The sequence below is a fragment of the Lithobates pipiens genome, unplaced genomic scaffold, assembly GCF_037356315.1.
Source record: "Lithobates pipiens isolate NorthernLeopardFrog02 unplaced genomic scaffold, aLitPip1_a1.2 Scaffold_8, whole genome shotgun sequence".
In the NCBI taxonomy this organism is placed as follows: domain Eukaryota; kingdom Metazoa; phylum Chordata; class Amphibia; order Anura; family Ranidae; genus Lithobates; species Lithobates pipiens.
The window spans coordinates 493,841,545-493,898,110 of NW_027507903.1; the positions used below are offsets into that span (position 1 = coordinate 493,841,545).

The following is a 56,566-nucleotide window of genomic DNA, read 5'->3' on the forward strand; positions in this document are numbered from 1 at the left end:
GCCTGTCCTCAGCCTACCACCCGCAGACCAACGGTCAGACCGAGAGGACGAATCAGACACTGGAGCAGTATCTTCGCTGTTTCTCGTCCTTCTCCCAAGACGACTGGGTCTCTTTTCTACCTATGGCTGAGTTCGCTTACAACAACACAGTCCACTCGGCCACCAAGCAGTCCCCTTTTTATGCGAACTTTGGCTTCCATCCATTGTTCTTGTCCGGCAGTCTCCCCGAGTGTTCGGTACCAGCGGTACAAGAGAGTCTTAACTTCTTTGAAGCGAATAACAAACTCCTACAAGAAACCCTGACCAAGTCACAGGAGCACAACAAAGAAGTCTTCGACAGAAGGAGAAGGGGGGAGCTGGATCTCAAGGTTGGGGACCAGGTCTGGTTGTCCACCTTGAACCTTAGACTATCTTGCCCCTCCAAAAAGTTGGGCCCGAAATTCGTGGGTCCCTTCCCGATCATGAGGAAACTGAACGACGTGGCCTTTGAACTCAAACTTCCTGAATCCTTCCGAATCCATCCAGTCTTCCATGTGTCACTTCTCAAACCCGCAGTCCCGGATCCCTTCGCTGACAGAATCACCAGTCCTCCGGAACCCGTGATGGTCAATGGGGAAATTGAATTTGAAATTGAAGCCATGCTGGACTGCAGGAAGAGACAGAACCAGACTCAATTTTTGGTCAAGTGGAAGGGGTACGGACCTGAGGAGAACTCCTGGGAGCCTGAATCTAACATCCACGCTAAGAGACTCATCCATGCCTTCAAGAATTCCCACCCGAGTAAGATGGCTCAGTTGGGCATCCAGAGGCTGCCCCTTGGGAGGGGGCAATGTCACGATCGTCCTGGCATTCCGGTCGTACACGGGAGACTTACCCGCAGAAGCCTGGCGTTGAGAACCCGTCGTTTCCCCTTGACGCGCGCTAAAGCGAACGAACGCACCCGCGTCGACATGAACGAGCGCACGCGTGCACGCGGGGTCACGAACGGACGCACGTCCACTCGCGGGGGAACGCTTACCCGTCGTGCGACCGTTTTGGCGCCCTAAGGACTTCTTAAGGCCCTTGCTCCATCCCATTCTTGCTGTCCAGTCTACAGCGTGTTCTGTGATCCTGCTATTCCATACCTGTACCCGTTACCTTGGTTCCTGATACCCGGCTAGTTCTTGACCTTGATCCGTTGCTGCCTGCCTACGACTTCTGCTTGTCTGACCACGTCTCTGCCTCATCCTCTTGTACCACGCTGACTGTTTCCTGCTGACCCGGCCTGCACCCAACTCTGCTGTTCCTGCCTACCCGTTGGATTTCCTGTGACTGACACCCTTGCTGACGTCCATCTGCCTGCCAGTCTACCCACTTGTGCCTGCCTACACCAGCCAAGTACCACCAGCCCTTCCTACTCGCTGTCGGTATCCTGCTGCTTATCTGGACCGGTCTCCATCTGCCAGGCACTTGTGCCCTCTGAACTTTTGAATTCCTGTCACCATCTCCAGGGGTTCATTAGCCAGGGTATACGAGGGGCCGCTCCCTGCATTCCGGGCCTGTCCATTAGGTACCTGACAGTGCTCCTGAAAAACGGCCGTTTTTAAAACTTTTTTTTTACATTGATACATGTCCCCTGGGGCAGGACCCAGGTCCCCAAACACTTTTTAGGACAGTAACTTGCATATTAGCCTTTAAAATTAGCACTTTAGATTTTGAACATTCGAGTCCCATATACTTTAATAGGGTTCTAAAGTTCACACGAAATTTAGGTCTGTTTGCAGGTTCTGGTGCGAAGCGAACAGGTGGGTGTTCGGCTCATCCTTACCCACAATGTGTGGCTTGTTATAACATGTATTGTATAAAACGAAATAAAAAAATTATAAAATATATATATATATATATATATATATATATATATATATATATATATATATATATATATATATATATACACAGGGGCTCGCACAAGTTAAAAATCAGAACATGTATACTGTTTGCCAAACCACACCTTTCAAATCATTATCTCATTGAAACAGCAATTAACCACTTCAGCTCCGGACCAATAAACACCTTAAGGACCAGAGGTCTTTTTGCAATTTCGCACTGCGCTGCTTTAACTGGTAATTGCGCGGTCATGCAATATTGCACCCAAACGAAATTTGCGTCCTTTTCTTCCCACAAATAGAGCTTTCTTTTGATGGTATTTGATTGCCTCTGCGATTTTTTTTTTTTGCGATATAAATGGAAAAAGAGCGAAAATTTTGAAAAAAAAAGATATTTTCTTCTTTTTGTTATAAGAAAAATCGAATAAACTAAATTTTAGTCATACATTGAGGGCAAAATTTATTCAGCCACATGTCTTTAGTAAAATGTCAATAAGCGTATATTTTTTGGTTTGCGCAAAAGTTATAGCGTCTACAAACTAGAGTACCGTATATACTCGAGTATAAGCCGAGATTTTCAGCCTCTTTTTTGAGGCTGAAAGTGCCCCCCTCGGCTTATACTCGAGTCATCGCTGTCTGCCTGCCCGATCAGCGTGTCGAGCAGACAGACAGCGGCCATTCTATTCTAATTCAAAAGCCGCGCCTCCGGCTCCGCCTTCGCCTGTGATAGGCGGAACACTGAATTTCCCAGCAGCCTGTGTTCCGCCTATCACGGACATCCGCTCATCCTCGTACTACGGACGAGGATGAAAGGATGGCCGTGATAGGCGGAACACAGACTGCTGGGAAATTGTGTTCCGCCTATCACAGACAGGGAGGCGCGGCATTTGAACAGGAAAATGGGCGCCGACGAAGAGCGGTGATCCTGGGACGGGACCGGACGGAGGCTCGGCTCGGCTCGGCTCGGGACGGGACGGGACCAGACGGAGTCTCGGGACGGGACCGGACCGGACCGGACGGAGGCTCGGCTCGGGACGGGACGGGACCGGACGGAGGCTCGGGACCGGACGGAGGCTGGGGACACAGGTAGGCTGGACACACAAGGCCACACACACACACACACACACACACACACACACACACACACACACACACACACACACACATGGATGGACACACACACAGGGATGGATGGATGGATGGATGGATGGACGGACACACACACAGGGATGGATGGATGGATGGACACACACACACACACAGGGATGGATGGATGGATGGATGGACACACACACACACAGGGATGGATGGATGGATGGATGGACACACACACACACAGGGATGGATGGATGGATGGATGGACACACACACACACAGGGATGGATGGATGGATGGACACACACACAGGGATGGACAGGCATATCTCACCCTCGGCTTATACACGAGTCAATAGGTTTCCCAGTTTTTTGGGGGTAAATTGGGGGCCTCGGCTTATACTCGGGTCGGCCTATACTCGAGTATATACGGTACATTTTCTGGAATTTACACAGCTTTTAATTTATGACTGCCGATCTCATTTCTTGAGGTGCTAAAATGGCAGGGCAGTACAAATCCCCCCCAAATGACCCCATTTTGGAAAGTAGACACCCCAAGGAAATTGCTGATGGGTATGTTGAGCCCATTGAATATTTTTTTTTTTGTCCTAAGGGATTGAATAATGACAAAAAAAAATAAAAATTTTTTTACAAAAAGTTGTCACTAAATGATATATTGCTCACACATGCCATGGTTATATGTGGAATTGCACCCCAAAATATATTCCGCTACTTCTCCCGAGTATGGGGATACCACATGTGTGGGACTTTTTGGGAGTCTAGTCGCGCACGGCACCCCGAAAACCAATCACCACCTTCAGGATTTCTAAGGGTGCAAATTTTTGATTTAACTCCTCACTACCTATCACAGTTTCGAAGGCCATAAAATGCCAAAATAGCACAAAACCCCCCAAAATGACCCCATTTTGGAAAGTAGACACCCTAAGCTATTTACTGAGAGGCATGTTGAGTCCATGGAATATTTTATATTTTGCCACAAGTTGCGGGAATATTACAAACTTTTTTTTTTTTGCACCAAGTTGTCACTAAATGATATATTGCTCACACATGCTATGGGCATATGTGAAATGACACCCCAAAATACATTCTGCTGCTTCTCCTGAGTACGGGGATACCACATGTGTGGGACTTTTTGGGAGTCTAGTCGCGCACGGCACCCCGAAAACCAATCACCACCTTCAGGATTTCTAAGGGTGCAAATTTTTGATTTAACTCCTCACTACCTATCACAGTTTCGAAGGCCATAAAATGCCAAAATAGCACAAAACCCCCCCAAATGACCCCATTTTGGAAAGTAGACACCCCAAGCTATTTACTGAGAGGCATGTTGAGTCCATGGAATATTTTATATTTTGCCAAAAGTTGCGGGAATATTACAAACTTTTTTTTTTTTGCACAAAGTTGTCACTAAATGATATATTGCTCACACATGCTATGGGCAGAAGTCAAATTACACCCCAAAATAAATTCTGCTGCTTCTCCCGAGTACGGGGATACCACATGTGGGGGACTTTTTGGGAGCCTAGCCACGTACGGGACCCCGAAAACCAAGCACTGCCTTCCGGATTTGAATATAAAATGCTACCAAAAAACCTGTTAGCGATAGCAGGGATCAGGCCTGACTCTGCGATCGCTGCAGTTATGTGTTTAGTGTTTTGTAAGTGACAGTGATCGATCGATACTGCACTTGGGTGGGCTGGGCAGAGGGGCAAAACGCAGGTGCCAGCAGGTATCTGGGCTGATCCCACTAACAATGCGTTTTTTTGGAACCCTAAACTGCTGGGGACGCTAGTATAGATCTGATCAGATCAGATATTGATCTTTTCAGATTCTATACCACTACGGGAGGTGTATGCTTTGCGTGTGGGTGTTAGCGGTACTGGCACTAACCTAGCGCTGCCTGGGGCGACGCAGACCCTGACCCTAAAACCTAATTGATATCACCCGCCGGGTGATCAGGGGGTTAAACCTTTATTGGGTAATAAATGGTGGGTGCCCTGATGCTATAAAAAACAAACTAACCAGAGTCACCCGTAACACTTATACGGTGATCAGTGGTGAAAGGGTTAACTAGGGGCAATCAGGGGGTTCAAATTTTTATTAGGTAGTATATGGGGGTCCCTGGCGCTATATAAAAACCTGACGGGGAACCTAAATAACTAACTGGCTAACCAGCGTCACCAGTGACACTTATACTGTGATCGCTGGTGAAAGGGGGTGAAAGGGTTAACTAGCAGCAATCAGGGGGTTAAAACCATTATTGGGTAGTATATCGGGGTACCTAGCGCTATAAAACCCTGGCGGTGAACCTAAAAAAATAACTAGCTACCTAGCGACACTAGCGACACTGATGCAGCGTTCAGAAAAATTATCGCTTATGCCCCGTACACACGAGCGGACTTTTCAACATCCAAAGTCCGAAGGACCGAGTCCGTCAGACTATCCGATCGTGTGTGGGCTGCAACGGACTTTTGATTCGCCAAAGTCTGACGGACTTTAGAAATGAAGCATGCTTCAAATTTTCCCGACGGAACTCCGCCGGACCCGGTCCCCTTCGAAAACTCCGCTCGTGTGTATGCTACTCCGACGGACTAAAACCGACGCTAGGGCAGCTATTGGCTACTGGCTATGAACTTCCTTATTCGAGTCCAGTCGTACGTCATCACGTTCGAATCCGTCTGAGTTTAGTGTGATTGTGTGTGGCCAAGTCCGTTCGGCCGAAAAGTCTGTCAGAACTCCGTCGGAATTCCAGCAGAACTCCGACGGAACTCCTTTGGAAGTCTGTCGGACTTAAGTCCGCTCGTGTGTACGGGGCATTAGTGACACTGGCAAAAGGGGGTGAAAGGGTTAACTAGCGGCAATCAGGGGGTTAAAACCATTATTGGGTAGTATATCGGGGTACCTAGCGATATAAAAACCTGGCGGTGAACCTAAAAAAATAACTAGCTACCTAGCGACACATGCAGCGATCAGAAAAATGATCGCTTAGTGACACTGGCAAAAGGGGGTGAAAGGGTTAACTCTAGGGGCAATCAGGGGGTTAAATCTTTATTGGGGGGTGATAGGGGGCTACCCTGGACCTAACACTAACTGTCCTGACAGTTTTTACTGTCACAACTGACACTGAATGCATTGATCAGTAAAGAAATGATCAATGCAATCAGTGACACTGTGACTGGGGGGGGGGGGCGGGGGGGATCGGGGGGCGAGGATTGGGGGGGGGGGGGTTTGTGTGCCTGTGTGTACCTACATGTCAGTGTAGTGTTGGTGCACACTTACTATTAGTCTTCTCCTCGTAGTCCGGTCAAAAAGACCGCCCCGAGGAGAATGACATCACTTCCTCCTTCCTGTGTAAACAATACACAGGGGAGGAAGCTTCTCATTGGCCAGGAGCGATCCAGAGGGGGTGGCCGAAAACCAACGGCCATCCCCTCATCACGGAGCGCTCCTGGAGGGAACCGGACCGCCGTAACCAGCGGGAGGGGGTCCGATCGGACCCCCCACCCGCTGGAAGGCAATCACGTAAATCTACGTGATTGTGCCTGCCTGTGCCATTGTGTTGACGTACAATGGCAATACGGCGGTCCTGAAGTGGTTAACAGACATCCAAAACAGAAGGTGAAGTGTAGCACTTGCCAATGCAAACATGGAAAATACTTTCCAGCAATGGATGTTGTTTGTACAAATTATTTAAATCCGCCTGCAAAATGCAGCTGCAGTGTCGCTTTGCCGGTGGTATAGCAGTGCTGCCCCATTGTTTTCAATGGGCAGGGGCGCGTTAGGAGCAGTGAGTTCACCGCTCCTCATGCGTGCCAAATAAGCTGCTGGCAAAAAAATTTCTGACGCCCTGCCAGTACACCACTCCAGTGTGAAAGTGAGTAAATGGAGTAGCTCAGGCATGTCCAAAGTCCGGCCCGCGTGCCAATTGCGGCCCGCGGTCCGGTTTTGAATGGCCCGCCTGGTCTTTCTCAATTTAGTGTGCCGTGGGATCAGGGCTGTCAGATGAGCCTGATCCCAGGCACTGTGAGAAGCTCAGTGAGCTTCAAAAGTGAAAGTAAAGTGCAGAGGAGTGTGGTGTGCTCTCTGCTTCCCCCTACAGTGCAGTACCCGGCTGAATTAGGATGCTACAAAGGTACTGTACTATGCTAAAAGCTAAATTGGTGTTAAAAAGGCTTTATTCATGTGTGTGTATGAATGTATGTCTGTATGTGTGTGTGCACATGTGTCTGTATGTGTGTCTGTGTGTGTGCACTTGTGTCTGTATGTGTGTGTGTACACTTGTGTCTGTATGTGTGTGTGTGCACATGTGCCTGTATGTGTGTGTGTGCACATGTGCCTGTATGTGTGTGTGTGCACATGTGCCTGTATATGTGTGTGTGCACATGTGTCTGTATATGTGTGTGTGCACATGTGCCTGTATATGTGTGTGTGCACATGTGCCTGTATATGTGTGTGTGCACATGTGTGTGTGTGTGCACATGTGTGTGTGTGTGTGTGTGCACATGTGTCTGTATGTGTGTCTGTGTGTGTGCGTGTGCACATGTGTCTGTGTGTGTGCGTGTGCACATGTGTCTGTATGTGTCTGTGTGTGTGTGTGCACATGTGTCTGTATGTGTGTCTGTGTGTGTGTGTGTGTGCATGTATGTGTATGCATATGTCTGTGTGCATGTATGTGTATGCGTGTGTCTGTATGTATGACTGTATGTGTGTGTGCACATGTGCCTGTATATGTGTGTGTGCACATGTGCCTGTATGTGTGTGTGCACATGTGCCTGTATGTGTGTGTGCACATGTGCCTGTATGTGTGTGTGCACATGTGTCTGTATGTGTGTGTGTGCACATGTGTCTGTATGTGTGTGTGTGTGTGCACATGTGTCTGTATGTGTGTGTGTGTGTGTGCACATGTGCCTGTATGTGTGTGTGTGTGTGTGCACATGTGTGTGTGTGTGTGTGCACATGTGTCTGTATGTGTATCTGTGTGTGTGCGTGTGCACATGTGTCTGTATGTGTCTGTGTGTGTGTATGTGTGTCTGTGTGTGTGCGTGTGCACATGTGTATGTATGTCTGTGTGTGTGCATGTATGTGTATGCATATGTCTGTGTGCATGTATGTGTATGCGTGTGTCTGTATGTATGTCTGTATGTGTGTGTGCACATGTCTGTATGTGTGCGCATGTATGTCTATATCTCTGTGTGCACGTGTCTGTATGTGTGTGTGTGTGTGCGTGCGCGCGCATGTGTCTGTATGTATGTATGTATGTGTATGCATGTGTCTGTATGTTTGTGTGTGTGCACATGTGTCTGTATGTGTGTGCATGTATGTCTGTATGTATGTGTGTGCGGCGTGCATTTATCTGCAAGTGTGTCTGCATGTGTGTACATGTGTCTGTTACTTTTAATCCGGACCCCCCCCCCCATTCTTGTACCATCAAAAATGCTTTTGTAGGGCTTGTGTGTGATATTAGCCAGTACTGCTGCTCCTCTGAAAAGCAATCCATACACAGATCTCTTTTCAGAGGCATTTGAATGGTGGTAAAGAGGCATTATTTTGCCTCCTCACCACCTGTTTTAAGCCCGTAAATTCAGCATCACTATACCGCAACTGTGTGTACTTGAAGTGAAGGCCCATTCACCCTGGGTATACCTCCAGCTGCAGCCACAGCAGGTGTACACCCCCAGCTACTCCCTCTGCAGCTAAAGGGGGAGAAGTTGGGGGTGGTAAAAACAGCTTAACCATGTGGTTTTACTGCCCCTCCAACCTGACATGTGAACAAGCCCTTGGTTCACATCTGTGTGGCTGCGTACTGTGTGCAGGGCAGCCCATTAATTTCAAGGGACTTCCCTACTCACAAAAATGCAGGGAAAGAAGCCCCCAAGCTTTTTTTTTTTTTTTTTTTAAATTGCACTGCACCAAAAGCACCCTACATTTTCCAATGTGTGGGGTACCATTAAAAAAGAACGGTACCCCCTAAAGTGCAGAGAATTCGTCTGTGTGTTGGGAACGAGCGCGACAAAGGCAAGAGAATTCTTGTTGGGCCGTGTATTAGAGCTCGGATGGACAAACTTAGACCGAATTTTCAATGGTTCAAAGAATGTCAGGCAAAATGGTCGGCCCTCGTGCATGTTCACTTCATCAAATCTGGCGCTCTTTGAAAAAAGTTTGGACACCCCTGGAGTAGCTGTTTCAGGGTGCTTTCCAGGTGCTATTTTTAACGATGTAGCGCCTGCAAAGTGCCTCAGTGTGAAAGGGGTCTTAAGTTCTGGATAGAGTAGGGAATGTTTAGAACTCAATTCTTTTCTGTTGAAGTCCTGCTTGGGAGGTTCCCCTGCAACTCCTGTCCCACAGACACAACAGGCAATGAAAGGAAGCCTCTCAAATGTGAGGGGGGCAACAGGCCTCCCCATTGAAGATTCCCCCTCTATTCCTGATACACTGATAGCTTTAAACATTTCCTATAATATTTTGTTGCAATGGTAAGTAGGACAAAAAGGGTGAATCTCTGTGTAAATTACAGACAACAATAAAAACTTGACAAGGATTCTTTCCACGCTAATGTTTCAGCACAATACATTCTCTTACTCCAGTGCCAAGATTGCCCACAATCTTTGCCTGATGTTGACAGCAGTGTACAGACAATGCATTATAACCTTTGTTCTTCTACATAAGTCAATAGCTTACATAAGGCTCGGTTCACACAGGGGCAACACGACTTTTGGAGGCGACTTGGACACGACTTGGACACGACTTACAACACTACTTTAAGTCGCCCCAGGCCAGGGGACTTGCCGTGGCCAATCAGAGAATGAGCTCTCAGGAGGGAACTCCTTTTGAGAGCTGATAATTCTCTGAGAGTCGCCTCCGTATAGACGGAGATCCGACTTGGAGGCGACCTCCATTGAAAGCAATGGGTACCAGTCGCCTACAAGTCGGATTGAAGTAGTACAGGAACCTTTTCTGAAGTCGGAGCGACTTCAGTAGTGTGCATTAAGACAGCTCTCATTCACTTACATTGATTTCTACATGTTGTGAGACCTGAGGTGACTTGGGGCGACTTGAAGTCGGATCTGAGTCGCCCCTGTGTGAACCGGCACTAAGGATAACACAAAGAGAATATCATAAGACACTTCAGTGATAAAACTGTCACAGAACAAAGGGACTCAGACCTAAGAATCTCTGGCAAGCAAAAGCTTTATTTCAATGCTAAAACTCCAATACTTGAAAAGCCCAAATGTATGACAATTCAAGTCTCTCATGAATCATCTCATTATAACCATCAGTCTGCGCAGTGTGACATCACAGCACTTTGTGTCATCATTGTCTTGCACTGAAAAGACAGACGCATCCAACCACTGTCAGATAATGGCTCCGGACATTGTGGTGTCAGGCTGGAAAACTCAATGCTTTATTACTCATCATCATAGGGGTATTTTGGAGATTCCTTCCAGCTAAATGAAAATAGGAAGAGATACATTAATCAATGATGTCCTCGTCTGCAAAATATTATCAAATCTCCAGAAAGTAAAAATAAATCTGCTTTTCATTAATATTCAGGTATACAACAGGGCAGCAACACTTGAAACTGTTATTTTAATTTGGTGGAAGAATCGCCCATCGACTTCTTATAACTAAACATTTTAAATGAACTCCAGGAATTATCTCATTTTTAAACGTACAAGGGGGCAGTTGGTTTACATGTAATCAATACCAGAACAAAGTTACTCAGTGCCCAGGGCAAAATGGCCAAACTTGTGCCATTCCCACACTTCACCCAGTTTATTAAGCATGATTGCCATGCTTTGTATGCTGTGTTATATGGCACATGCCCGTTATTGCTCTAGTCTATGTTAAATAGTAATGACAGCTCTGAGCACTGTATAATCAGGCTTGCCTGATTGTCTTTAGCAGCTAGGCTCCCACTCCCAGCTGCCACCATGCTTGCCTAAGCATCACAAATCTGGATCTGCCAATTGGTTTTTAAGTGGAACAAGAACTTTACAGTGATGTTATGGGAAAGGGGAATTGGTACGATTGTGAAAGACTTCACACCCCTAGGCACTCCAAAGGGAACAATAATGTAGCGTGCATAGGACAACACTGCACTAACCTTCCATATGTGATTTATGCACAAAGTATAGACAAAGAGTTAAAGATTCTTCTGAACCTAAATTAAAGAAGTACTTCAATAACATTGTTTGGGACTACATAGCAATCAGCAATTGTTAACACTTTGTTTATAAGTATGCAATCACAATATAGCCTACAGAGTGCAATGGTCAGGCATATTTAACCCAGTGTACAGGGTGCAGGGCTCAGAAATATGTAATGTACACTCCATTATATGGTACTCAGAGCAGCCATTACTATTTAACATACAGCAGTAAGGGGGATGTGACATATAACACAGCATACAGAGCATGGCAATCAGGAGTATGTAATACATACAGTACGTGACAAAATCCTAACTGCTACATTACATACTCTTGCCCACTGATCTCTGCATGCTGTGCTGTCCCTTCCCACCAACTATAAATCTTCCCCAGTAAAAATTGTTTCCCCTTAAGAAAGCAACACCCATCATTCACCTCTGCACCACCTGTCCATAGCTCAGGGGTTGACAAATTTGCTTGGACTCTAGGAGCCAGCTTAAAAAGTTAGGAGCCAGGTCCGTGACGGCGATCCGGACCTGTCCCTGGCCTGACATGGAGACGAGTGAGGGGAAGATAGCAGCGCCGTCGCCCCCCCCCCCCTGTCTCCAAGTCATTGCCCATAGCTCTTAGAGGGACATTTTATTTATTTTTTTCAAATGACAATTTTTTTTTCAATTGCATTTTAGTGTAAATATGAGATCCGAGGTCTCTCTGACCCCAGATCTCATATATTTAAGAGGACCTGTCATGCTTTTTCTATTACAAGGGATTTTTACATTCCTTGTAATAAGAATAAAAGTGACACAACATTTTTTTTTAAAGAACAGTGGAAAAAAAAAAGAAAAGTTAAAATAAGAAGAAAAAATAATAATTTTTAAACGCGCCCTGTCCTGCCCGCATATAAAATCGGTGTTCGAACCACACATAGGAGGTAGCGCCGTGATCGGTAGAGCGAGAGCAATCATTCTAGCCCCAGACCTCCTCTGTAACTCAAAACGTGCAACCTGTAGAATTTTTTTAAATGTCGCCTATGGAGATTTTAAAGGGTAAAAGTTTGTCGCCATTCCATGAGCGGGTGCAATTTTGAAGCGTGACATGTTGGGTATCAATTTACTCGGCGTAACATTATCTTTCACAATATAAAAAATAATTGGGCTAACTTTACTGTTGTCTTATTTTTTTATTAACTAAATTATTTTTCCCAACAAAAGTGCGCTTGTAAGTCCGCTGCACAAATACGGTGTGATAGACAGTATTGCAACAACCACCATTTTGTTCTCTAGGGTGTTAGAATAAAAAATATATATAATGTTTAGGGGGTTCTAAATAAAGGGAAGAAAAGGCAGGTAATATAAAACAGGCAGAGGAAGCTTCATTAGCATTGCTGGTTTGTCATACCAACGGCGACCACAAGAGGGCGCCATATTCCATAAGGAATCATAGGACCGCAGAAGGCCTCAAAGCCGCGGCCTAAATTTTCGGCCGCCGGCGGAACGGCCCGACGCGATCACGCTGGGGGGGTCCACAGAGACAGAGCTGTGCTGCCCCAGGAGCGAGGTCGCTATTTCTAGTCGCCAATGCGACCTGGCGCCCGGGTTTTGTCGAGCCCTGCCATAGCTTACCTCTTCAAACCTTCTCCACCGCTCACCTCTGAACCTCCCATCTGCAGCCCACCTTTGCACCTCCCATGCCCACCTCATCTCCGCTCCTCTTATCCACAGATCACCTCTGCATGCAACTGTTCATAACTAACCTTTGCACCCGTCCAAACCCCACCTCTGCACCTCTTCCTAAAACGAAAATCTTAACCTGTTCAAAGCTTACTTCTAAACACCTGTCTAAAAGTTCATCTGTGCACCCCACCGTCCAAAGCTCACCTCTGCAACCAACCTCCCACAACTCACCTCTGCATAACCTTCCAAGCTCACTTTTGCACCCCTATCCAAAGTTCACCACTGCACTCCTTTCCAAAGCTCCCCTCTGTACCCCTGTCCAAACCTCACGTCTAAACCCATATCCAAAGCTCACCTCTGCACACCAGTGTCCACAGCTCAGCTTTTCATCCCCATTCACAACTCACCTCTACACCTCTTGTCCATAACTCATCAGTGCACCTCATCTCTGCATCCCTGGTCATAGCACCTATTCACAGATGGCATCTGCACCCCTAGGCCATATATGCCTATGAATATTAAAAATAACTCTTTTACATTGTTTTGTGTTTTAAGTTTAGAGATCATTTCAAGTTAAAGTGGTATAAAAAAAATTGGATTTTTTTTTAACTCACCTCTAAATGCCTGTTGCTAGGGGGTCCCTCGTAGTCTGCCTCCTTCAGTGCTTGGGCTCCTGACCTTGACGCTTGAAGGGCTCAGCTCTGCCCCGTCCCTCCAGTCAGTCATCTGGGACATGTAACAAGTCCCAGATGACTGAGCGGCCAATCGTGGCGCCGCTTGTGCATGCACAGTGGGTGCCTGGCTGTGAAGCCACAGCCGGGTGCCACAGTTAGAATGCCAGCCTGGCCCGAGCGGAGGGGGAACGAGCTGGGCTTCGTTCCCCCGCATCGCTGGACCCTGGGACAGGTAAGTGTCCGATTTATTAAAAGTCAGCAGCTGCAGTATTTGTAGCTGCTGACTTTTATTTATTTTTTAAATAAATGAAAGGTAAATCCTAGCCAAGAATTCTACAAATTCCACATAAAGCAGATAAGGCTCTTACATACCTATCAATGATCAAGTATCGCATGTTTTTGTTAATGCCATCCAATTTTTGAATGTCTTCGGCACTCAACTGAAAGTCAAACAGCTGCAAGAAAACAAAACACGTATAATTACAAAAAAGATGTGTTAAGATCAAACAGTCGACATAGGGTTGTAGCTGATTTTGAGATTTACCCAGAAAGGCTGGAGACGTGATTTTTAAAGTGGAAGTAAACCCTTCTAGAATTTTCAGTCAAGGAAGCTGCCATTTTGGCCTCTAATGATTCTTCAACTGCCATAATGCTGCACATGTGATCAGTTATGAAACCAGCCATTGGATGTGAAAGTTAGCATTTCCGGCATGCCGGGAATGTAAGTGTTTTTTGAAACTGGGTTTACTCCCGCTTTAACACTTATAGGTCTTATCCCTCCATCTGCCTGCAACTGGACAGTGGAAGGAGAAGACGAATGAGCTCATCTTTCTATCACTCCACTCTCTCCTTTATCAGCGTGTTCCTTGTTAGCACACAAGCACTGAAGCACAACCGATTGGCTATTTGTGCAGCTTTAAAAAGTGTTAGACACTAGCTGGAAGAATTGTAGACAGTGTATATGTGTCACCTAGGTTTCTTACCTACACATGGTGAGTGGCTCTAGCATAGGTGTGTGTAGCCTATTGCATTAGGCTACTTTCACACTGGGGCGTTACGTGCACTGGCGGTAAAGCGGCACTATATTTAGCAGCGCATTACAATAGTTTTTAGGGTTAGAAACGCTACAGCGGCGCTTTGCAGGCGGGTTTGCAGCGTTGCCCCATTGTTTTAAAAGGGAAGGGGCGCTTTAGGAGCAGTAAATACACCTCTCCTACAGCGCTCCAAAGATGCGGCTTGCTTTTTTGACCGCCCTGCAAGCGCACCACTCCAGTGTGAAAGCCCTCGGGGCTTTCACACTGGAGACACAGCAGCGGCTGTTTCAGGGTGCTTTGCAGGCGCTATTTTTAGCACTTTAGAGCCTGCAAGGCGCCTCAGTGTGAAAGCAGCCCTAGGGTGTGTGCCCCAAATATTAATATATATATATATATATATATATATATATATATATATATATATATATATATATATATACATTTATTTTTTTAATTTCAGGTTCTTATGTAGCACCATCAATTTATGCAGTGCTTTACATGCATTGTACATTCCCATCAGTCCCTGCCTTCAAGGAGCTTACAATCTAAGGTCCCTAACTCATGTTCATACAAACACATACTAGGGACAATTTAGATAGGAACCAATTAAGCCTACCAGCATGTCTTTGGATTGTGGGAGGAAACCGGAGTACCCAGAGGAAACACCACTGTGATATTATGTGATATATACAGTGCCTTGCAAAAGTATTTGGCCCCCTTGAACTTTTCAACCTTTTGCCACATTTCAGGCTTCAAACATAAAGATATAAAATTAAATTTTTTTGTGAAGAATCACCAACAAGTGGGACACAATTGTGAAGTGGAACAAAATCTATATTTTATATTTTAAACTTTTTTAGCAAATAAAAAACTGAAAAGTGGTGCGTGCAAAATTATTCGGCCCCAAGAGGGCCGAATAATTTTGCATGCCCCACTTTCATTTTTTTATTAGTTAAAAAAGTTTCAAAAATCCAATAGATTTCGTTCCACTTCACAATTGTGTGCCACTTGTTGGTGATTCTTCACAAAAAATAAAAATTTTATATCTTTATGTTTGAAGCCTGAAATGTGGCAAAAGGTTGAAAAGTTCAAGGGGGCCGAATACTTTCGCAAGGCACTGTATGTGTGTGTGTTTGTATGTGTATATATATATATATATATATATATATATATATATATATATATATATGTGTGTGTAAATATATATATATATATATATATATATATATATAATTTTTTTTTTTTTTTTTTACCGGAGCTGAGCTTTAACCAGGATTTCTTATACAGTCACATTTCTGGATGGTCAATATCTGTGCTTGAATCACCTGGAAATTTTGTTTGATTCTCTCTGCAGTGAAGCTCTTTGCGAGGACAACAATCCCTCTCTGCAGTAGATAACGCATTGCCACCTGCGCTGCAGATCGTCCAACCTTCTTTGCCACTTCATTGAGAATAGGATCTTCCAACACTTGGGGTGAGTTTTGGTCTATCCTTTTAGACAAAAGATAAGATGATTTTTTTCTGCCTAGTGACAAGACACTGATCGTCTGCTCCCTGTAATCGGGTGCAGCGACCAGTGTCGTGTCACTGCTATCCCATCCCCCAGACAGTTAGAAACACTCCTCCAGGACACACTTAACCGCTCCCCGCCCCCTAGTGGTTAACCCCTTCACTGCCAGTGACATTTTTACAGTAATCAGTGCAATTTTATAGCATTGATCGCTGTACTAATGCCATTGGTCCCAAAAATGTGTCAAAATTGTCCAATGTGTCCGCCATAATGTCGCAGTCGCAGAGATAAAAATCTCTGATCGCCACCATTACTAGTAAAAAAAATTATTAATAAAAATGCCATAAAACGATCCCCTATTTTGTAGACGCTATAACTTTTGCGCAAACCAATCAATAAACGCTTATTGCAAATTTTTTTTTATTTTTTTTACCAAAAATATGTAGAAGAATACGTATCAGCCTAAACTGAGGAAAAAAATGTTTTTATATATTTTTGGGGGATATTTATTATAGCAAAAAGTAAAAAATAATGCGTTTTGTTTCAAAATTGTCGCGCTTTTTTTGTTTATAGCGCAAAAAATAAAAACCACTGAGGTTATCAAATACCACGAAAAGTAAGCTCTATTTGTAGTAAAAAAAAGGACGTCAATTTTGTTTGGGGGGCCACGTCGCACGACCGCGTAATTGTCAGTTAAATCGACGCAGTGCCGAATCGCAAAAAGTGCTGTGGTCAGGAAGGGGGGTAAATCCTTCTGGGGCTGAAGTGGTTAAAGTAAAATTAGTGAAGTTATTGAGGGCTAATTAGGTTAAAAGGGCTAATAAAGGGTTAATTTAGCATTTCGTTTTTTTATGTGAAAGTGAAAGATCCATGTTTGTTCACATTTTAGCAAATACATTTTGTAAAAAAGCTGTTTTAGCTGATTATAGCTGAATTAGTTGCTTAGAGCAGCTATGACTCATAGAACGGAACCTTTGCTGTCAAACAGCAAGTACCAGTAGCCGCCTGAGTGGACGTGGACAGAGGATGAAAGGATTTGGGGGGTGTATGAGATGTGCCCTAGGTCCTTAACTAGTTACACTTGCACTTACCAGCCCTCAGCTCTACTGGAGCCCAAGACGCTATACCCAACCAGCACAATGTCTTTGGATTTGCAGAATTCCAGCAGTTTGCTCTGATTAAGGAATATGTGGCACTCCACCTGCAGAGAGAAACATTGTACTGGTTAGGGAGAATGCCACATTAAAAACATATTTTAGAAAATAAGAAAAAAATTGTCAACACATTAAAGCATAGCTAGAACTCCACTCATACTTCACTGCAATGCTATCGATCATCTTCTTTTGGGTATTCAAGCACTAAGCTTTGCAAGGAGACAGTAGTAAGGCTTTATGACATCTTTTGTGCCTTGTAGAAGCATCAGAAACTGTGGTCAAGGTAACTTTTTTGTCAAAGCATTATTTTGAGAATTAAAAAAAAAAAGAAAAGTATGGAAAATATTTTGTTTTTGGGAATCATACTTACCTAGGTGGATGTAGCATTGGTTCGATGCTCCAGCTGTCTCCCGCTGGCTCTAAGACCCCTTTCACACCACACCGCCCATTGCGTCGGCGGTAAAACGCCGCTATTTTTAGCGGCGTTTTACTGCTGGATTTGCGGCGCATTTCAGCCGCTAGCGGGGCGCATTTACCCCCGCTAGCAGCCACGAAAGGGTTAAAACCGCCGGCAATACGCTGCAATAGCGGCGTTTTGCCGGCGGTATTACATCGCTGCCCCATTGATTTCAATGGGGAGCAGCGGTGGAGGAGCGGTAAACACACCGCTCCTTCACCGCTCCAAAGAAGCTGCTGGCAGGACTTTTTTCTGACGTCGTGCCAGCGCACCGCTGTAGTGTGAAAGCCCTCGGGGCTTTCACACTACACACAATGGCGCAGCTTCTTTAGGGCAGATTGCAGGTGCTATTTCGAACCTATAGCGCCTGCAAAACGCCCTGGTGTGAAAGGGGTGTAAGACTGAAAACTGAGTGATCAAACACTGCCAGTCTCTGGGTTCTCAGAGTTCCCTAAGCAGAGAGCCGGTGACTATCAGTCACCAGCTCTCTGCTCTGCCCCCTCTCACTCACTGGAGTGCTGAGCTGTAAAGGGGCGGGAGCGGCTGGCTCAGGCTCTCAACGGCTCGCTGAGAGTCTGAGACGGATGCCGGTCCAGGCATGTGGGCAGATCCTGACATATGGTCATGATCTATCTGAAGCCTTGACCAGCTGTGTGATGGGTGCTTAAGCCCGGTGTCTGTTGAAAATGGGTCACAGGAGTGCAGAACGAGCTATGCTCCTGTGATCCATAGGAGAAGTACAACCAAATTAGCTTTTTTTTTCTGAAAGGATTGCTTTAGAACTGAGCAAGCCACCTAGATGGCGAAACATCATCAACATTATAGAACAGGTCCAGTTAAATGGAACCACTACTTGCTATACCCTGACCTAGATAAATGAGAGCCTTACCCGACATTAGAAATAATTAATTCTAGAGCTGATATAAAAACACTGTTTCCCTTATTTTCTATACAATAGCTTGTTTATTCTCCAATAAATTATTACTCTTTATAGAAGGGGAAAAAATCAAGGAAGAGGTCAAAGGAGTAAGGGAGGCCAAGTGAGGAATCAACAATATGTACCTCAACAAATCCCGACGTATAATAAATTCCAACCATTGTGGGATCATCCAGATTCTAATTATGGTCCACCACCACTCTGTCCCCTTTTTTAGGGAGGGGGAATGGGGTTCAGAGGAGAGGGCGTGGATATCCACCACGCAGAGAGAGACCCCCTATGTATTCCCAAATAGGACCTCAACAAAGAGAACCTCAGTGGAGAGGAGGACCACAATGGGAGGGGGATTATGTACAACAATACCTCCAAAGAAAGAAGAATGTAGAGTGGGGCGAAGGGCACAAAAAAAGGAGGGAATTGGATTAGGGGGTATCTATAATCTAAGTGAGGTAACCCTTACACACAAAGAAACAAATATATTAAACTTGGGTCTTAAATGTGGCATGAAAAAGCCAATTAATAAATTTGATGTATATATCGACATTCATAAATATATAAGCTCAATATCAAAAAATATCTTTTAGGAAGTACTCCGGATGTCACACAGTCTAATATTAACTCTTTTGGAGAAATTAACAGTGGTCTTCGTAACAAATCTTTGTTTAACCCACTTAATGTGGCAAACCATCAGGTGGAGGTTTTTAAGGGTTTGATTTTGCGAGACCTGGATAAATTGATTTCAAAGAAGAACGTGAATTTTAGACATACAGGAGGGCATTGAAACTCTGGAAAAAAAGAAGAACATTATAATAAGACCTGCAAACAAAGGTGGCAGAGTCGACATCTTGTCTAAAGACTTTTATCATCAAATCTCAGAGATAGTGATGGCCGAACGGTTCGCCCGGCGGTCGTTTCGCGGCGAATTTCCGACTTTCGCCGTCCGCGGGTTCGAACGCCTTTTTCCGTCGTTCGCCCCGGCGGACTTACGTGTTTAATGTATACAAGAACTTTAACCTTTCGTGACACGTTTATCATGTGTTACAGGACAACCAATTGAGACATGACAGCTCATGGACACTTGGACATTCCCCCTAACCTATAAATACACCCGATCCGGTGGCCATTTTACATTCTTTCTTCTGTCACTGTAGGGAAAGGATCCTGTGTGGAGTAGGGACAGAGAAAACGCTAGCTATTTGGTACACAAAAGTTCTTTTCAGGACTGGTATAGGTGTTAGGTCAGCAGCCTGAGTTTCTTTTGTCAGTTTAGATAAAGGGACAGAGCGCTGTATGCTGCTATTTTAGGGACAGCTCAGCCAGATTAGTCTTTCTTCATCATCATCATCATCATCATCATTAGCTGTTACTATCAGGTCCACAAAAGAGCTGTTCCAGCTAATCGTTCCAGCCTACTCTTTTTTGCCAATTTGTATAGGGACAGGCAGGAAGCAGTGTGTCAGGCAGTGAGGATAATTTTAAAGACTTGCTGTTACTATTAGTTCCACAAAGGTTCTTTTCAGGACTGGTATCAGTGGTACGGTAATAGGCTTGTACACGTATAATATTCTTTCTTCCAAATATAGAAAGAATATTATACTTGACTGCTGCCCTTCTGCTGCAGTCTGCTAATCATTCACAACTCACTTGTTCCACAAAGCTCTTTATCAGGACTGGTAACTTGGTCTGTCTAGGGTGCTACGGTACATAGGCTTGGGTGCGGTACAGTCTGCTGTTCTGTAAGGACCGCTATCGGTCCACAATACATAGGGTTGCCGTGCACTACTGCTGACCGCTGCCCTATACTGCAGCAGTCCTTCATTGGTATAGGGACTGACGTACAGTCTGCTAATCACTAACACACAACCTGCTTGGTCCACAAAAGTTCTTATAAGGACTGGTAACTTGGTATAGGGTGCTACGGTACATAGGCCTGAGTGCGTTACAGTCTGCTGTTCTGTAAGGACCGCTATCGGTCCACAATACATAGGGTTGCCGTGCACTACTGCTGACCGCTGCCCTATACTGCAGCAGTCCTTCAGCGGTATAGGGACTGACGCACAGTCTGCTAAACACTAACACACAACCTGCTTGGTCCACAAAAGTTTTTATAAGGACTGGTAACTTGGTATAGGGTGCTACGGTACATAGGCCTGAGTGCAGTACAGTCTGCTGTTCTGTAAGGACCGCTATCGGTCCACAATACATAGGGTTGCCGTGCACTACTGCTGACCGCTGCCCTATACTGCAGCAGTCCTTCATTGGTATAGGGACTGACGTACAGTCTGCTAATCACTAACACACAACCTGCTTGGTCCACAAAAGTTCTTATAAGGACTGGTAACTTGGTATAGGGTGCTACGGTACATAGGCCTGAGTGCGTTACAGTCTGCTGTTCTGTAAGGACCGCTATCGGTCCACAATACATAGGGTTGCCGTGCACTACTGCTGACCGCTGCCCTATACTGCAGCAGTCCTTCATTGGTATAGGGACTGACGTACAGTCTGCTAATCACTAACACACAACCTGCTTGTTCCACAAAAGTTCTTATAAGGACTGGTAACTTGGTATAGGGTGCTACGGTACATAGGCCTGAGTGCGTTACAGTCTGCTGTTCTGTAAGGACCGCTATCGGTCCACAATACATAGGGTTGCCGTGCACTACTGCTGACCGCTGCCCTATACTGCAGCAGTCCTTCATTGGTATAGGGACTGACGTACAGTCTGCTAATCACTAACACACAACCTGCTTGGTCCACAAAAGTTCTTATAAGGACTGGTAACTTGGTATAGGGTGCTACGGTACATAGGCCTGAGTGCGTTACAGTCTGCTGTTCTGTAAGGACCGCTATCGGTCCACAATACATAGGGTTGCCGTGCACTACTGCTGACCGCTGCCCTATACTGCAGCAGTCCTTCAGCGGTATAGGGACTGACGCACAGTCTGCTAAACACTAACACACAACCTGCTTGGTCCACAAAAGTTTTTATAAGGACTGGTAACTTGGTATAGGGTGCTACGGTACATAGGCCTGAGTGCGTTACAGTCTGCTGTTCTGTAAGGACCGCTATCGGTCCACAATACATAGGGTTGCCGTGCACTACTGCTGACCGCTGCCCTATACTGCAGCAGTCCTTCATTGGTATAGGGACTGACGTACAGTCTGCTAATCACTAACACACAACCTGCTTGGTCCACAAAAGTTCTTATAAGGACTGGTAACTTGGTATAGGGTGCTACGGTACATAGGCCTGAGTGCGTTACAGTCTGCTGTTCTGTAAGGACCGCTATCGGTCCACAATACATAGGGTTGCCGTGCACTACTGCTGACCGCTGCCCTATACTGCAGCAGTCCTTCAGCGGTATAGGGACTGACGCACAGTCTGCTAAACACTAACACACAACCTGCTTGGTCCACAAAAGTTTTTATAAGGACTGGTAACTTGGTATAGGGTGCTACGGTACATAGGCCTGAGTGCAGTACAGTCTGCTGTTCTGTAAGGACCGCTATCGGTCCACAATACATAGGGTTGCCGTGCACTACTGCTGACCGCTGCCCTATACTGCAGCAGTCCTTCATTGGTATAGGGACTGACGTACAGTCTGCTAATCACTAACACACAACCTGCTTGTTCCACAAAAGTTCTTATAAGGACTGGTAACTTGGTATAGGGTGCTACGGTACATAGGCTTGAGTGCGGTACAGTCTGCTGTTCTGTAAGGACCGCTATCGGTCCACAATAGATAGGGTTGACGTGCACCACTGCTGACCGCTGCCCTATACTGCAGCAGTCCTTCAGCGGTATAGGGACTGACGCACAGTCTGCTAAACACTAACACACAACCTGCTTGGTCCACAAAAGTTTTTATAAGGACTGGTAACTTGGTATAGGGTGCTACGGTACATAGGCCTGAGTGCGTTACAGTCTGCTGTTCTGTAAGGACCGCTATCGGTCCACAATACATAGGGTTGCCGTGCACTACTGCTGACCGCTGCCCTATACTGCAGCAGTCCTTCATTGGTATAGGGACTGACGTACAGTCTGCTAATCACTAACACACAACCTGCTTGGTCCACAAAAGTTCTTATAAGGACTGGTAACTTGGTATAGGGTGCTACGGTACATAGGCCTGAGTGCGTTACAGTCTGCTGTTCTGTAAGGACCGCTATCGGTCCACAATACATAGGGTTGCCGTGCACTACTGCTGACCGCTGCCCTATACTGCAGCAGTCCTTCAGCGGTATAGGGACTGACGCACAGTCTGCTAAACACTAACACACAACCTGCTTGGTCCACAAAAGTTCTTATAAGGACTGGTAACTTGGTATAGGGTGCTACGGTACATAGGCTTGAGTGCGGTACAGTCTGCTGTTCTGTAAGGACCGCTATCGGTCCACAATAGATAGGGTTGACGTGCACCACTGCTGACCGCTGCCCTATACTGCAGCAGTCCTTCAGCGGTATAGGGACTGACGTACAGTCTGCTAAACACTAATACACAACCTGCTTGGTCCACAAAAGTTCTTATAAGGACTGGTAACTTGGTATAGGGTGCTACGGTACATAGGCTTGAGTGCGGTACAGTCTGCTGTTCTGTAAGGACCGCTATAGGTCCACAATAGATAGGGTTGACGTGCACCACTGCTGACCGCTCACCTATACTGCAGCAGTCCTTCAGCGGTATAGGGACTAAGAGTTTTGTCACAGGGTCATTTAAAAAATGACATGCAGAGGAAGAGGCAGGCCCTTCCGCAGGGGTGGTAGGGGTAGGGCAGGAGCAACAGGCTTGAGCCAAAGTGGGAAGTTGCAGAAGGTGCGTTCAATTACTTTAAAGGATGCACCAGACTTGGTTGAGTGGCTCGCTCAGCCTTACTCTTCTGCACCCTCCTCATCCTCTCGATCTGCACCCTCTTCTTCACTCTCTGCTATGTGCACCCCCAAAGACACTACCACCAACAACACGACCACCACCACCACCACCACATACCTTCCGCTTGAGTCACTGGAATTATTTTCCGATCCATATCAAGAGGACATTTCTGATGCGCAGCCACTCTTGGTATTGGATCAGGAAGAGGAGGTAGCAACAAGCGCTACTCAGCAGTCTGACGCCAGTACCCAGATCAGCCCAAGGAGGAGGTTGGTCCCCGGTGTTGCTGCCTACTCTACTTATAGCGGTGGGGAAGGTGACGTTGATGATGACGTGTCTAGTGATGTCACGTGGGTGCCCACAAGAGAGGAAGAGGAGGGGAGTTCAGAGGGAGATATGGACCAGCAGATAGGGAGGAGAAGCAGCAATGACTTACATTGCACAGCAGGGACAAAGCAGACTGCAAATGTATCAGGAGCGAGTCATCGACCATGTACGGTCACATCTGGCGCTCCCAGGACACCGGCACATGGCTCCGCAGTGTGGGCTTTTTTTAACGTGTCCGCTGCTGACAATAGCGTTGCCATCTGCAATCTTTGCAGTCAACGCGTTAGTCGCGGTAAGCCCAATACTCACCTAGGGACGACCGCCTTAAGAAGGCACATGAGCAGCCATCACCGAGCCCAGTGGGAGCAACGGAACACACAAAGCCACACTGCAGGCTCTCACCGTCCAGCCTCGTCTTCTACTTCTCCTTCTCCTCTCTCCTCACAATTGTCCTCCACTCCACCTTCCATCACGCCAAGCTCACATTTTTCTGCAAAAAGGCAGGCTTCCGTGGGCCTAATGTTTGAGCGTAAAAAAATGATGACGCCGGATAACCCTCTTGCCCAACGGTTGGCGGCTGGCTTGTCAGAACTCATAGCCCGCCAACTACTGCCATATAAACTGGTGGACTCGGAGGCCTTTCGCAAATTTGTGGCCATTGGAACACCACAATGGAAGGTCCCAGGAAGGAAGTATTTCTCAGAGAAGGGCATCCCAGAGCTATATGGCCATGTTCAGCGGCAAGTGAATGTATCTCTGGCACACAGTGTCGGTGCCAAGATACATCTGACCACAGACACGTGGTCTAGCAAACACGGGCAGGGAAGGTATATCAGTTTTACTGCCCACTGGGTGAACCTTCTGACGGCCGTCAAGCATGTAACCCGTGGCACCCGTGTAGATTTGGTTTTACCGCCACGGATTGCATGCAGGCCTGACTCTTCTTCTCCTCCTCCTACTCCATCCTCCTCCCTCTCCTCCTCAGCTGCCTCCTCCTTTTCCGCTGCTAGCGTCTCTTCCACTGCACCGCCCAAGCTCCCCAGAACCTATTCCACATGCCAGGTGAGACGTTGCCATGCCGTGCTGCGTCTGTTGTGCCTGGAAGCAAAGAGCCACACTGGCCCGGCACTCCTTTCAGCTTTGCGTTCACAGGCAGATGAGTGGCTAACACCGCTCAATTTGACAGTTGGTAAAGTGGTGTGTGACAACGGTGCCAATCTGCTTAGCGCATTGAAACAGGGCAAAATCACGCACGTGCCGTGCATGGCACACGTCTTAAACTTGGTCGTGCAGCGATTCCTTGTCAAATACCCTGGGGTCCAGGACATCTTGCGGCAGGCAAGGAAAATCTCGGCCCATTTCAGAAGATCTTACACGGCCATGGCTCGCCTTGCTGACATTCAGCGGCGACACCATCTGCCGGTCAGACGTCTTATTTGCGATTGCCCGACGCGATGGAACTCAACCTTCTATATGCTTGATAGGCTGCTCCAGCAGAAACGTGCAGTTAACGTCTACCTGTATGAACTCTGCGAAAGAAACGGTTCTGGGGAGCTGGGTTTTTTTTCACCGCGCCAGTGGCTGCTCATGCGCGACACATGCAGACTTCTGCGGCCATTTGAGGAGATCACCAAACTGGTCAGTCGCAGCCATGGCGCCATCAGTGACATGGTACCTTATGCCTTCTTTCTGGAGCGTGCATTGCGTCGTGTCATTGATCAGGCTGTGGAGGAGCAGGAGCGGGAAGATGAGGAAGTCGCAATGCTGGATGAATTCCCAGGGGGGGCTACTCTATCTGAGACAAGTCAACAACAGGAGTCTGATGAGGAGTCAGAGGAGGATGGTGCCGGGGCGGATGAGCAGGAGCAAGAAGAGCATGCTTTAAACCTTTCTGGGATCCCTGTTGTGCGAGGATGGGGAGAGGAGAATGAAGAGGACGACATTATCCTGGATGATGAGCAGGAGCCAGGCCACCACACCGCTTCCACTTTAGTGCAAATGGGGGCCTTCATGCTCCAGTGTTTTAATAGGGACCCCCGTATAAAAAGCATGAGGGTCAAGGACCAGTACTGGGTGGCAACGTACTTAGACCCCCGGTACAAACACAAAATGGCGGAAATGTTACCGCCGTCGCAGAGGGCTGTCAGAATGCAGCACTTCCAGGCCTTGCTTCGAGAAATGCTGCATTCTGCTTTTGCGTGCGCTGGCAGAGGAGCAATTCCCACTCCCAGAGAAGGATTTGCGGGTACCAATCCAACAGCGCCTGCAAGAAGAGGCCGGTTTGAAGATGTGTTGGTGACTTCGGATATGAGGTCATTCTTTCAGCCGACCCATCGACAGGTGTCATCCGGATCCAGCATCAGGGAACGCCTAGACCGTCAGGTGTCCGACTACATTGGGTTAACGGCCGATGTGGACGCTCTGAGGAGTGATGAACCCCTAGACTACTGGGTGGGCAGGCTTGACCTCTGGCCAGAGCTTGCCCAATTTGCAATCGAACTGTTGGCTTGCCCCTCATCCAGTGTCCTGTCCGAAAGGACGTTCAGCGCAGCAGGGGGGATTGTGACCGATAAGCGTACTCGCCTAGCTCACCACAGTGTTAACTACCTCACATTTCTAAAAATGAATGAGGCATGGATCTCGGAGGAATTCAACACATGTGATCAGTAGACCATGTATATGTCTATAAACAATTTTTGGAATCAAGCACACAGACCTTCTTAATTCATTTGGCTCACTTCCCTGACCCAAAAAAGCACACCGTACTATATGCCCCTACCCTCCTCTTTGAAGAGGTTGAGCGGTGTCATATTTCTACTGGGGCTGCTTATTATGAGGGGTTCCCACCATCCCTGTGCTGTGCTGACTTCCTCCTGGGTGTTCTTATTATGAGGGGCTCCCACCATCCCTGTGCTGTGCTGACTTCCTCCTGGGGGTTCTTATTATGAGGGGATCACACCATCCCTGTGCTGTGCTGACTTCCTCCTGGGGCTGCTTACGGTGCTGCTGTCAGCGCTGTATGTCACGGAGCTGCTGTCAGCGCTGTATGTCACGGAGCTGCTGTCAGCGCTGTATGTCACGGAGCTGCTGTCAGCGCTGTATGTCACGGAGCTGCTGTCAGCGCTGTATGTCACGGAGCTGCTGTCAGCGCTGTATGTCACGGAGCTGCTGTCAGCGCTGTATGTCACGGAGCTGCTGTCAGCGCTGTATGTCACGGAGCTGCTGTCAGCGCTGTATGTCACGGAGCTGCTGTCAGCGCTGTATGTCACGGTGCTGCTGTCAGCGCTGTATGTCACGGAGCTGCTGTCAGCGCTGTATGTCACGGAGCTGCTGTCAGTGCTGTATGTCACGGAGCTGCTGTCAGCGCTGTATGTCACGGAGCTGCTGTCAGCGCTGTATGTCACGGAGCTGCTGTCAGCGCTGTATGTCACGGTGCTGCTGTCAGCGCTGTATGTCACGGAGCTGCTGTCAGCGCTGTATGTCACGGAGCTGCTGTCAGCGCTGTATGTCACGGAGCTGCTGTCAGCGCTGTATGTCACGGAGCTGCTGTCAGCGCTGTATGTCACGGAGCTGCTGTCAGCGCTGTATGTCACGGTGCTGATGTCAGTGCTCTGTATTACGGTGCTGCTGTCAGTGCTCTGTATCTCCTGCACCCTCTTGTTTGCCTACCCTGGTCCCTGACCTTCCCTCTCCTCCATTGCCTTCATTAGCTCCATAGTCCTGAATTGTCAGAACAATTTCCCAAATAAAAAAAAAATGCTTGTAGTTATCGATCCCAAATTCACCTCATACATGTATTATGCTATTGTCCAGGTGGTGGGACTACGTGCTACCCCCTAATAATTACCCCGTGGCCGCAAATTCGACCTAAAGGTTTGCGAAATTCGCCTCCCATTGAAGTCAATGGAGCCCGCGGCGAACGGTCGTTTTCGCGAACGTTTGTGTCCGTTCGCGTTTCGCGTTCGCGAAACGTCCCGTCGGAAGTTCGTCCATCACTACTCAGAGATGCTTGCTGACTCTGAGACGTATCAAAAATTAGACCATGATCCCAATAGACCATGAAATCAACTAGATATCTTCATGAATAAGGGATTTAGTACTGGTGTTCTGTCTAATAAAATATTTTTTAGTGTCTAGCAATTGTCGTATCCCGACGATTTACGCTCTTCCGAAGATACACAAAGACCCTATTCACCCCCAGCAAGACCTATTGTGAACAGTATAGGTGCTGTGGTGTCTAGAATGGGTCAATATTTAAACCACTTTCTTCATAAGAGTGCAATAAGAACTAGATCTTATTTGAAAGACACCAAGAACCTTTTAAACGGGAAAAGATGAGGTACTATTGGACACTACAGATGTATCATCCTTTTATACGATAATACAACATGAGGATGCCCTCTTAGCTTTAAATTGGCCATTGAGCCAACGTGATGATCTACCCCATAATCAAAAAGTTTTTTCTGACAGACACAGATTTTTGTTTATCCCATAACTATTTTTGGTAGGGAAACAATTTTTTTCCCCAACGGAGAGGTGTAGCCATGGGTGCCAAATTCCCAAGCAAGTATTGACCGCTTGAGCGTTTCACCAACACGAATTTGATAATTCAGTTAGGAAAAAAGAGGAGGAATCATTTTGTTTTCCATTTAGATTAACTTTCAGACAGTCCTGGCGATTTAAACTTTTCCCTGCTCACTGCAGCATATTCTTTGGGCAAATATTTGCATCTACGGGTGCTTGGGATGGTTGGACATCCTCCCCTGATTCCTCCTCTTTTTTCCTAACTGAATTATTGCATTCGTGTTGGTGAAATGCTCCTAGCAGTGGTCAGCATCATTGTATGTAAACCTGTTGTAGGTCATGCTGTCTCACATGATTATGTTTCAATTATTATGTACATGTTTGTGATGATATTTATTTTATCACTATAGATCCGACTTACCATTTTGAAAATATTAAGCTCAGTTTAGTCCATGAAAAAGATAAAAACCATGTGTGTTTTTCAAAACGTGTTGGATGATCTCTGGGCTTTGATTCATAGTTGGTCTTTTAATTCTATGTTTTTTATGTACATGTCTTGGTTTTATCCAATGCTTTGTATTGTGTTTTTCACCATGAGTTGTCTATCCATGTAACAATAAATTAAATTATTTTTCTACAATATTTTTTCTGTCTTTGATCCATTCAAAGTCCCACTTTTCTGAGGAAATTGGTCTTACTTAATTTAAATATGGTTATGCGATTGTCACCTGAGACCAGATGACAGCTGCAGTCCATAGGAGTCGGAAGTGCACCGCTAGGTAGTGGACCTTAGGACTGACTGCTGCAGATTTTACCCAGGGATATTCAGGACACAGGTCTACTGGATCACTAACACAGATCCCAGTGGGGGCTAAAGCATAGATTCCCCAGGGCGCGGAGTCTAAGAGCCAGCGGGTGTTCGCCAGAGCCTCCAGTGGTGAGGATGGACTTTCACTGCAGTCTGGCTCCAGGTCGCGGCCCCTAGTGTCTCGCGGCTCACGCTCACAGTAGACTACAGGAGAAGGAAGCAGCAGGCTGAAACAACAAGGATAGTAAAGGGATAAGGCAGAGGTCAGGGCAACTAGCAGACAGGAACAACAGAGTACACGCCAAAGGTTCAGGGTCACAGGCAGGCAGGGATGGTCGGCACATGCCAAAAAGGTCAAGATCACAAGCAGACAGGAATCGCTGAGAAAACGCCAAGGTCAGTAACAAACATAGCGCACACGGCAAGCAGGAAGCCAAACACACAGTGAATACACAATGGTTGATCAGCACCGCTGGCTTGCAGTGCACAGGTTAATATAGGGTTCCCTGATAGGGCCTGGGGTGGAGCCATGCTTAGAGGAGAGGTTATAAAAACCACCAGGTGGAAGTGGCTGGCCTCTTAGTCTGAACACATGAGGAGAGGTAAGCAAACAGAGGAAGATCACTGCATAACCATGACAGCGATTTTATGTATGCAAATTTATTTAGTACATTAAGTTTAACCTATGGATATATTTTTATTAGTATTTTACGGATGCCTCCCAGGTATAAATATGGAATTTAGTAATTTTGATCTGCATTTATTAATCTTTGCATTCATTTGAGAACAGTAATCTGCCGCTGTTATCATTCATATTTATCTAGATGTAATTTGGCCATATCACATGATTTTTCATTAGATGCCTTTTTATTTTATTTTTAACAACTGAATTATCATTTAATAATAGAAAGATTATGTTGCTGAAGCAGTTTTGTGTGATAGAAACCTGGAAACATATATAGACAATGTGCAAACTATTACGGTTGAGCGTGATGCACTGCTCGTCCAAGCGGGGATGGACATCTGTCCCATATGCAGCATTTGTCTCTGTACTGTGCTGGAGTATTGGGAGGAGTTAGCTTCATCCTAATCAGCTGGTGAGTTTGCGTATCCATTCTGTTTAAATTGTGCCAGCTTGCTGTGGAGATCACGCCCGCAGACAAAGTCGGAAGTGACGAAACGCGTAAGTTGCGTGATCTCCACAATATCCGGAACTGACGTTTGCAGGTCACTGACAGGTGGGGAACTAGGAAGCAGCCAAGCGTGGCGGTTTCCATTGACACAGATGTCTTCTCGTTGCTAGCAATTGGTGGCAACGCTATGGTGTGCATTTATGCTTCATACTTTATTATATCTTGTATGTATATTCTGTAAGGGGGTTGTTATATGGCTTCAATAAAACAATTTAAACAGCATTACCCTATGTGAATTATCTTTTCACATGACCCTGGTATATTGGAGCTGTTCATACTCTATAGCAGTGGTCATCAACCCTGTCCTCTGGGCCCACTAACAGGCCAGGTTTTATGTATTACCTTGGGGAGATGCAGACTAGAATACTGCAATCACTGAGCAGCAAATCATATCACCTGTGATGTATTTCAGTTATCTTGCAAACCTGGCCTGTTGGTGAGCCCTGAGGACAGGGTTGATGACCACTGCTCTATAGAATAAAGTTAATCAGTGGATGCCCTTGAGAAGTGGAAACAAAAATATATTCTGGATGCTTGATTTTACCAGACGTATGATGAGTTTAACCCCAAAGGGGAGCGTTTTTATCCACGTGGTGAAAAGCCTGGTGTTTGGTGCATGGATTAATGAACTTTTATCACCTTAAATTTTTTGCTTTACTCACCCGAAATCACTTCATGGGACTGATTTATCTATTTATCTAACGATTGTTATATTTTGTGTACAAGGAATTGTATATAAACATGTCATAGATACTCAGATTGACATAAGCACTGCTATAATGGCTTAAACTTGTATAGTCTTTTTATTGCATCATCTTTTTACATATACAATAGCTTTGTTCCCTAAAGTCTCTCCCCATTTAATCACTATAATTACCTGGTTACAGACAGGTTTATACTTCAGTCCCGGTGCATTGAGGATCAGATCCAGTTGTTTGCAATTAAAGTTAGACATTCCGATTGATCTTACCAGTCCAGCATCTTTACAAGCCTCCAAAGCCTGGAAATCACCAGTTACAAAGTAAAAAAAAAATAAAAATAAAAATCAGATATACATAAAGTGTGATTGAATTTTTTGAATAAAAACAAAATCCTTCCTGGCACCTTAAAGGAACCAAATACTTGCGTAATCAACATAATACAAAATTATTGGTTATAAATATTAGAAATCATTTAGTTTGTGTGTATTTAGAAACAGATTCAACCCTCTTTTTGAACAGTCTACTATGTCAGCACAACCAATATCCGTGGAGCAGTATTACATATTTTTACAGGACATACAGTGCAATAAGAGAACCCTTTCTGCCTGTTTAAGTTAAAGCCTAATCCAGCCAAATGTATTGATTGTGTGACAGTTAGATAACATAGATCACAATTGGGAAACGGGGGCAGAGTGGTGCTACCCCGCACAGGAAGTGCCCAATTACAGACCTTCAGTACAGGACCTTCATATATTACTTTAATGAAAACCTGAAGATTTAAATAAAAAATATTGAATTGACAGCAAAACTTATGTAGCGCCCTGCTCCTGATGGGCAGACACTATTATTTTTTTTCAAATTTCGTTGTCTGAAGCTGTAGTTGGCTCAGACTGGGTTGCACTGGTTCCCACTTGACCGTAGGTATCGCTGTCATCGCCGGTAAGTGTGGAAATGCAGCAGGCTGCATGCATTGAACACTACCTCTTGCTCAGAAATGGCTCAGTGGGAGTGTCTTCCCTGCTGTGCATTCTGGAAGAGGGTATTTAAGGTACCGACGCCATTTTTGATGGTTCTTCTGCAGGGTCCGCTATCCTGACCTCATGGCCCTCCTGACCCTCCTGGCTTGGGGTCTGTGCCACGTGGTTATGCGCCTCAGGGCCAGCTGGCCTGAGGCGGGGCAACTGAGAGGGTAGGTCCACAACAGTCTTGGGGCCTACTGATCCAGGGGTCCTGTGTTGTCTTGCCTGTGGGGAGAAGCCAAGAAAACTGGAGGATCCAGGGGAGGACTTTTTTGGTAGAGGACCGAGCGCAAGGCTGGTGTCTCTGGAGGAGCCTGGAAACCCAGTTAAAGGATGCAACCCGGATCAACAGCCATACAGTATCGCTGGGTCAGCTGAAAGAATCTGGTACTGTATGGTAGTTTTTATAAACTCTCAAGATTTATTAAGTTTAACTGACAAGTCTGTGGCAGGGACTCTGTTGAGCATCTCATCGGCTGCTAGGTCAAGTGAGAGGGGCTTATCTGATGGTTGCTGCATCCAGTCTGTGGAGCTGTTTGTCCTCTGACCGATACCTCTAACCCGCAATTACTAGGTGCATGAACTCCCCTTTATCCTCTGACCCTCTATTGAAGGACTTTTGTGCTTATCTTGAATAAATATTAAAAAAAGGACTAAGTGTGGGATTCAACATCATTCAGGCTATTTTCTAATGGAACCCCTGTGACGGAGAGGCGAGCAGATGAGGTAACGGTAAGCCCAAATAAAACCAGCAGCTCCTTCGGGGGTTAGTGCTACACTTATATGAGGTTTTACTGAGCCCAGAATCAATGACCAAATTTCCCAGTTTACCTTCCAGGTATCCCGGATATCAGTGTTGTGAAAAATAAATTTTCCATTTTCGTCTTTGGGAAATGGATCATCTCCAGGCTGGGAAGAAAGAGGGAGAAGAAAAGACAATGTGGAGAATCAGTCCTCAGTGATACACCCACTGTCAAAGTGGGGCATTTAAAAAAGCAGTGTTATGACCAAACCATCTGCAACCTAAGCCTATCTTATCGTAATCATAATACTGAATTAAAAATATGATTATGTTTCTATAATGTTGAATTCTTAATAAAGTTTCTTTGGATTAAAAAAAAAAATCTGATTCTTGTCTCTTTTTGAGACAAGAAATACAAAAATAAAATTACCAACTAAAGTTCAACTTTAGTGAGCTTAGAACACTGAAAGTTTAGCACTAATTGATATCTATGGATCCTGTGCAATACTTGGATGGTCTTTGTATTACTGAATAAACCTGTCTGTTTCAATCATCAAAAAAAAATCTAGATGAGTGCCTAGTGAACAACCAGTATGAAAATAAGTAGCTGGCTGGTGTTTATAAATATGAAATAATCATGTTCAATATTTCAGAATTATCTAACGACATGGGAAATAATAATTTTTAGTTTTTTATTTAGTCTTATTAAGTATATTAAGACATATATTTTGAATATCACAGAAAATAGTCAGAGCAAAGAAAATTTACTTCTAATTGGGCCCTGCGTTTTAAATGTAATCACTGTCATGCCTGTATAGGGATGATGTGTGAACAGGGGCGGACTGACCATTAGGGCACTCAGGCACTGCCCGGGGGCCCCATGAGAGGCTCCTGGTACTCTGTGTTGATCATGGAGCCCAGTGCTGGAGCTCCGGTAACTGGTCCGACAGGGGCACGCTAGCGTGAGCACTCAGAGTCAGGACACCTTCCCCACATGTGTTGCAGGGTGCCCGGGTTCCCCGCGCAGCGATCGTTCCTCTCTATTACTAACAGCCAACACTGGCATCTCTCCCCACTGAGCCTACACACATCACACAGAAAGAGCTCACAGAGGATCCTCCTCCTTGACTTCGGTGTACACAGACAGGAGGTGGGAGGAGCCGGGGAGGAAAGACATCCACTGCAAGAGCTGTGCTGGTCATCTGTGGTGTGTGTATATAGTTTGTTGATAGGGGAGGGGGACACACTGTGACCATCACAGTAACAAGGAAGGAGGGTGGGGGGGTCAGGATGCACACACTGAGTGGTGATGGTGGGGGTTGCTTTTGGAGAGCAGTGGACTTGTGCTGCAAGGTGGGGTGGTGTGGGGAGATTTCAAATCTGATCCCCCTATTAGGTCAAGTCCTTTACCCAATCCCAATCCAAAAGTATCCCACAGCACATATCCTGTTACACTCCCCAAAACCAAAGAGATGCTGCTTACCTCTTGTCCCAGGGCCCCCCTCTCTGCTGTCACCCAGGACCCCCTCTCTGCTGTCATCCAGGAACCCCTCTCTGCTGCTGTCATCTAGCCCCCCCCTCTCTGCTGTCACCCAGGACCCCCTCTCTGCTGTCATCCCAGGGCCCCCCTCTCTTCTGTCATCCAGCCCCCCCTCTCTGCTGTCATCCCAGGGCCCCCCTATCTGCTGTCATCCCAGGGCCCCCCCTCTCTGCTGTCATCCCAGGGCCCCCCTCTCTGCTGTCATCCCAGGGCCCCCCTCTCTGCTGTCATCCCAGGGCCCCCCTCTCTGCTGTCATCCCAGGGCCCCCCTCTCTGCTGTCATCCCAGGACCCCCCTCTCTGCTGTCATCCCAGGCCCCCCTCTCTGCTGTCATCCCAGGGCCCCCCTCTCTGCTGTCACCCAGGACCCCCCTCTCTGCTGTCACCCAGCCCTCCCCTCTCTGCTGTCATCCAGCCCCCCGCCCTCTGCTGTCATTCCAGGACCCCCCTCTCTGCTGTCATCCCAGGGCCCCCCTCTCTGCTGTCATCCCAGGGCCCCCCTCTCTGCTGTCATCCAGCCCTCCCCTCTCTGCTGTCATCCAGGGCCCCCCCTCTCTGCTGTCATCCAGGCCCCCCCCTCTGCTGTCATCCCAGGACCCCCCTCTCTGCTCTCATTCCACGCCCCCCCACTCTGTTGTCATCCCAGGACCCCTCTCTGCTGTCATCCCAGGGCCCCCCTCTCTGCTGTCATCCCAGGGCCCCCCTCTCTGCTGTCATCCCAGGGCCCCCCTCTCTGCTGCTGTCATCCAGCCCTCCCCTCTCTGCTGTCATCCAGCCTTCCCCTCTCTGCTGTCATCCAGGGCCCCCCCTCTCTGCTGTCATCCCAGGGCCCCCCTCTCTGCTGTCATCCCAGGGCCCCCCTCTCTGCTGCTGTCATCCAGCCCTCCCCTCTCTGCTGTCATCCAGGGCCCCCCCTCTCTGCTGTCATCCAGGCCCCCCCTCTGCTGTCATCCCAGGACCCCCCTCTCTGCTCTCATCCCACACCCCCCCCCCACTCTGTTGTAATCCCAGGACCCCTCTCTGCTGTCATCCCAGGACGCCCCTCTCTGCTGTCATCCCAGGACTCCCCTCTCTGCTGTCATCTGAGGACCCCCCTCTCAGCTGTCATCCGAGGACCCCCCTCTCTGCTGTCATCCGAGGACCCCCCTCTCTGCTGTCATCCGAAGACCCCCCTCTCTGCTGTCATCCCAGGGCCCCCCCTCTCTGCTGTCTTCCCAGGGCCCCCCCTCTCTGCTGTCATCCAGGGCCCCCCCTCTGCTGTCATCCAGGGCCCCCCCTCTCTGCTCTCATCCCAGGACCCCCCCTCTCTGCTCTTATCTCAGGGCTCCCCTCTCTGCTGTCATCCAGCCCCCCTCTACTGTCATCCAGCCCCCCTCCCTGCTGTCATTCCAGGACCCCCCCTCTCTGCTCACATCCCAGCCCCCCTCTCTGCTGTCATCCAGGGCCCCCCCCCTCTCCGCTGTCATCCAGGCCCCCCCTCTGCTGTCATCCCAGGACCCCCCTCTCTGCTCTCATCCCATGCCCCCCCACTCTGTTGTCATCCCAAGACCCCTTTCTGCTGTCATCCCAGGGCCCCCCTCTCTGCTGTCATCCAGCCCCCCCCTCTCTGCTGTCATCCAGGGCCTCCCTCTGCTGTCATCCCAGGACCCCCTCTCTGCTCTCATCCCATGCCCCCCCCACTCTGCTGTCATCCCAGGACCCCTCTCTGCTGTCATCCCAGGACTCCCCTCTCTGCTGTCATCCCAGGACTCCCCTCTCTGCTGTCATCCCAGGACTCCCCTCTCTGCTGTCATCCGAGGACCCCCCTCTCTGCTGTCATCCGAGGACCCCCCTCTCTGCTGTCATCCAGGACCCCCCTCTCTGCTGTCATCCGAGGACCCCCTCTCTGCTGTCATCCGAGGACCCCCCTCTCTGCTGTCATCCAGGACCCCCCTCTCTGCTGTCATCCAGGACCCCCCTCTCTGCTGTCATCCGAGGACCCTCCTCTCTGCTGTCATCCGAAGACCCCCCTCTCTGCTGTCATCCCAGGGCCCCCCCTCTCTTCTGTCCTCCCAGGGCCCCCCCCACTCTGCTGTCATCCCAGGACCCCTCTCTGCTGTCATCCCAGGACTCCCCTCTCTGCTGTCATCCCAGGACTTCCATCTCTGCTGTCATCCGAGGACCCCCCTCTCTGCTGTCATCCGAGGACCCCCCTCTCTGCTGTCATCCGAGGACCCCCCTCTCTGCTGTCATCCGAGGACCCCCCTCTCTGCTGTCATCCCAGGGCCCCCCCTCTCTGCTGTCATCCAGGGGCCCCTTCTCTGCTGTCATCCAGGGCCCCCCCCTCTGCTGTCATCCAGGGCCCCCCCCTGCTGTCATCCAGGGCCCCCCCTCTCTGCTCTCATCCCAGGACCCCCCTTTCTGCTCTTATCCCAAGGGCCCCCTCTCTGCTCTCATCCCAGCCCCCCCCACTCTGCTGTCATCCAGGGCCCCCCCTCTCTGCTCTCATCCCAGGACCCCCCCCCCTCTGCTCTCATCCCAGGACCCCCCTCTCTGCTCTAATCCCAGGACCCCCCTCTCTGCTCTAATCCCAGGACCCCCCTCTCTGCTCTCATCCCAAAATACCCCCTCTATGCTCTCGTCCCAGGACCCCTCTGGGCTCTCATCCCAGGGCCCCCTCTGTGCTCTCATCCCAGGGCCCCCTCTGTGCTTTCGTCCCAGGGCCCCCTCTGTGCTCTCGTCACAGGACCCCCTCTGTGCTCTCGTCACAGGACCCCCTCTGTGCTCTCGTCCCAGGACCCCCTCTGTGCTCTCGTCCCAGGACCCCCTCTGTGCTCTCAACCCAGGACCCCCTCTGTTCTCTCATCCCAGGACCCCCTCTGTGCTCTCATCCCAGGGCCCCTTCTCTGCTGTCATCCCTGGGCCCCCTTTCTGCTCTCATCTCAGAACCACCTCTCTGCTGTCATCCCAGGACCCCCTCTCTGCTTTCATCTCAGGACCCCCTCTCTGCTGTTATCACAGGCCCCCCTCTCTGCTGTCATCCCTGGGCCCCTTTTCTGCTCTCATCTCAGGACCCCCTCTCTGCTGTCATCCCTGGGCCCCCTTTCTTTTGTCATCTCAGGACCCCCTCTCTGCTCTCATCCCATGACCCCCTCTCTGCTCTCATCCCAAAACACCCCCTCTGGGCTCTCGTCCCAGGGCCCCCTCTGTGCTCTCGTCTCAGGGCCCCCTCTGTGCTCTCGTCACAGGACCCCCTCTGTGCTCTCGTCCCAGGACCCCCTCTGTGCTCTCGTCCCAGGACCCCCTCTGTGCTATCAACCCAGGACCCCCTCTGTTCTCTCATCCCAGGACCCCCTCTGTGCTCTCATCCCAGGGCTCCATCTCTGCTGTCATCCCAGGACCCCCTCTCTGCTGTCATCCCTGGGCCCCCTCTCTGCTGTCATCCCTGGACCCCCTTTCTGCTCTCATCTCAGAACCCCCTCTCTGCTGTCATCCCAGGCCCCCCTCTCTGCTGTCATCCCTGGGCCCCCTTTCTGCTCTCATCCCAGGACCCCCTCTCTGCTCTCATCTCAGGACCCTCTCTCTGCTGTTATCACAGGCCCCCCTCTCTGCTGTCATCCCTGGGCCCCTTTTCTGCTCTCATCTCAGGACCCCCTCTTTGCTGTCATCCCTGGGCCCCCTTTCTTTTGTCATCTCAGGACCCCCTCTCTGCTCTCATCCCATGACCCCCTCTCTGCTCTCATCCCAGGGGCCCATCTCTGTCCTTATCTCAGGAGTCCATTTACATTCACAGTTTGGGGGGTGGTAAAACCTCATAGTCGAGCCCTCTTTTTTTTCTCACCCCCAACCACACCCCCTTTAACTGTAGTGGCCAGGGGTTTACACATGTTGCATTTGCAGCAGGGATTATACACCCTGTCACACTTATCCGGTGTAGTGCCTGCCAAGCGTAACCCATTCAAGTGAATGGGGCTGCTCTGCAAAAGGCCGTGCAACCTTGTGCAGTACAGCGAAAAAAAGGGTTAAGATTTGTATTGCCTCCTCATCACCTGCTTTAACCGCTTGGATCCCACACTAGCATGCTGCAACTTCGTGCATTGCACAAAGTTGCAAGGTGTTTGCAGAGTGGCCCTATTTACTTGAATGGATCACAATCACCCACCAAAAGCAACAGGAGGTATAATTCCTGCTGCAGCATGTGTACATCCTTAGCTGCAGCCACTGTAGCTAAAGGGGGATGGGATGAACGTATGTAATGTGGGCACAGTGCAATAAGCAGGTGGTGTTTTGTGTGGCTTGCATATGGACAGGGACACAGGGGGCCCCATGATCTCCTATTGCCCGGGGGCCCCATAAGTTGTCAGTCCGCCCCTGTGTGTGAACATACCTTAAATTCCACAGGGGTGTGGATTAGGAACAGATCCATGTAATCTAGTCCGAGATCCTTTAGAGAGCTCTCCAGAGCTGGACGGACCCTTTCTGGGGCATGATTATTACTCCACAGCTTGAAATTAAAAGTAAACAAAAATTATTTGGTTAACAAAAGTGATATGAGGTTGTATAAAAGACCTGTAGCAAATACTGTCCCCTGCCAGAATTTCTGTGTAGAAGCAGCAGTCTCTCTGCAAAGGTAATACACATCCCTGCCAAGGCTAAGTCACGGCTAGAGTTCTCCAACCAGAGGAAGCATGAGCTTTGTTAATTGCAGAGTGACAGTGTAGCTCAGACTCAGGAGGAGTTTTGTTGAACCTCTGTAAAGAAACTACTGCTTTCACACAGAGAGCAAGAGTCATCCTCTTCATCTCTACTCAGGATGTGGGTGCTTTCTAAAAAAAAAACAACAGAAAGACTTTGAACATCTTCCAGTTTGAAACACCTATGAAGCACCTAAGAAGCATTTAGCTCATTTAAACTGAAAGTTTACTTAACCTCCCTGGCGATATGATTATTTTGGATTTTAGGTGCTAAAAGCAGTACCATTATTTTGCATGAAAATTTGGCATTTTATATTGTAGTCCTGTAATTCTTAGGAATAACTCTCTTAAATCTGTCCAAACCAGAGTCTAGCAGACATCCTGGGTATGATAAAGTTTGAAAAATGAAATCATAAATCATAAATTATAATATAATAAATAACTATAAATAATTGTACCAAATAATAATATAACAATAATAAAAATTATTCAATAATGTAATCAAATCAAAAACACTGAAATTTGCTCAGTTGCAGAATAGTCACTGTCATTACTTTTCAGTATTTGATGACGGATCTCCCCACAAATCGCTATCGCTCAATTCTGCGAATGATTACAATTTATTATCGCTGTTTTCTAGCTGGTCTAAAACCATTTTTGATGTAAAATGACAGTTTGGTTGCTATGGACAATCTCCAGTTTCCAGGCATAAAGAACAGATTTTATTATATAAAACTGCATGCAGGGCACTGGGCAGACCACTAGGGACAAAGGGGATGTGACATAATTACATACAGCAATGTAATCTGTAAGATTACATTATACTGTATGTATAGTGAGTGTTTCACTTTTTGAATTTGGCGCCGATCTCCGCCCCGTGCGTCGCAACGCTCGCAGGGCACGGAGATCGGCTCTGTGATAGATCGAGCGAGACACGGCTCGCTCGTACAGCGGGGAGACAACACTGGATCCGAGGGAGAAGGTAAGTAAACCTCCTCCTGGATCCAGCGATGCAGTCCCGAGTCTGGCTCGGGGTTACCGCTCTAGGAATAAAAATTCCACCTCGAGCCAGACTCGGGAATACCGTCAGGGGGGTTAAGCTATAAAAATCAAATTGTGGGTTCCTATGGAAAGATGGTGTTCCATACAATCACACAGTCAAAGTCATATATAGCTAACAGGGATGAGCTTTATGTTTGATTCGAACATTGGCTGTTCACCAGTTCCCCCGAACAGAGAACAATTTTGCATGTTCGCAGCAAATTCGAAAGCCGCGGAATACCCTTTAAAAGTCTATGGGAGAAATCAAAAGTGCTAATTTTAAAGGCTTATATGCATGGTATTGTCATAAAAAGTGTTTGGGGACCTGGGTCCTGCCCCAGGGGACATGTATCAATGCAAAAATAAGTTTTAAAAACAGCAGTTTTTTCGGGAGCAGTGATTTTAATGATGCTTAAAGTGAAACAATAAAAGTGTAATATTCCTTTAAATTTTTTACCTGGGGGGGTGTCTATAGTATGCCTGTAAAGGGGCGCATGTTTCCCGTGTTTAGGACAGTCTGACAAAAAAATGACATTTCTAAAGGAAAAAAAGTCATTTAAAACTGCTCGCGGCTATAATGAATTGTCGGTCCGCAATACGCATAAAAGTTCATTGATAAAACGGCATTGGGATTTCCCCACAGGGGACCCCCAAACCGAAATTTAAAAAAAATGCGTAGGGGTCCCCCTAAATTCCATACCAGGCCCTTCAGGTCTGTTATGGATTTTAAGGGGAGCCTCGCACCAATTTTTTATTATTTTTTAAACGGCGTGGGGTCCCCCCAAAGATCCATACCCTACCTTTATCCGAGCATGCAACCTGGCAGGCTGCAGGAAATAAGGGGGGGCGAGAGAGCACCCCCCCTCAACCGTACCAGGCCACATGCCCTCAACATTGGGAAGCCCCAAAGCACCTTATCCCCATGTTGATGGGGAGAAGGGCCTCATCCTTGCAACCTTTGCCTGGTGTTTGGGGGGGTCTGCGGGCAGGGGGCTTATTAGAATCTGGAAGCCCCCTTTCACAAGGGGACCCCCAGATCCTGCCCCCGTGTGAATTGGTAATGGGGCACAAAAGTACCCCTACAATTTCACAAAAATAGTGATAAAAAGGTTAAAAAACACCCCCCCCCCGTGTCACCACCATACCTGCTTTCCCCCCTCCCCATGTCACCACCATATCTGCACTCCCCTCACCCCATGTCACTACCATACCTGCTTCCCCCTCCCCCCGTGTCACCACCATACCTGCTTCCCCCCTCCCCCGTGTCACCACCATACTTGCTTCCCCCTCCCCCGTGTCACCACCATACCTGCTTTTCCCTCCCCCATGTCACCACCATACCTGCTTCCTCCCTCCCCTGTGTCACCACCATACCTGCTTCCTCCTCTCCTTGTGTCACCACCATACCCTCATTCCCCCTCCCCTTCCATGTCACCACCATAACCTGCCACCCCCCATATCACCACCATACCTGCAGCCCCCTCCCTCCATATCACCACCATACCTGCCCCCCCATGTCACCACCATACCTGCACCCCCTCCCCCCATGTCAACACCATGCCTGCATCCCACTCCCCCCATGTCTGAACCCCCTCCCCCAAGTCACCGCCATACCTGCACCCCCCCAGCCTAGTCACCACCATGCCTACACCCCCTCCGGTCTAGTCACCACCATACTTGCTCCCCCTCCGGCCTAGTCACCACCATGCCTGCACCCCCCAGGTCACCATCATGCCTGCACTCCCAAATCACCACCATGCCTCCACCCATCCCCAAGTCAGCCTGTAACACCCCAAGTCACCACGCCTCCATCCACACACCTCTCCCCCCTTGTCACCACTCTTGAGGAGATGTAGCTAGACTGCAGCCAACATTCTGCTGGGGGCACTGATTTGAGGCACTCTGCTGGGGACACCTGATGTAAGAGGCACTCTGCTGGGGACACTTGATGTAAGAGGCCCTCCGCCGAGGACACCTGATGTAAGAGGCACTCCATTGGGGACACCTGATGTAAGAGGTACTTGTCCTGGGAACACCTGATGTAAGAGGTACTTGTCCTGGGGACACCTGATGTAAGAGGTACTTGTCCTGGGGACACCTGATGTAAGAGTAACTCCACTGGGGACACCTGATATAAGAGGCACTCTGCTGGGGACACCAGATGTAAGAGGCACTCCGCTGGGGACACCAGATGTAAGAGGCATTCCGCTGGGGACACCTGATGTAAGAGGTAGTTGTCCTGCGGACACCTGATGTAAGAGGCAATTTGCTGGGGACACCTGATGTAAGAGGCACTTCGCTGGGGACACCTGATGTAAGAGGCACTCTGCTGGGGACACCTGATGTAAGAGGCACTCTGCTGAGGAAACCTGATGTAAGAGGCACTCCACTGGGAATGCCTGATGGAAGCAGGCACTCTGTAAGGACGGACTCTGCTGGGGGCACCTGATGTAAGGATGGACTCTGCTGGGGGCACCTAATGGCATCTGATGGCAGGCGACGTGGCAGGTGACACTCTCAGGGCTCCCACTGATTCTGCATTATGGTGAGTTGAATGATTTCATTTTATATCACAATGTAATAATAGAAATAATGCGCTTCAATCATCCTGACACCATAACAACCATGTGCGGGATGATTGAAGCGCTAACAGGTGTTTGGAGTATCTTTATCTGCTGATTGTTAAACTCTGGAATACACATTGCTATTGTGGTGTAGGATCTGGGGCTGCTGTCCCTCCATCCCTCTTCCTCTACCCCCCTTTCCCTCTCCATCCCTCATTCATCTTACACTCCAACCACACCCCATTTGAGCCACGTCCATTTAAGCCATGCCCTCTGTTTTGCGTAAACCACACCCATCTTTGGCGCACACGCTTTGCGCGCCGCACTTTTTCTTTTCCCTATGCCCCACCCATTAATTATAGTGTGCCTCCACCTACAGCAAAAAAAAGTCCAGATTTTGTTTTTGTTTTTTACAATGTTGGCAACTATGGAATCATATCAGATCAATTGAACAAGGTCATTCACATATACTATATTTATTATGACTAATCATAAAACCAAATATGTTTGCCAAGCTTGCCATGAATTTCATATAACACCTATAAGTGCCGAATTATGAAGTTGTAATAATTTTCGAACAACCTGTCAAATCGCATGTCAAATCATGCCGATGTGAACGGGAGCTAAAGCTGCTAGCTAATCATGTTTTCCCTGGGATTAACTGCAAAATTTAAAATAAAGCACAGAGACCCAGCTACACAGGATTTATTTACTCAGCATCATCAGGAACAATAGCCGTATTGTATAACTGAGCGTGATTAATGAGGCATCCTGAAGTTTAAATATTTTATGTAGTTCACTGACTTCAACTGGTCAAAGCTCAAGTTCAACTTCGTAAAACTTCCTACTTATAATACTACTGTTACATTTCATTCTTCAAATTCAATTTTTTTTTATCATTTCCCCACCCTCACAATTTTACTATTCCTCACTTTGCAATATATATTTTTTTTCGGTCCCATACCGTTTTCCAAATCATGCGGCTTGTCCTTGTCTAGCAATGGAATCCCTAACAAACAGAGCAGCTTCTAGAATCACCCTAAGATGACTTAAAGGTGTATGAAAATTGAATTTTTTCAGTATGTTTGGCATCATGCCTCACTGTATACGATATTCTTAAATAATTTTTATGAAGCTATTGAAAAGTTTCTTACCTGAAGATTCTCTAGTAAAAACACTTCTTGTTGCATGCTGACAGCCTTACCTACTTACCATTGCAATTAGCAGCAATCTTGTCAGCCTGTCACGTGAGCTCCTTCAATTGGCCATTGGGCACCTACAGTATAAGGTCTTTTAGCCCAACAGTCAATTGAAAAGATGAGCATGGCATGTGCAAAGTGTTGCTGCTATGTGCAAGGCAGTGGTTTACCAGTGTCAGCTTGAAACAGTAAGTGCTGTAACTGGCAGGATGTTCAGGTAAGATAACTTTGAAAAAAAATTTAGAAAAAATATTTATCCATTAAATTTACACATTGCCAATATACTGGGAAGCATTAGGGTTTACATGCACTTAAAAAGCACAGTCTACAACATGAATTCACATGAACACCAGGAGAGAAGCACTGCATTAGGGGATATTTTATTTATTTATTAATTGATTATTTGCGTTTAATGTATATATGTATATATATATATATATATATATATATATATATATAAATTTTAAGCAAGCCTAGCATGCAAAGAGTAATTACAAAGAAAAATGAAAAAAAAGAGAAAATAATGCAGGTCGCATAAACCACGAATGACAAAAACCACATGTATGGAGGATTTAATTATGTATCTTTTTCACTTGTGCCACAAAGCTAGGCATGCAGGATTATTGTATTTCTGTAATTGTATTTCTTTACAGTTAATTGGAGAAAATAGGTTTAACAGTCAGTTCAAATTGGTGGCTGAAATTTAAGGTTTTTGCTTAACCATACAATTTTTTAGAACCTTTACCTTTCCGGTGTAGAAAATGTCCTCTCTCTTCACCGTTCCATCAGCAATCTTTGCGTTGATAGCCCGCCCAACTTCCACCTCGTTGCCATAGATGAAAGCACAGTCAATATGACGATAGCCAACATCGATTGCCACCTTTGTAGCCTCCCCTGCCTGTTCTTTAGTGTACTGCAAAAAAAACAATGATAAATTATAAAGAAATTGTGTTTCAAAAGCCGCCATAATGCCTCTAGAGGCCCACATATAACAAGAAACTATAGTATTTAAAGGTGTCAGCTCTTGTCCTCCACCTGCGGAGAACTCCTCAGAAGTGTTTCGGCCTTTTCAGGGCTTAATCATAGAGTCCTTTGCAATTAGGTCCCAAAAAGGGCAAAACGCATCTGAGGAGTTCTCTACCTCTAGAGGACAGGAGCTGAAGCCATCTTTTACCCATCTCATTCATATTTATGCAACAGGGAGTCTGTCTCAGCGCGCAGGCGGCCACCATTTTGTTAAAGTCTACTGGAGCCTGGTGAGCCAATTCTGTCGGTCTTAATGCTGATCTGACAGACACAGGTTTGGGGAGACATTCGAGCAGAACTATTTTCATTTTTTTGATCTACAATGTTAAAGCATGTTAGTTTAGGTCGGGGGTAGGCAACCTTTTGAACACAGTGTGCCGAAAAATGTTTTAAAAGCAATTGAGCATGCATATTTTATAGCAAAAAGATGTCAACTTCACACTCTCAATCACAAAAGACTTTTTATAAAGTAAATGCCGTTAACTACTTTAGTAGTGAGAAATTAACATCCTGCACTCTCATACCTCAGATCAGCTCCAATTCCTGCAACTCCACACCTCAGATCACTGTACCCCCCCTGCTCATCTGTCCCACCACTCTAACCCCCTGCACATCTACCCCACCACTGTACTATCCTGCACATCTGCCCCACCACTGTACTACCCTGCACATCTGCCCCACCACTGTACTATCCTGCACATCTGCCCCACCACTGTACCCCCCTGCACACCTGCCCCACCACTGTACTACCCTGCACATCTACCCCCCTGCTCATCCGCCCCACCACTGTACCCCCCTGCTCATCCGCCCCACCACTGTACCCCCCTGCTCATTTGCCCCACCACTGTATCCCCCTGCTCATCTGCCCCACCACTGTATCCCCCTGCTTATCTGCTCCACTACTGTAACCCCCTGCTCATCTGCCCCACCACTTTAACCCCTTGTACATATGCCCCACCACTGTAACCCCCCTGCACATCTATCACACCAATGTACCCCCTTTCTCATCTGCACATCTGTCTTACCCCTGTACCCCCTGCTCTCCTGCCCCACCTCTGTTCCCCCTGCTCTCCTGCCCCACCACTTTAACCCCCTGCTCATCTGTCCCACCAGTACTCCTCCTTTCACATCTGCCCCACTGCTCTACCCCCTGCTTTTCTGTCCCACCCCTGAACCCCCTTCTCATCTGCCCCAACACTAAACCCCCCTGCTCATCTGGCCCAACACTGAACCCCCCTGCTCCCCCTGCTCTTCTGTCCCACTGCTGAACACCCTTCTCGTCTCTTCCACCACTGTATCTCCCTGCACATCGGCCCCACCGCTGTAGTACCCTCCTGTTCATCTGTCCCACCTCTTAACAGGTGGGACAGATGAGAAGAGCAGAGCTGCACCCAATCTCTCCCCCATCACAAAAGCTAATGAACGCAGCTACAGCAAAGTTAGAGAACCAAACAATGTTTCCCATCTTTTACAATGTGTGGAGCACAGTGCCTCCCCCTCAGTGCAGGTGTGGCATGTAGAACTCTGAGATTGAAATGCATTAGTATCTCACTGACACTTCCCTACGCTGCTCTGCTGATGGGGAGTGAGTCGAGTGGCGGCAAAAGAGGCTCTGTGTGCTGCTTGTGGCACCAGTGCCAGGAGTTGCCTACCCCTGGTTTAGGTAGTGCGTTGTTACACACGCCATGCTTTGTGGAATTTTGCATAAAAAAAAAACAGGGGTCACATACAGGTTTTTAATCATTAAAGTGTGTTGGCACCACATTTTAAATGAATGGGATGGCTTGAAGCCCAACTGAGCATTCATTTTAATCAACTAAATACATTCTTGGTGCACTAAAACATAGATCTGCAAAGTCTTACAGTAATTTCTAGACTGAAGATTCAATCATGCAGCAGCGTAGGACCCTTCCTACTCTGCTGAGTCTGACCTATAGCTCTGCTTTGAACCGAGAGTGTGAGCTTTTCTGATTAGAGAGCTCTATATCTGACGCAGCAGGATATCAGTCATCTTCAGAGAGACTACTGCTTCTAAGCAAGCAAGAGTTATTTCTTTTGTACTTAGGATGTGGATTGAAACCAAATGTTCTGTTGGGCTTTAATGCAATGCACATTAAGGATAGGTTGCCGCTGTGTGACTGCACCTGTTCCTACAGTCACAACCAACTGCACAGAAAAACATGCTGCCACTCAAGAGATGCATGGAGGTGTCATTAATCTTAATGACACCCCCACACACTGGAAACCGCAGCATGATTTCCCACACTGGTAACCTCACTGCACTTGTAGTTTCTGTACATTTTCAGGATGCAAAACACAAATGTGAACCTAGCCTTCAAAATACTATATGGAAAAAAGTACTACACTAAAGTGAAATGCTATACTAAGCAAAAAATTGTACTTTGCACACTTATCCTGGTACTGACAATACTTATGATGTTCTGTATCAACAAACCAACAGCATTATTACTGGTATTGGTTCATAGAACACTGATTGTTTATGCCAGTCAGAAATCCACCTTTTTTTCTTTTTTTGAGGTACAAAACCATGCCTATTGGACATACCCAGGCTCGAACATACAAACAACAAAACAAAACTAAAATATATTAAAACAATCAAAAAATTGGTACACTCGAACCACCTGTGCAGGTTGGATCACAGAAGCTTTTCCGAAACAATCTTCAGAACTGGGCTCACTAAGAAGATACACACTCTCTCTATGGAACTTCTTGGCACAACCTCTAGACAGGTAAGTGGCCTTGTATAACGGCAAGACTGAGCTAATTAACTATTTCCAAAAATTAACAGATGGTGCAGCAAAGGATTTCCACCGGAGTACAATGGCCTTGCGTACATAATAGAGTAATAATCCCAAAAGGGTTTTGATCGCCCGTTGAGGAGCCAGAGGGTCAACAAGATCCAACAAACACACCTCCACTGTAAGTGGGACCTGGATAGTGGTAACAGTTAAAATAACTGTAGTGGCTTCAGTCCAAAAGACTTTGATTTGGGGACAGGTCCAAAAAACATGGATAAAACCCGCTGAGAGTGCAACACAATGTCAACAGGAAGTTGAGATAGTCAGGTATAATTTATGTAAACGTGTGGGTGTGAAATACACTCTATGCATAATTTTAAACTGTATTAGTCTATCCCTTGTGAAAACTAGATGTGAGAAGGAGCATTCCCACACATCTTCCCAATCTTCCGTATCGATTGTAGGGAAGTCCTCCACCCATTTAGCTTTAAGAGTTTCAAGTCCCATATGGATTTTAGGCAACAGTTCTTTGTATATGTTGGACAAAGGCTTGATCATAGATTAGTCTCTGAGTAAGTCCTCCAGAGTCGACGTATAAAAAGCCACTTGAGAGTTCTCAAATTGAGTGCTAAAAGCATGCCTAAGCAAAAACCTAAACAAATAAGAATTAGACAGGTCATATTTTTATTTCAACCCATCAAAGGTCTGTAACTGACCCGCAGGGCAAAGCTAGGATCTGATATTGACATAAAAGGTGCAAGTAAAGAGCCACTGACCATGCCTTCAGCACAGTTCCCAAAGCCACCGTCAGGGGAAAAGTTGCGGAGGGTCCACGATAGATTACGTTTTGATTACATTTCGCAACACCAAATAGGAGCCCAAACTTCCAGAACCACTGCTGCCTTGGGCTCATCTAAAAGTAACCAACTGTGGGCAGCCAAGAAGTATTTATGCAGGTCAGGACAGGCCAGACCTCCCTCACCCCAGGGTCGCTTTAACACTGTCAGTTTAAATCTCGGCTGACCTATGCCCCAGAGAAAGGAAAGTAGGGTAGTATTTCTTAGACAGAAAACCTTTCTGGGTATCCACACAGGGGAATGTCTAAGAACATAGAGAAAGGCAGGTATCTTAAATACATTGATTCACCCGAAATCTACCAGTTTAACATTTGAAAAATCAATGGATTGCCTTTCAGAGCTTTTGGTTCAGTTTTACTCTATTTTGCCTTTGGGTTTGATTTCAGTTTATTTAAACTGAAAATGTGAACTTGCAATGTCACAAGCAAAGTATAACAATAAAAAGAAGAAAAGGTGAAATTAGAGCAACAAAAATGGCAATCAAAAATAAGGGGAAAAGAGTTCAAAGCATGGCAAATAAAACTCCCATCCCAACGTCAAATATGCTTGATTACTGACCTTCTGATACTGGTAAGTCAGGATGTAGGCAGATCTTACTGGATTCATCAGTTCCCCAACCAGTCCAACACACTGCATTTAATATTAGTTTACTGACAGGGTTGAACCCAGTGTCTTTTGTCAATGTGTGTAACTGCTTATGGAAAACATCTAATATCTCTTTCAAGCTGGATTCACACTCTCATAGTGCATTACGTATTATCAGGTTATTATTTGAAAGGGAAAGGGCCTAATGCGCTAAAATAGTTGCATACACTGTAAAGCAGAACACCAAGGCTGGGACAAGGGGTGGACAGGAGAGGAGAGGAAGCTGCCCTTGGCATTGTGGTTTCATGTAAGGCGGGGGGGGGGGGGGGGTTGGAGGAGAGGAGGAGTGGGGAGAATTTGTGTTGAGAGAGGCAATTTGGGGAAGGGGAGGCAAGGAGTAAAAATTGCTAGGAGTGTTGATTTAGGGGGATTTGTGTTGGGAGGGAGGATGGGGGAAGAGTATTTGTGCCGGGTGCGGGGGGATTTGGGGGGGTTGTACTAGAACAGGTGATATGCTGAAGGGGGAGGTGAATTGTGCTAGGAGAAGCCATTTTTGAGTTTGGGGGTGGATTTGTGCTGGGGGGTGGATATGGGGTGGGGTAGAAGATGTGTACTCGGAGGGGAAATTTGAGAAGTAGATGATTTGTGCTAAGAGGGGTGACTTTATTTGGGGGTGGGCATTTGTGTTGGGGGATGGGGGCCAAAGATTTGTGCTGGGAGGGGGGTTTTCAGCAGGGGGATTTGTACTTATTGAATACGCATGCAGATTAGTGCCCAATTTTTTGTGGGGGATTTTTGCTGACACATACTGTTAATACATCTGGGGGGGTGCAGTTTGGCATGTTCGCCCTGGGCTCTAGAGTACCTTGTCCCGGCACTGCGGAACACTACCATGCACTGTAGTGTATTGCAGCACATCCCAATGTAGGGTAAGGATCATACAGGTACCATTAAGAATGAATGGCACCACAACTGTTCAGTGTAGGTCAGTGCGGGTCAGGTAGGTCAGTGTGCGTCTGGTAGGTAACACCCCCTCAGTGCCGGACTCGGAGTTCGTACTGAAGCCCCTAGTCTTTTTGCAACCTAGCAAAGCCCCTGGTGGAGTACCATGCTTTTTGGTGTTCCTCACCTCCTTTACATCAAGAACTGAACAATCAAAGACCATTTATCGCTTAATTCTCGGGTTCACTCTGAGCACAGATCGGTGACTGGCAGCTTTTTGTGTGTTGCGAGAAAGCGTGTGCTTTTGTACCCATTGCCATAATGCAACAAGTGTGAATGAAGCCTGCAATGTTTCATATATTCTATAACAACTGCTGTACAGATGTACTATCATTAATACACAGCCTTTGAACGTACACCACTGTGCAATTTTATTATCTGAATTCTGTCAAAAGTCTTGGTCTCTGAAGAACAATCACTTTTCTGACAACGCTAAAGCTGTAACTATCAGACATTCAGAAGATGATACTGCCACCTTTGGAATTTTTTCTGCTGAATTGGAATTTTGTATGAGAATACATGCAGTTTGCAGAGTCGCCCCTATTCTCTTGAATGGGTTGTGTTTGGTGCAACACATGGTACAATTTTCACCACATTGCAGTGGTAAGTACTGACATGCAATGGTTAGTACTAACATGTGTAGCGGGTGCCTCACTCTTTCACCCGTGACCCCGCAAGATTGGCTGCCGTGATGTACACAGACCTTCCAGCCTGAAAGAGGGAGAGTTGCCTGTCAGTTCCTGCAAGGGTTTTTCACCCCCCCCCCCCCATATTCTCACTGACTCGCACAGAGCTATTCACCCTGCAACCTCCCATGTGTTCCTACTGGCAGGAGAGGAGCCAATTAAAGACACAGTTACATCAGCCAATCAGATGGACTGTACTAAGCTGCAGGAAGCAGCTGCAAAGAACTCTGGAATATGAAGTCTCAGTACAGAGCAGCCTCACTGACTTTTAAAGAGGCAGAACTACAAATCCCAGCATGCTCCGCTGGCAGGAAAAGAGAGACTCCATTTTGATTCCTAGAGAGGGCAGTCAGCACGAGGTGGAGGAATAGATCTGACCTGAGGGTAAGATGCTGTCTCTAGGTGATCTCCCCTGTACAATTTGGCCTCTGCCGCCAGTTGGGACATTTAGGCTTCTCAGTCTTTTGGCTAAGATCAAGTGTAGTATCTGTTCTTATCAGTTGCCAAAAGATGCGCTGTGCTACTCCCAAAGGGGGAAGCTATGCAAATCTGATGGTGTAATTATACCTGGACAGCCTGTCTCATTGGGGGCCACATTAAGGCACTCTTAGGCTATAGAGGCCAATGATGGTCATATCCAAGCAGGCTTAAAGGGTGCTCCTGGTGAGGACGGGTGCTGCATGTGGTCTGGCCAAAGGGCTGGGTTTTCTCGGCCTTCTGGCTAGGATTGGTGTGGACTCTGTTCCTGTCAGCATCCGGTAGAGGAGCTGGCATCACCCTGAAGAGGGGTCGGGGTGGTCCTATGCAATTCCGCTGGGTTGATGGGGGCCTGGAAAGGCTAGTACTGGTGGAGGCTGTTTCTAGTCAGCGGCTATCCCCAAGAAAACCTGGAAGGGCTCTCTATCTGGTAGAGATGGAGGGCCACACTGGTCCAGCTGAGGGTCAGACCTGAAAAGAAGCCCATGGTGTATGTGACCCTGGAGTGGCAGGCCAGGGGTGCCGTACAATCACTGTGAGTGAGGGTCACTTTGATTTATGGCACCATATCACAATTTCTTTTTCCTCCTGGTCTTGGTCTTTTGGCTGGGACCGGATACATTTTTGATTCCTGGCCTTAGGGCCTGGTCCTTGTTTTAACACAATGACCACTTTTCACTCTCCCCTCCACTTCCTTCTCCCCCACTTTCTTTTATTTAAACCCATGTTTGTCACTTTTTGTATTTTTATGTTTTTTTACACCATTTTTGCTAGTGTAACTGGTAGGGTATAGGCCTGCCCTGAAAGTCTGGGGGGGGGGGGGTGGACATGGCCTTCTGTCTTGGTTTTCTCTCTCTCGTGGGGTCTCCCTTCGGGGGAGCCCCACCAAGTACTTGGGTGGGTCTGTTTCGGCAGACCCTCCAGGGAAAGGGATCTGGATGGACCAAGTGTAAAATACCCCAGTCCCCATCTGGAGCCTCACGCCCTGGGGGATCAGGGCAAGGCCCTCTGATTTTAGAGGGCTTGTGTACACCGTTCCATGTTTTTGTGTTTCACTCTTTATGTGTGTGCACATTTTTTCAGCACCGGGTGAAGTTTTTGAGTGTGTTTCACATGCCATGGATTTTCAAATTAAAAAAAGTGTGTTTGGGTATAAGATTTACCCACAATCCCATGTTTTTCTCACACAGTTAAGTGCGAGAAACTGATTCTGTTGAAAAGGTACTGTTATACTCAAGCTAAATCATATATGTATTATATTATCTATTTACTGTGAAATTTCTGGTTGGAAGTTATACCCTCAAACTTCAGTAATTTTTTCCTGTTAAGCCACCTGCTTTTTTTAATCGACTAATTTCGATTAATTATAATGCACATACAGATCCAACTACTTTTAGCTGATCTCCTTGCATTGCAACTCTGCACTAGTCAGTGATAAATGTGGTGTACACTATATACAATCACCCGACACTAGTTTTTTTCCACAATCCATGACTTAACTTCACAGTTCACACAAATACGTTTTAAATTCAAACTGTAGCACTGACGTAAGTAATTTATTTTTCCACAGTAGTGTGACAACCAGTCCCTCCACCTCCGGTCTAACTAATCGCTCTCACCTTCTGGTATGGACCCCTGTGCAAACAGGTGGTCATGCAAGCGGGTATCAAAAGGGTTAACACGGACCATAAACTTCTCTCACATCTCCTTAGATCTCAGCAAGGACGCCAGGTCATGGGTAGAAAGAAAAGATCTAAGTGCTCACCATTTAAGTATAAGATTTAATTTTTGTGCTCAAACACAAACTACTCACATAAAGATGATAAAAACACAGCATGTAAAACCAACAGTAGTGTTAGTTCCTTAGGGCAGCAGCAGGTGCGTAGCTCCTCCCCCATATACGTTACATTCAATCAGAACTTCAATGTCACCGGACTCCTCCCCCTTCCCTTTGTTAGCAGACGGAGCCACTTGGGGAAGGGGGGAGTAGTCCGATGACATTGATGTCTGTGACGTCACCGGATCTCTGATGGAACTCCCTGAAGACTCGGAAGCCGGCGGAAATGTGAGTACCGATCAAAAAAAATTTGATCGATCAAAAAAATTAACGATTAATCGAGGAATTAATCTTTCCTTTCCACAGCCCTAATAATATATATAAAAACATATATACACGCATATTTTATATATATATTTTTTAGTAGACACCCTAGGGAATAAAATGGTGGTTGTTGCAACTTTTTATGTCACACAATATTTGCACAGCAATTTTTTTAAATGCGTTTTTTTGGGGAATAAAACTGTTTCATGAATTAAAAAAGCACTAATGTTAGCCTGATTTTTTTCGTATAATGTGAAAGATGATGTTACGCCGAGTAAATAGATACTTAACATGTCACCCTTTCAATTGTGCGCACTTGTTAAAATGGTGCAAAACTTCAGAACTTATAAATCTCCATAGGCAACGCTTATACATTTTTTTTACAGGTTACATGTTTAGAGTTACAGAGGAGGTCTAGTGTTAGAATTATTGCTCTCGTTCTAATGATTGCGGCATATGTAACCTGTGTGTGTATCTGGCTCTGATACTAGCCAGTGTCTCAGCAGCCACTGACCTCACCGCATATCGCTGCTGTATATGCATTGGGTGATTGGGACAGCTTATCTAGGAGGTTAAGCCACTCTATGCTGATTTGAATAAAGTGTGTAAAGTTGGGCCTGTGGTGTCCGGGGACAGTAGTGAGAGGCCTGACACAAAGAGGGTCATTTCTCTGCTCTCCTCCTGTCTGGACTCATAAAGTTGACCTGAGTAAAGCTAACCAATCCGATTTAAAGTGTCATATTGTGCTTTATTTACCATTTAAGTGTGCCTCTGCTCTTGGTGACAGTCTAAGGTTTGGAATCCCCTGAAAGCAGCTTGAATATAGGATTGAGAGCTATATTTCTCTTAAATCTCAGTTATTGCTCTCTAGTTGATTACTTGACTATATACTGTTACTGTCTGTTGTTGTTCCACAGAAATATTGCAGTAAAGACAATTTCTGTGTTTTATCATAAAGTGTGTGTCTCTCGTTGGTCATAGCATTTACACTATTGCCAGAGGAGGTTGAGGCTGTTTTTAGGGTTGAAAAGGCCAAGTAACGAACTGAACAAACAAAATCAGCTCCTTCGAGGGTATCGCTACATATGCAACTGGTAAAACTCCAGTTCAACCGCCTGTTTTTACAACCCTCCTGGCCACTGTGTAAACTCAACCTTATTGTTTTATTTTTAATACATTTGGTTTCATAAGAAAATAAATAAAAGTCTGCATCCTACCTGTTCGGGGGCATAGGTACCGAACCCGATCACTGGCATCTTGTGCCCATCGTTTAGAACCACATAGGAGTCTGGTTTTAAGGCCATTGTCTGCGTCTGCTTCCTATCTTGCACACTGACTTCTTTGCTAGTTATGTATTTGTATGTGACTTTATTCCATCTCGAACCCCTCCTCCTGGTCAGCCTGTAATCTGCACATGCTACAGAGAGTTTAACCACTTGTTGGCAATCAACTCATTTGTTGCACATCAGTTTAAGCTTGTTGAACATAAGACGACTGCCAGCACGGGGTTAAATATCCACATTTTCTTTGGGTTTCTTTGTAGTCTAGCCCTTATAGTGCAGATTGATAGATCTCTGCAGCAGTCAATCACAAACAATGTAGCAATGACACCTGTGACATCCAGAGAGGAGACAGAGTGTTTTGCAGTGTCACAATGACTTTACATGTATTAAGTTTACAATGGAATTACAATGCAACCCGCAATGTTACATCATGCTTTGTTCCTGACCTTCCCAGATGTTTTCTTATGGAGGGTTGAGTCAGTCCCAACATTTTCAAAGTTTAAATCAAAGTATATCGAAACCCAGGAAAATTAAAGGTATATTGCAGCGTCCCAGTAAAAATGATTTTCAAATAAATATGTGTGCGTGTATATGCATGTTTATATGCATTTGGAGTTTGTGCATAAATTAATTTTAAATGCAAGAATATTCATTTATTGTGAGCATTGTAATACATTTATGCACATAGCTTTTATGCACATTTAGAGGCGCTTGCACCTGTATAAGCATTTTTTTTCTGCCAAACGGTTTTCTCAGAATGTATCTTTGATAAAAGTCCTTAGATGGGATGACTGCATTCATTCTTCAGCTTTTTCCCCTTGAATTTTGGTGATTCTTCCAGTAACACACTTCCTGTTCTAGGGTGGAAAATGCTCACTCACTGCACTGTATCTACGAATAAGGCTATTGCCAAAACGCGTCAGCTTTATTGTTTTATTGTCACTCTGATGTACCAATAAATGACACTTCAAGGATTACAGTGTTGCCGGCTCTTCTTACTACTGTATCTACAGAACATTGAAAAAGTATTCATACCCCTTGACATTTTCCACAATTTGTCATGTTACAACCAAAAATGTAAATGTGTTTTATTGGGATTTTATGTGATAAACCAACACAAAGTGGCACATAATTGTGACGTGGGAGGAAAATGATAAATGGTTTTCAAAATGTTTTACAAATTAATATGTAAAAAGTGAGTCAATACTTTGTAGAAACACCTTTCACTGCAATTACAGCTGCAAGTCTTTTTGGAGTCTCTACCAGTTTTGCACATCTAGAGAGTGACATTTTTGCCCAATCTTCTTTGCAAAATAGCTCAAGATATGAGAAGGTCTGTGAACAGTAATCTTTAAGTCTTGCCACAGATTCTTAATTGGCTTTAGGTCTGAACTTTGACTGGGCCATTCTAAGCCCACGTACACACGGTCAGAGATTTTGCCAACCAAATCCGTCAGATTTTGTCTGTCGGATTTAGTCCGATGGATTGTGTCCGAAACTGTTGCATGCACACGGTCGGGCCAAGTTGGCGAAAAATCAGATCTTTCAGAACGTGATGACGTAATTTCGTTACGATGGGACTACATTCAGGCTAGTAGCCAATAGCTTTGATGTAGGAATTTGATCTGAGCATGCGTGGCACTTGGTCCGATCAAAATGCTATACACATGATCGGATTACGTCCGACCAGCCCAGTTGGTCGGGAAATATTTCCAACATGTTGGAAAATTGGGTCCGATGGAGATTCGGACGGAATCAGTCCGATGCATACCACACACAGTAGGATTATCTGACGACACGGTCCGATAAGACGCATTCCGACGGATTCTCCGACCGTGTGTACAGGGCATAACACATGAATATGCTTTGATCTAAACAATTCCATTGTAACTCTGACTATATGTTTAGGGTCATTGTCCTGCTGGAAGGTGAACCTAATCTCAAGTCTTTTGCAGACTCTAAGACCCCTTTCACGCTACAGCTCTAAAAATAGCACCTGCAAAGCTCCCTGAAAGAGCCGAGG

The 56,566-nt window shown here is 46.6% G+C and overlaps 1 protein-coding gene and 1 pseudogene across 1 annotated transcript; one reads left to right on the forward strand and one right to left on the reverse strand.

The window, feature by feature from the left end:
* Positions 1-10,150: 10,150 nt before the first annotated feature.
* On the reverse strand, positions 10,151-54,637 carry LOC143960479 (aldo-keto reductase family 1 member C1-like). The gene is made up of 9 exons (XM_077469126.1): positions 54,478-54,637; positions 44,513-44,680; positions 38,657-38,773; positions 32,841-32,918; positions 31,167-31,289; positions 17,110-17,219; positions 15,834-15,999; positions 13,847-13,929; positions 10,151-10,425 (listed from the first exon to the last, which is right to left on the reverse strand). Exons 1-9 carry the CDS (start codon positions 54,562-54,564, stop codon positions 10,386-10,388), a joined length of 972 nt encoding a protein of 323 aa, XP_077325252.1. The 5' UTR covers positions 54,565-54,637; the 3' UTR covers positions 10,151-10,385.
* LOC143964646 (U2 spliceosomal RNA) lies at positions 51,131-51,248 on the forward strand (annotated as a pseudogene).
* Positions 54,638-56,566: the final 1,929 nt, after the last annotated feature.

What these genes read in the sequence shown, in the direction of transcription:
- LOC143960479 (XM_077469126.1), bottom strand. Translation starts at nt 54,564, where the DNA reads ATGGCCTTAAAACCAGACTCCTATGTGGTTCTAAACGATGGGCACAAG. An exon ending in ATATCCGGGATACCTGGAAG is followed by an intron (nt 31,290 to 32,840) that starts GTAAACTGGGAA and finishes GGTGATTTCCAG; the next exon opens with GCTTTGGAGGCTTGTAAAGA. An exon ending in CGATACTTGATCATTGATAG is followed by an intron (nt 10,426 to 13,846) that starts GTATGTAAGAGC and finishes ATTTTCATTTAG; the next exon opens with CTGGAAGGAATCTCCAAAAT.